The following is a 72,089-nucleotide window of genomic DNA, read 5'->3' as shown; positions in this document are numbered from 1 at the left end:
ACAATAGCAGCTTACAAGAGACTTCAAAAAACTTTGTGCCAAAGAAATATAGAGAGTTTTCCAGGGAATCTAGATTAAAGTCAAAACCTCACTCATCCTCTAAAATCTAATCCAAATGTTACTTCCTCCAAGAGGCATTTTGGTACCATACCTTCCCCTAAAAGAGCTGCTTCCTTTTTCAACCATGTCTTACCCATAACCCTGTTAGGACATTCTTCACTATAAAGTACTCTCTCTTTACTTTTGTTTTCCCATTCACCTCCATGAACTCAGTCCCAAAACTGTGACCTCCTTAAAAGCACATCCTTGTAGACCTAGAACTTAATACAAAACCAGCACCAGGCAGGTGAACAATAAGAGAATGACAACCAAATGAACGAGCACGGCAAACCTGAGCTGCTTTACACTGCCACTCAAAGGAATCTGCTTTGGCAGACCTTATCATTATCCTGACAGCTGCCCATGAATTAAGATCACATGAGGTTAAAAGGATGAGTGAATTGATTGTTTTAGCATTTGCTAATCTCAAAATTTCTAATAACTTAGAAAATACCATCATCTAGGAGCTTCAAAGATATTTACTCCTTATTACTTACACATACAAGTTAATTCATGGATGAATGAATGAAAAATATTCTTGTATCTTTATTATCTTTTCATATCTTTAGTGGAAGTTAATTTCAGACCTGTATGCTTAGCTGAAGATAGCAAAGCTATTCTACTGCTATAATATCGAAGAATTCACTCCTAAAATGCAAGTTTACTATCTGTTAATATTCTCAGCATTTTCCTATTCTCCATTGTTACCTCACTGAGTCAACCAAAGGGTCAGAGTGTTTTCCAAAATATGAAATGCTATTAAGATTCATCTAAAGGACTAACCTAAGAGTTCTAAGTTCATTACAATATTATAAAGGCAATTCCTGTGATATTGCATATAGTGAGAATTCAGAGTCAAATGTTACAGACAACTTAAAGGGAAAATGTGACCCAAGGTTAACAAGCAGAATTGTTAATGTAGAATAATGAGTGGTTAAGAGCACACACTCAAAGCTAGTGTGTCTGAGCTTAAATCCACCACTTATAGTTACGGAATTTAAACAAGTTACTTCATCCCTCTAAACATCTTTATCATCTGTTAAATGAAAATACCAATAATAACGCCTACCAACAGATTAGATATTCCATGTGAAATAAATCTTTCATTACATTTTTAGCTATTATTATTATTGCCCTATGATTATGAAGATATTTTAGGCCACAGGCTTAACTGAGTCTTTCTAAAGCTTCCTGACACACATAGTGAAATAAGGATTATACCTCTTTCCCACAGTAAGGCAAAGTGGTTGTCTGAGGAGGCTTTACAAGTATCTGAGACAAGAAGAAAAGTGAAAGACAGGGGAGAAAGGGAAAGATATGCCCAGCTGAATTCAGCAATGTTCCAGAGAATAGCAAGGAGAGATAAGAAAGCATTGCATTATTCTTAAGTGAACAATACAAAGAAATAGAGGAAAACAATAGAATGGGAAAGACCAGAGATCTCTTCAAGAAAATTGGAGATGTCAAGGGAACATTTTATGCAAGGATGGGCACGATAAAGGAGAAAAGGTAAAGACCTAACAGAAATAGAAGATATTTAGAAGAGGTGGCAATGATACACAGAACTATACAAAAAGAGATCTCAATGACCTGGATAACCATGATGGTATAGTCACACAATGAGAGCCAGACATCTTGGAGTGTGAAGTTAAATGGGCCTTAGGAAGCATTACTATGATTTGTTCATAGTGGAGGTGATGAATTCCAACTGAGCTATTTCAAATCCTAAAAGATGATGCTGTTAAAGTGCTACACTCAATATCAGGAAATTAGGGAAAATCAGCAGTGGTCACAAGACTGGAAAATGTCAGTTTTCATTCCAATCCCAAAGAAGGGCAATGTCCAAGAATGTTCAAACTAACATACAGTTGAGCACTTTCACATGCTAGCAAGGTAATGCTTAAAATTCTTCAAGCTAGGTTTCAGCAGCATGTGAACCAAGAACTTCCAGGTGTATAAGCTGGATTTAGGCAAGAGGAACCAGAGATCAAATGGCCAACATTCATTGGACCATGGAGAAGGCAAGGGAAATATATATATATATATACACTTCTGCTTCATTGACTATGCTTAAGCCTTTGGCTGTGTGAAAGTGAAAGTGAAGTCGCTCAGTCGTGTCCGACTCTTTGTGACCCCGTGGACTGTAGCCTACCAAGCTCCTCTGTCCATGGGATTCTCCAGGCAAGAGTACTGGAGTGGGTTGCCATTTCCTTCTCCAGGGGATCTTCCTGACCCAGGGATCGAACCCAGGTCTCCTGCATTGCAGGCAGATGCTTTAACCTCTGAGCCACCAGGTGGATCACAACAAACTCTGAAAAATTCTTTTAAAATATGGGAATACCAGACTACTTGTCTCCTGAGAAACCTGTATGCAAATCAAGAAGCAACAGTCCTGGACATGGAACAACAGACCGGTTCAGAATTGGGAAAGGAGTATGTCAAGGCTGTATATTGTCACCCTGCTTATATAATTTATATGCAGAATACATCATGTGAAATGCCAGCTGGATGAAGCCTAAGCTGGGATCAAGACTGTTGGGAGAAATAACAACCTCAGATATGCAGATAATACCACTCTAATGGCAGAAAGGGAAGAGGAACTAAAGAGCGTCTTGATGAGGGTGAAAAAGAAGAATGAAAAAGCTGGCTTAAAGCTCAGCATTAAAAAAGATAAGATCATGATCCCATCACTTCATGGCACATAGTAGGGGGGAAAGTGGAAACAGTGACAGATTTTATTTTCTTGAGCTCCAAAATCACTGTGAATGGTGACTGCAGAGATAATATTACAAGATGCTTGCTTCTTGGAAGAAAAGCTATGACCAACTTAGCATATTAAAAAGCAAAGATATCACTTTGTCAACAAAGGTATGATAGTCAGAGCTATGGTTTTTCCAATAGTCATGTGCAGATATGAGAGTTGGAACATCAAGAAGGCTGAGTGTCGAAGAATTGAGGTTTTCAAATTGTGGTGCTAGAGAAAACTCTTGAGAGTCTCTTGGACTGCAAGGAGACTGAACCAGGCAATCCTAAAGGAAATCTACCCTAAATATTCACTGGAGCTGAAACTCTAATACTTTGGCCACCTGATGCAAATAGCAAATTCATTGGAAAAGACCCTGATGCTGGGAAAGAGTGAAGGCAGAAAGAGAAGGGGACGACAGGATGAAATGGATGAATAGCATCACTGACTCAATGCACATGAGTTTGAACAAAATCCAGGAGATAGCGAAGGACAGGGAAGCCTGCCATGCTCTAGTTCATGGAGGTGCAAAGAGTCAGACACTGCTTAGTGACTGAACAGCAAACAGCAACTCCTTCACACTCAGCAAACTCCATGCTAATAAAGTAGATATATAACTCCTGAGTCAATAAGAATAAATGATTTGGAATTGGCTAATATTAATCTTTGAAAGGATACTGCCATCTATACAGAGAAGGAAAAAAAGAGGTTTTCCAGAAGGCTGGAGAACCATCTGGTAAATAGTTCTTCATCACAGAAATGCAGAACACAACACTGAGAGATGCTCACTCCAAACATTGCCCTAAAACTTACTTCCTGATTGATTTATTTTAATTGGAGGATAATGGCTTTACAATATTGTGTAGATTTCTGCTGTAGAACAAAGCAAATCTGTATATATATATACAGTTTGGATTGATTTTATATATATATATATATATATATATATATATATATATATATATATATATATATATACACCTCCCTCCTGAGTCTCCCTCCCACTAACCACTATCCCTCCCTTCTGGATCATCACAGAGCAGCAGGCTGGACTCTCTCTGGTATAGAGCAATTTCCCACTAGTTACCTATTTTACACGTGGTGTTTATATGGGGCTGCCCTGCTGGCTCAGCAGTAAAGATCCACCTGCCATTGCAGGAGACACAGTTTTCGTCCATGGGTCGAGAAGATCCTCTGGAGAAGAAATGGCAATCCACTTGAGTATTCTTACCTGGGAAATTCCATGGACAGAGAGATATGTCTGACTTTTTGAGACCCCATGGAAAGCAGCATGCCAGGCCTCCCTGTCCTTCACCATCTCCTGGAGTTTGCCAAGTTCATGTCCACTGAATTGGAGATGTTACCCAAACATATCATTTTCTGCTGCCCTCTTCTCCTGCCCTCAATCTTTCCCGGCATCAGGGTCTTTTCCAATGAGTCGGCTCTTCGAATCAGGTGGTCGAAGTATTGAAACTTCAGCTTTAGCATCATTCCTTTCGATGAGTATTCAGCGTTTTTTTTTTTCCTTTAGGATTGATTGGTTTGATCTTCTTGCTGTCTATGAGACTCTCAAGAGTCTTCTCCAGCACAACAAGTTGAAAGCATCAATTCTTCAGCATTCAGCCTTCTTTATGGTTCAACTCTCACATCCATACATGATTACTGGAAAAACCATAACTTTGACTATATGGACCTTTGCTGGCAAAGTGATACCTTTGCTTTTTAATACACTGTCTGTTTTTTTCATAGCCTTCCTTCCAAGAAGCAAGACTCTTCTAATTTCATGGCTGCAGTCACTATTCACAGTGATTTTGGAACCAAAGAAGAAAACATCTGCCACTGCTTCCACTTTTCCCGCTTCTATTTGCCATGAAGTGATGGGATCAGATGTCATCATCTTAGCTTTTTTAATACTGAGGTTTAAACCAGCTTTATGACTCTCCTAAACACTCATCACAAGGTTCTTTAGTTCCTCTTCACTTTCTGCCATTAGAGTAGTATCATCTGAATATCTGAGGTTGTTGATATTTCTCCCAGCAGTCTTGATTCCAGCTTACGATTCATCTGGTTGGGCATTTCGCATGATGTACTCTGCATATAAGTTAAATAAGCAGGGTGACAATATGCATACAGCTTTGTCATACTCCTTTCCCACTTTTGAACCAGTCAGTTGTTCCATGTAAGGTTCTAACAGTCTACAGCTTAGGACAACTTAGCAACTAAACAACAACTGGTGGCCCAGTGGTAAAGAATCTCCCTGCCAATGCAGGAGATACAAGAGACGTTAATTCGACTCCTGAATCAGGAAGATCCCCTGGATAGGAAATGGCAACTCACTCCAGTACTCTCACCTGGTCAGAGGAGCCAGGCAGGCTACAGTCCATGGGGTCACAAAGAGTCAGACGGGAGTGCATATGTGTTAATGCTACTTTCTCAGTTCTTTCCTTGCTCTCCTTGCTCCACTGTGTCCACAAGTTAGTTCTCAAGGTCTGTGTCACCATTCCTCCTCTGCAAATAGGTTCATCAATACCATTTTCCTATGTTCCATATATGTCTGTTAGTATATGATATTTGTTTTGCTCTTTTTTACTTTCTTCACTCTGTATAACAAATTCTAGGTTCATACACTTCATTACAAATGACTCAAGCTTGTTCCTTTTATGGCTGGGTAATATTCCATCGTATATATGTACCACAACTTCTTTATCAGTTTATCTATTGATGGACATCTAGGTTTGCTTCCATGTCCTGGCTATTATAAACAGTGCTGCAATGAACATTGGGGTACATGTGTCTTTTCGAATTGTGATTTTTCTCAGAGTATGTGACAAGTAGTGGGGATTGATGGGTCATATGGCAATTTTATTTCTAGTGTTGAAAGGAATCTTCATACAGTTCTCCATAGTGGCTGTATAAATGTATATTCCCACTAACAGTGCAAGAGTGTTCCGTTTTCTCCATATCCTCTCCAGCATCTGTATTTGTAGGTATTTGATGATGGCCATTCTGATTGGTGTGAGGTGACACCTCACTGCAGTTCTGATTTTCATTTCTCTATTAATAAGTGATGTTGAAAATCTTTTCATGTGTTTACTGGCCATATGAGTGTCTTCTTTGGATAAATTTCTGTTTTAGGTCTTCTGCCCACTTTTTATTTGGGTTGTCTATTTTTCTGGTATTGAGCTACATAAGCTACTTGTATATTTTGGAGATTAGTTCTTTGTCCCTTGTTTCCTTTGCTATTATTTTCTCCCATTCTGAGGGTTGTCTTCTCACCTTCCTTATAGTTTCCGTCACTGTGCAAAAGCTATCAGCAGATGAACGGATAAAGAAGTTGTGATACATACACACAATGGAATATTCAGTTCAGTTCAGTTCAGTCGCTCAGTCATGTCCAATTCTTTGCGACCCCATGAATTGCAGCACGCCAGGCCTCCCTGTCCATCACCAACTCCTGGAGTTCACTCAGAGTCACGTCCATCAAGTCAGTGATGCCATCCAGCCATCTCATCCTCTGTCGACCCCTTCTCCTCCTGCCCTCAATCCCTCCCAGCATCAAAGTCTTCTCCAGTGAGTCAACTCTTCGCATGAGGTGGCCAAAGTACTGGAGTTTCAGCTTTAGCATCATTCCTTCCAAAGAAATCCCAGGGTTGATCTCCTTTAGAATGGACTGGTTGGATCTCTTTGCAGTCCAAGGGACTCTCAAGAGTCTTCTCCAACACCACAGTTCAAGAGCATCAATTCTTCAGCGCTCAGCCTTCTTCACAGTTCAGCTCTCACATCCATACATGACTACTGGAAACTCAGCTATAAAAAGGAACACATTTGAATCAGTTCTAATGAGGTGGATGAACCCAGAGCTTATTACACATGGTGAAGTAAATCAGAAAGAGAAGACAAATATCGTATATTAACACATACATATGGAATCTATAAAGATAGTCCAGATGATCCTACACGCAGGGCAGCAAAGGAGACCCAGACATAAAGAACAGACTTTTGGACCTGGTGGGAGAAGGAGAGGGTGGGACGATTTGAAAGAGGAGCATTGAAACGTATACATTACCGTATATAAAGTAGATGACCAGTGAAAGTTTGATACATGACACAGGGCACCCAAAGCCAATGCTCTGCAATAATCTGGAGGGATGGGGTGGGGAGGGAGGTGGGAGGGGGTTCAGGATGGAGGGGACACATGTGTGCCTATGACTGGCTCATACTGATGTATGGCAGAAACCATCACAATATTGTGAAGTGATTATCCTTCAATTACATAATTTTTTTCAAAAGAAAACAATTCCTTAATCATATGGTGACTTTATTAAAACCATAGTGTCTAGCTCTTGTAAACAATTTAGAAGTATCCATGAAGATTACATAAATAAACACAAGTTACAGCAGGCAGAGGAGAGATAATAAATCAAATCTGACTAGCACAGCTAGATCCTAAAAGCCAATTTGGTTACTCTTTGAACATTTTGCCAATTTCCATGTGTGAGATAACATGCTACATTGTGTGAATTTAAGTGTTACATTTAATTACTTGATCTGCCTGTCTTATGTTAGTCAGTGGAGAAATATTTATTGCGCTCCACACAGATGAGTAAGTTTAGAAACCATGTTAGCAGGAAGCCATCCAAGGGTGGAATAAATGCTAAGCCTCTAAAAACTCCTCTCTCTTCTCTTAAAACTCCTGGAAGGCAGAAAATAGCTTGTGTTTTTCTGCATGTGCCTTGTCCATTGTTCCCCCTCAAATGCCACTAAACTAGAATAAAGAAAACCTTAAAAAAGAGCTATCCTTCAAAACTAAAATTAATTAATATGTCGCAGTTCATAGAGCACTTCTTCTATGAGTGAGGAAAGCTAGTTTCAGTAAGGATAAGCACTGCAGGTACTAAAATATGGAACCTGACTCTTAAGACGCTTTATTGCCCAGAGTGTAGTTAGGCAGGTCCAGACTTCATTTGCCACTCAATTGCTCTTTTGCAGCATGCAGACCCACCAGTTGTCCTGAAAGACGTGATTCTTATTCTTGGATATTGTAGCCCTCTACAAAATGTACCCAAAAAGTCTCTGAAAGCAACTAAAGTGATTCTTTCCTTTGAACTGACTTTCAGATCATCCTTTCCCATAAATTTTTCCCAGTCATTCACACTTTACAAAATAATAGTGATTCAATTCCTCATTCACTAACTCTCGGGTAACTTCCATATTTCAGCATGAATATAACCGAATCTTTTTATGATGTTTTTGTTAAATATTTGTATGTAAAGTCATATGTACACTCTGCTATATCTCCAATGATAGCTTCTTAATGACTGAAGTATTTCAGGCATTTAATTCAGTGTTATGCACAGCTTGAGTACTCACCAAATATATACAATGCTTTTATTCTAATATGCTACCTGTTGAGCCACAAGGGAAGCAATAAGTTCATCACCTCATCACAAAGCAAATATAAAGAAAGCTGCAAATTTATGATAGTTGCCTTTGACTTTTATATGTATAAGTCCTAGCTTTATTGTAACTCTAGGAGAGTGTATCATGGACCTCATTAACAAGGGTCCCCTGATGTAATAAACCTGAAATAAACTATCTGGTTTACTCCCAGTTCTATCACTTGTTACTTTTAATCCTTGAGGCTAGTCAATCTACTCTTAGACTCAGTTATCCCGTCTTTGAAATGGAAATTGTTAGGGAGAACACTTACCACCATTCACTCATTCCAGATATTATCTTCCAGGAGGAATTCTTTCATTGGAATAATATACCCAGCCAATGGCTGTACCATCCATGCCCCCTCCCTCATCAGGCCTGACCTCCCTCTAGGAGAAAAGGAGTATTTTACCTGACTTGTGAGTTTGGTAACATAGTAGCTCACCCTTTTTTCTTCCCTTTCTCTTTGGAATCTATTACAACACAAGCTTGTCTTATCATATTATATTTGGTAAAACATAAAACATTTTTATGTGTGAGGAGTTAGTATTTGACTTTAACAATTCTATCATTTATTTCACAGTAAGTTTTTAAAGGAAGATTGATTTACTCATTCAATCAGATGACTGCTTTCGCTAAATCTACTAAAGAATAAGCTTAAGTGAATATTTGTAACCATGCTTGAAATAAAACATCTTCCATCCAACAGATTCAGTTATACATGGTTTATTTAGTAATATTTTAAACTTCTAAATAGCTGAAAGAAAATGCTGGATACAGTCTAAGAGTTTAGAGATACAGTTTAGATTCAGAGAGTCATCAGAATATTGGCTGCAAAGATTTTTAGAAGTCTGGTACTTTCATCGTAACTTTACCTCTGTGAACTCTAATGATTTTTAAACACGATCTTGTAACTCTGAAAAGACAAAAACTTGAAATGAGCACACCAGATAACTCCACATGCTTTTCGCCCAAGAACTGCAGTCTTCTACTGGCCGTAAGATCCTTCCACAGCCTAAAGTGACAATAGGTAGATTATTATGACTTTCACTCATTGCCCTAAGTATGTTGAACAAGACAGATATACCCCATGTTTTCACAGAGCTCACATTTGAAACAACAGCATGGGTACACAGTTAAGCCACTTTTCAGTAATTCATAAGCCAACTTTGACAATCATCTTACAAAGTTGATCAGTTAAGTTCAGTCTCTAGTCATGCCCAACTCCTGCGACCCCACGAAGTGCAGCACGCCGGGCCTCCCTGATCATCACCAACTCTCAGAGTTCACTCAAACTCATGTCCATCGAGTCGGTGATGCCATCCAGCCATCTCATCCTCTGTTGTCCCCTTCTCCTCCTGCCCCCAATCCCTCCCGGTATCAGAGTCTTTTCCAATGAGTCAGCTCTTCGCATGAGGTGGCCAAAGTACTGGAGCTTCAGCTTTAGCATCAGTCCTTCCAAAGAACACCCAGGACTGATCTCCCTTAGAATGGACTGGTTGGATCTCCTTGCAGTCCAAGGGACTCTCAAGAGTCTTCTCCAACACCACAGTTCAAAAGCATCAATTCTTTGGTGCTCAGCTTTCTTCACAGTCCAACTCTTACATCCATACATGACCACAGGAAAACCAAAGCCTTGACTAGACAGACCTTTGTTGGCAAAGTAATATCTCTGCTTTTGAATATGCTATCTAGGTTGGTCATAACTATCCTTCCAAGGAGTAAGTGTCTTTTAATTTCATGGCTGCAGTCACCATCTACAGTGATTCTGGAGCCCAAAAAAATAAAGTCTGACACTATTTCCACTGTTTCCACATCTATTTCCCATGAAGTGATGGGACCAGATGCCACGATCTTCGTTTTCTGAATGTTGAGCTTTAAGCCAACTTTTTCACTCTCCTCTTTCACTTTCATCAAGAAGCTTTTTAGTTCCTCTTCACTTTCTGCCGTAAGAGTGGTGTCATCTGCATATCTGAGGTTATTGATATTTCTGGCAATTTTGATTCCAGCTTGGGCTTCTTCCAGTCCAGTGTTTCTCATGATGTACTCTGCATATAAGTTAAATAAGCAAGGTGACAATATCCAGCCTTCACGGACTCCTTTTCCTATTTGGAATCAGTCTGTTGTTCCATGTCCCGTTCTAACTGTTGCTTCCTGACCTGCATATAGGTTTCTCAAGAGGCAGGTCAGGTGGTCTTGTATTCCCATCTCTTTCAGAATTTTCCACAGTTTATTATGCTCCACACTGTCAAAGGCTTTGGCATAGTCAATAAAGCAGAAATAGATGTTTTTCTGGAACTCTCTTGCTTTTTCAATGATCCAGCAGATGTTGGCAATTTGATCTCTGGTTCCTCTGCCTTTTCTAAAACGAGCTTGAACATCTGGAAGTCCACGGTTCATGTAGTGCTGAAGCATGGCTTGGAGAATTTTGAGCATTACTTTACTAGCATGTGAGATGAGTGCAATTGTGCGGTAGTTTGAGCATTCTTTGGCATTGCCTTTCTTTGGGATTGGAATGAAAACCGACCTTTTCCAGTCCTATGGCCACTGCTGAGTTTTCCAAATTTGCTGGCATATTGAGTGCAGCACTTTCACAGCATCATCTTTCAGGATTTGAAATAGCTCAACTGGAATTCCATCACCTCCACTAGCTTTGTTCGTAATAATGCTTTCTAAGGCCCACTTGACTTCACATTCCAGGATGTCTGGCTCTAAGTGAGTGATCACACCATCATGATTATGTTGGTCATGAAGCTCTTTTTTGTACAGTTCTTCTGTGTATTCTTGCCACCTCTTCTTAATATCTTCTGCTTCTGTTACGTCCATACCATTTCTGTCCTTTATCGAGCCATTGGTTAATGAAGAAGGAAACATTTCACTCCATTAGGTATCAAAGCCTCATATATTTCTGCTAGAATCCAATAGATTAATGCCAATTATATCCCATGGACTCTCCAGGTGGCTCAGTGGTAAAGAATCCATCATCTCAATGCAGGAGCTGCAAGAGATGCTGGTTTGATCTCTGAGTTGGGAAGATCCCCTAGAGGAGGAAATGGCAACCCTCTCCAGTATTCTTGTTGCTGGATAATCCATGAACAGAGGAGCCTGGCAGGCTACATTCCATGGAGTTGCAAAGAGCTGGACATGACTGAGCACACTCACACACACACATATGCTGGGGTTCAAATTCCTAAAGAGAGACATTCTACAGCATTTGCCTTGATCTGGTCATATCCCAATTCTAAGTTGCTATTACAATAAGGAAGATTTCTAAGGATAAAAATGATGTATATAAACACTTTAGTCATAACTTTTGTAGGTAGCAATGTAGAGCTTATTTGTCCTGTGTGTCCCATTCTATGTACCAAAGAGCCATTCACACCATAGTCAATAAATGCCAAATTAAAATGTTAATACATAAAAGATAAAGCAAATGATAGCCAATAGGATTGGTTCCATAAAGTTTAAATTATTCCTAACAGATACCGTTATCAAAAAGACATATCAACACTTTAAGATTACTAGACTGAACTTCTTTAAAACATATCTTTGCTCACATATAACATAACTCTTCATATAACAATGTGCTGAAAGTGTTAGTCAATCAGTCATGTCTGACTCTTTGTAGCCCCCTGGACTGTAGCCTTCCAGGCTTCCTATCCATGGAATTCTCCAGGCAAATACACTATATATACATATTCTCCAGGCCATTTCCTATCCCAGGAGATCTTCCCAACCCTGGTATGGAACCCAGGAATCTGCGTCGCAGACAGATTCTTTGCCTTCTGGCTTACCAGGGAAGCCCTAAAATTGTGTTGAGTGGGGCCAAATCAGTTATGCTCCGTCTCCGTTTGTGAGAACAGTTGAACTGATTCAGAATACAGCAATATAATTTCTTTTGTTCAGTTGCTGGCTGGCTCTGCCTCTTAATAGCTGTGGGACTTTACACAAGTAATGGATGTCTCTGTGCCTTGATTTCTACATCTGCAAAGTGAGAATGATAATAGCATCTACTGTATAGTGTTGTTGTATTAAATTAATTACTCTATGGAAATTCCTTACAAGAGTACCTCACACATAGCAAGCATTATATGTGTTAGTTGTTATTGCTGTTGCTATATTGTTGTTTCCATTTTAGAAATTCAGTACCTCGTGTCCATAACCCCGTAATCCACAAAGGGCTTGAAGGATGAGATTATGGCCAGACAGAATCTCTTCCTCAGGAGTTCTGTGTTTTGAAACAGAATCAACACCATAGACGTGTCCCTACAGAAGCTGGAAGAGCTGAGATGCAGATAGTGAGGGCTCCAGGCTGGGCAATAACTGCTCTATGAGCCTGTCAATGTCCTCTAGTCAAAGACCATCAGCAACACATCTGCAGTTCTATGAACTGGATTTACTGACTCACTGCAAGCAGGAGTTCTGTAACACTAGGAATCACAGGACATTTCAGTAAGAGGATATTAGAAATAATTTGTTATAGGATTTGGGCTTATTTTAGGTGATTTTTGAGGAGCATTCAAGAAAAACAGGTATCTTCCCTGCGTTGGATACTATCTGGAAGAGGAGTGATTCTCTGATTGGATATCTTAATTTGTATCTAGACAAGGAGAACAATGAGATCAAGTTAAAGCTAAAATTGTTAAGGAAGCAGTAGGTACTCACTATTAGCCGAGAAAGGGGGATGTTTGTTCATTTTTGTGGTTTGAACAATGCTTTTACCTCTGTCTGTTCAAACGTGATCATGAAGTGGTCTTATTTTTTCTTGCTCTACAGCGGCAAAGGAGTCTTGTCTGAGGTTAGTGTTCTATGAGAGTTACTTATATTGAACAGGAGAATCCTACAGATTCACTGAGAATGCCAGGCCAGCTCCCAGCTAATAGCCGCTGCTTTTCTCTTTCTCAGACTAGGTAAGAATGTTTTGCTTTAAGGGCAAAACTTGTAAAGTATTATTATATTATTTACATAGATTGACAGGTTTATAATTTATAGTTTTTTACGTTCGTTGTATAACTCGAGTCTCTTAGAACAATTTTGGGAGAGAGGTAAGCCATAGGGCCTCCACGTTGTGTAACACTAGGGGGCCCATTTACACTGTGTTGCACACTGGCACCTCCCCAGCGGGAACAGTGTCCCCAGGAGTTGTACAACAGGGTTTCCCTGGCAGGGCAGACATTTCTATTCCTTTTTACAACTGGGAAAATTAAGAAACTTCCTGCGTGTTCATTAGTTACCAATAAACTTAAGAGTTCTCTCTAGCAACCTGTTCAGCTGCTGCTGCTGGATCCTGCTTCAGTCATAGTTTCTGATTACACAAGCCTGTGCTGTTATGACCTAGACTATATTGGATACTACAATAAGAAACGTTCTGCCTTCTTCCACAATTTTGTCTGTGTCTGCCCAAAAAAAAGGACGCTAAAAAGGGAACTAAATTTACAATCTCTTTCATACAGTCACTGCCTAAAGCAAAAAAAAAAAAAAGTGTGTGTGTGCATTGTCTAAAAAATATACCTTAGTATATTTTGCATACAAGATAAGAATGACAGATGGAGAAAATGATTTTGAGTTCTGAAGTCATTTTGAAAAACAAAATATCCTATTAAATTCAGAGGCTAAAAATTTTAAATGCAGACGGAGCTGCTAGTAACATGGCTTTCCACCCTTGGAAATCTGCCAAGTAAAACATCAAAAGCAAATGGAATTTCCCATGAAGTGTCCATTAATAGTTAGTTTTGGTCCATCATTGTCTTTTCGTAGCTGGGCAATTCCCTCTTGCTACTAAATTCCTCTCCTGGGACATCATATAATGTGAAACTGAAAATGGAATACTCTAGCAGTTCCTGGAAAGAATGTGAGCTTTAATTCAAATAGATTTGTGCAGGAATCATGTCCCTGTAATTTAAAAACTCTGTTGACTTTGGGTAGTTGCTTTGCCTCTCTTCATTAAATTACCATCCATGCTTCTTTTGCCTAGCATCCAAGTGTGCTCTGGACTTCACTATCATATGCTGGACTTCCCTATCAGAACAGGTATCACACTCTAATTGTATGCTCAGGTTCTATCTCCCTTAGAATACTAAAAGTATTTTAAGGATAGAGATCACTTGTCTTTGGTTATCCTTGTAGCACCTACATTATGGCACATAACATTTGTTAAATTTATCTGTTGCCTTAGGGAGTTGGATTAGAGATCTGAGGAATCAAGGAAAGCTTACCTCTCATTTACACGTGTGCTTGCTCAGTCACTCAGCCGTGTCCAACTCTTTGTGACCACATGGACTGTAGCCCCCCAGGCTCCTCTGTTCATGGGATTCTCCAGGCAAGGATACTGAAGTGGGTTGCCATGCCCTTCTCCAGGGGATCTTCCTGACCCAGGGATCGAACCCAGGGCTCCTGCATTGCAGGCAGATTCTTTCCTGCTGAGCCACGAGGGAAACCCATCTCATTTACGTACCTTTCTTATAATTCTTGTGATTCTTTGTTATGGTAGTCCCAGGAAACTAATACACCCAAGTTCAACTTTTTAACACCTTTTATTTGGAGGTGATAATCGACTCACAGGAAGTTGCAAAAATAATACAGAGAGATCCCTCATATCCTTCACCCAGTTTGCCTCAATGGTTACCAGATGCATTTAGACCAAACAATAGAAAAAAATTAGAATATGAAATGTTTTTAAATCTTTTATTTGTACTTTTAATAAGTGATTTATTTTTCCACTTTTCTGTCTTGTTTCTAATTTAAGAGACTATGAGAGATTTCAAGCATACCACTTCGAGCAACTATGTCCCTAAAGTAGCACATACAGCATAAATAATTTTTATTCTCAGTAAATGGAAAACTGTGTCTAATGATTTTACAGAATTTTGAACAGATGAATTCAACATATACATATGATGCTTCTTTTTAGCCTAATTTCCATAAATATTCTCATTTTTTGTTTCTCATTTAGTTGATATAGTTTAGCATCAGTATTCTTTAGGTTTTCTGCCTTTAGCCATTCTTTATGGGCATTAATTAAACAGTATACATACCACTAAGACTCATTTGAAAGGACCCTGACACTGAGAAATATTGAAGGCAAAAGGAGAGGGGGATGGCAGAGGATGAGATGGTTAGACAGCATCACCAACTCAGTGGACATGAATTTGAGCAAACTCTAGGAGACAGTGAAGGACAGAGAAGCCTGGTGTGCTACCGTCCGTAGGGTCACAAAGAGTCAGACATGATGGAGCACACACACACACACAAACACACACATACACATGAGACATAATATATATATACATGTATGTCCACATATATTATTTATTTTGTATTTAAATCTATTAACTTTTTATTGAAGTGTAACCATATATATATATATGAAAAGTACACATTGTATAACCTCAAAGAATTTTCATAACTGAGCATACCCATGTAACTGGCACCAAGAGTCTAGGTCCTAGATCAAGAAACAATATTTCTATCACCCCAAAAGCCTCATCATGTCCCTTCTAGTCACTATGACCACCCTACAAGAGTAGCTATTATCCTGATTTCTGAAAGAATAGGCTATTTTGCTTATTTTTGTACTTAACAGAAATTGACTCATAAAATGTGTACTTTTCTGCAGCTTTTTTCATCTGATATTATATTTGTGATTCATCAATATTGTAGCCTATTCAATACCATTGCTGTTTCACATTCCATTGTGTTAGACATGCCACAAATTATCTACCCATTCTACTGTTTGTGGATATTTGGGTAATTTCCAGTTTGAAGCTATTATAAATAGCATTATTATGAAGATTCTAGTATAAGCTGTGATTAATTACTCAGACGTGTCTGACTCTTTGTGACCCCAAGAACTATAGCCCGGTAGGCTCCTCTGTCCTTGTGGGTTTTCCAAGCAAGATTACTGAAGTAGATTGCCATGCCCTCCTCCAGGAGATCTACCCAACCCAGGGATCGAACAGAGGTCTCCTGCATTACAGGCACACAGATTCTTTACTGTCTGAGACACCAGGGAATATCAGTATACCTAGACAATAGAATAGGAAAGAGTAGAGATCTCAAAAAAATTAGAGATACCAAGGGAACATTTCGTGCAAAGATGGGCTCAAAAAAGAACAGAAGTGGTATGGACTGAACAGAAGCAGAAGATATTAAGAAGAGGTGGCAAGAATACACAGAAGAACTATACAAAAGAGATTTTAGTGATCTGGATAACTATGATGGTGTGATCACTCACCTGGAGAAGACATCCTGGAGTGAGAAGTCAAGTGGGCCTTAGGAAGCATCATTATGAATGAAGCTAGTGCAGGTGATGGAATTCCAACTGAGCTATTTCAAATCCTGAAAAATGATGTTAAAGTGCTGCACTATATAGAAAACTCAGCAGTGGCCACAGGCCTGGTAAAGATCAGTCTTCATTGAATGCCAAAGAAGGGCAATGCCAAAGAATGTTTAAACTACTGCACGTGCATGTGTGCTAAGTCATTTCAGTCGTATCTGACTCTTTGCCACGCCATGAACTGTAGCCCACCAGGCTCCTCTGTCCGTGGGATTCTCCTGGCAAGGGTTGCCATTTCCTTCTCAAGCTACTGCACAATTGCAGTCATTTTACATGCTAGTAATCAAAATTCTTCAATCTAGGCTTCAACAGTATGCGAACCGAGAACTTCCAAAGTTCCAAGAACTTCCAAGCTGGATTTAGAAAAGGCAGAGGAACCGAGTCAAATTGCCATTATCTGTTGGATCATAGAAAAATCTAGAGAATTCCAGAAAGACATCTATTTCTGCTTCATTGACTATGCTAAAGCTTTTGCTCGAGCAGACCAAAACAAACTGTGGAAAATTCTTAAAGAAGTGGGAATACCAGATGACCAGAACTGCCTCCTGAGAAACTTGTATTCAGATCAAGAAGAATAGAACCAGACATGGAACAAAAGACTAGTTCAAAATTGGGAAAGGAGTATATCAAGGTTGTATATTGTCACCCTGCTTATTTAACTTATATACAGAGTACATCATGCAAAATGCCAGGCTGGATGAAGCACAAGCTGGAATCAAGATTGCAGAGAGAAATATCAATAACCTCAGATATGCAGATGACACCACCCTTATGGCATAAAGCAAAGAGGAACTAAAGAGACTCTTGATGAGATAAAAGAGGAGAGTGAAAAAGTTGGCTTAAAACTCAACATTCAAAAAACGAAGATCATGGCATCCAGTCCCATCACTTCACAGCAAATAGACGGGGAAAAATTGGAAACAGTGACAGACTATTTTCTTAGGCTCTGAAATCACTACAGATGGTGATTGCAGCCATAAAATTGAAAGACACTTGTTCCTTGGAAGCAAAGCAATGACAAACCTAGACAGCATATTAAAAAACAGACATTACTTTGGCAACAAAGGTCCATATAGTCTATGGTCAAAGCTATGGTTTTTCTGGCAGTCATGGTTGTAAGAGTTGGACAGTAAAAAAGACAGAGAGTTGAAGAATTGATGCCTTCAAACTTGGTGCTAGAGAAGACTCTTGAGAATCCCTTGGACAGCAAGGAGATAAAACAAGTCAATCCTAAAGGAAATCAACCCTGAATATTCAGTGGAAGGACTGATGCTGAAGCTGAAACTCCAATACTTTGGCCACCTGATGCGAAGAGCCAATTCATTGGAAAAGTCCCTGATGCTGGGAGAGATTGAAGGCAGGGGAAGAAGGGGATGACAGAGGATGAGATGGTTGGATGGCATCACTGACTCAACGGACATGAGTTTGAGCAAACTCCAAGGAGATGGTGAAGGACAGGAAGCCTGGCTTGTGGCAGTCCATGGGGTCGCAAAGAGTCAGACACAACTGAGTGACTGAACAACATACCTAGACAAGGAATTGCTGAGGATGTGAATATCTGTAACTTTAATAGATTCTGCCACAGGGTTTGAATAGTTGATTATACCGAATGACACTCCTATCAGCAATGTACAAGAGTTCCAATTGCTACAAAACCTCATCCGCACTTGGTATATTCTGTCTTTTTAATTTCAGTTGTTCTTGTATTTGTGTAGTGTTATTTCATTGTGGTTTTAACTTGTAGTTCTCTAATAACTAATGATATAGAATACCTTTTCACATTCATTTGCTATTTACTCTTTAGATATCTCCTTTTGTGAAGTATCTATGTCTTCTTCTTAATTTTCTATTGGATTATTGGTCCTTTTAAATTTTTAAATTTTGAACCATGTGACTATAATACTATTTTTTAATTTAAAAGAAATGCAATTAAAATATAAATTTTATAGACTTCTATGCTGCACGTTCTCTCCTTCTTAGAGATTTATAATATACTAGTATTTCAGAAGCTCTAAAAAGTCTTATTAAACTTTTCACAACCACAGAACAGTTTGCAGAAATGCTGCTTCCATTCTTGTATAATCTTTAGTTTCATGGAATTAATTTCTTTTTTTCACTTTCCTATAGTTTTAAATCTCCTGCTCAAATTTTATCACATATTTCTTTAGATCTATCAAACATCTAGCAATATAACTACACACAAATACTCAAAATTAATCATCTAAATACACAATTTTTATCAGCCTTTCTTCTTGGAATCTGCCATCTTGCTCCAGTGAAAGCAATTGCTCTCTAATCCTGCCACATATCTTTCACCTGGCATTTCCCTTCACATCCTTCTGGTCCTGTTTTCTGGGCCCCATGTCTTTCTTGTTTTGCTGTCCTATTCTATTGGAGTACATCCTCTAGTAGTTTTCTTTTTTTTTTAAGTAGATAGATGGAAAATAAATGTTTTTGCATCCTTATATATGTGAAATGCTTTTATTCTGCTCTTATACTTTATGAATAGTACGACTACAGAATTATAGATTGGAAGCTATTGCAATACAAAATTTGAAATTTCACTGCAGTGTTTTAGCATAAAAGCATTATCACTGAGAAATCAGATGCCATTCTAATATCCACCCGTTCTTGTTTCTTCCCTCTGAATTCTTAAAATCTTCTATTTGCTCTTAGTGTCTTGATCTTTTTAATGATGTACTTCAACATAGATCTTTTCTTATTCACTGTGGGTGCTGTGTGTGTGTGTGTGTATGTGTGTGTGTGTGTGCGTGTGTGTGCGCGCGCACGCGCGTTCAGCTGTGTTGGACTCTGACCCCATGGACTGTAGCCTGCCAGGCTCCTCAGTCCATGGGATTTCCCAGGCAAGAATACTCCAGTGGACTGCCATTTCCTCCTCCTCTTCCCACCCCAGGTATCAAACCGGCGTCTCTTGAATCTCCTGCACTGGCAGGTGGATTCTTTACCACTGCAGCCACCGTAGCTGGTAGACCCTTTCAATATGAAGACCTTTGACCTTTGACCCTGGCAAAAGTGCTTGAGTTATTATTTTGATAATTTCCTCCCTACTTTTTGTTCTCTTTCTCCAGAGCTCTTAGTTTGTAAACTGGATGAATGAGTGAATGAATGAATACGAAAAGTTTTCTAAGCACTTTTTGTAGCAAAAAGCTTATTTAGAAATAAACCACAGATTATCAGACCATAGCTTTAAAGCTAAGCAATTTAAGTTACCAGATTTCAAAACAATCTTTATTACAGCTTCCATTAATTGCAAAATGTAGCATTGCTACTCACGTTCCAGGCAATAAAGAAATACAGGAAGCGTTGAATTTCCCTAGGCAGAAATCCCTGATTCAACTCAAGCATTTCCTATTAATTACGTTTTCGAACTCATTAAATGCCTAGCACGAACTTGCTATTGTGAACAATATCTGCAACACACGTTGCGAAACAGCCATTTCAGGTGTAGACCGGTGTTTAAGGTAAAAAAAGACGAAAAGATGCTTCCATCGTTTTTTGGTTGGCATTAAATACTGCGTTCTTCCCAGATCTATGAGAAAGAAATGTTTGCAGTCTCATCTGAAATCAGAGGCAAGGACTCTCTCAAGGTTATTTTTCAATCTCTGACTGTAATTATGGGCGTCAGGAGACAACATGGGTGAGGGGAAGAAAACTACGTTGCTAACAGACGGGACCAGAAGAGAGGCTTCCAGGCGGGAGGGCCTGCGGACCAAGTGTGAGGCGGCTGAGGGGAAATTTCCTCACAGGAAATCCTTCCAAACCCTGGCTGGTCGGGGACGCGGAGAGAAGACGCACTGAGCGCCCCGGGCTCCTTTCCCACTCGCAGGCCGTCGCCGGTGCCGCGCCGGCCCGGGACACGCGGTCGGAGCTCCCCGCGGCGGCGACCTCGGGCGGACGCCCGGGAAAGCCCCCGGCTCGGCGTCCGCCCGCTGACGTCACTGGAGCGTCTGAGGAGGCGGAGCTCCGAGCGGCGGGCCGCAGAGGCTGCCGCGCCCTGGAGGGCCGGATCGGTGAGAGGGAGCCCGTCACCGGAGTGCCTCGCCGCCTCGGCGTTCACCTGTCTCCAGAGGGAGTTCGCTCGGGCCCTGGATAAGGAGCGTGGCGCGGGCCGCCTCGGGGATGAACGGCCTCGCGACCTAGTGTGCCGCCCGCACCGGGGCGGAGCTGCGGGCGCGGCGGGCACTTCCGGGAGCGGCCGGCGGCCGGAGGGCCGGCACGGCCCGCCGCCATGAGCGCGGAGGCCGTCTGCAGCGCCTTGCCCGCCGTCCCGTACCACAAGCTCGCCGACCTGCGCTTCCTGAGCCGCGGCGCGTCCGGCACCGTGTCGTCCGCCCGCCACGCCGACTGGCGCGTTCAGGTGGCCGTGAAGCACCTGCACATCCACAGCCCGCTGCTCGACAGGTAGGGCCGCGGCGCTGCCCCTCTCACTGGCTCTCACCCCGGGCACACGGGCTCCGGAGCCCCGACGACGGTGACCGCCTCCCTTTGAAGCGGTCCTTCAAAGCTTAGGCTCACCTGGGGGAAACGGCCGGCTTCTCTGGAGATGCGCAATCTCGCTTCTTGTCACTGCTTTGTTATTTTTTTCCTAGGCTTCCTTTCTCCAGACACCAGAGCCAGCAATCACAGCCCAACTCTAAACGTCCTCTCTATTGAAATTCAGTTGTGTTGGCTTCGTTTTTTTCTTTTGAAGCCTAACTCTAGGGTCGCATCGCCCAATGGGTAGCTCTTAGCCACACATAGCTGTTGAGCGCTGAAAATACGGCTGTCTGAACTGATAAGTGTTGTTAGTGGGAAACACACGCTAGATTTCTAGCACTTACTTTCAAAACTTGTAATATCTCATGTATAATTTTATATGATATGCTTAGATGGTATCTTTTGATATGTTGTGATAAATATATTGGTAAAGTTCACTTTGCATATTTCTTTCTACCTCTTTTTTTAAGTGGCTACGTGAAAATTTTGTGTATGTGGGTCACATGGTTTTATTGACCAGCACTGCTGTAGAATCTGGGACGTTTTCCTTTGGGCTTTTTGTGGTGGCTTTTGGTTTACTACATGTAGTCAGAGAAGTTTAGACATCAAACTCAACTCAATTTAGTTTCTCCTTACTCTCACGGGAAAGGAAGTCTGTCTCTGGAGGAAACTTGTGCAATCTTTACTAACAATAAACTGGAATCAGAAGACTGTTAAATGACAAAACTTTTGAATGCCTCTCCCATTGAACAATTTTAGTGCACTATCCAGATTTCATGGGAGGGCTAGCATTAGTTTCTGTTTCCAGAAAAACCTTTCAACTTTATGTATTGGTAAGTGAGTTTAGTCACTAGTCTGTTTTCCTTCCGGTAGAAATCTTAACTAGGCTCTGCGTTCAGTTCTTAGCAAGTTAACACCCATGACTGCAAACATTCTCCTCTTCCCCGCCCCCATGAACATGAAAGTTGCTCAGTCCTGTCTGACTCTTTGTGACCCCCATGGACTATGCAGTCCATGGGATTCTCCGGGGCAGAATACTGGAGTGGGTAGCCGTTCCCTTCTCCAGGTGATCTTCGCAACCCAGGAATCGAACCCAGGTCTTCCCCCTATATCATATAAGCGAAAATACATCATGCTAGATGCCTGATTTAGGGCAGAAAGTGAAGAGGAACTAAGAAGCCTCTTGATGAAAGTGAAAGTGGAGAGTGAAAAAGCTGGCTTAAAACTCAACATTCAGAAAATGAAGATCATGGCATCTGGTCCCATCACTTCATGGGAAACAGTGGAAACAGTGTCAGACTTTATTTTGGGGGGCTCCAAAATCACTGCAGATGGTGACTGCAGCCATGAAATTAAAAGACGCTTACTCCTTGGAAGAAAAGTTATGACCAACCTAGATAGTATATTCAAAAGCAGAGACATTACTTTGCCAACCAAGGTCCCTCTAGTCAAGGCTGTCGTTTTTCCTGTGGTCATGTATGGATGTGAGAGTTGGACTGTGAAGAAAGCTGAGCGCCGAAGAATTGATGCTTTTGAGCTGTGGTGTTGGAGAAGACTCTTGAGAGTCCCTTGGACTGCAAGGAGATCCAACCAGTGCATTCTGAAGGAGATCAGCCCTGGGATTTCTTTGGAAGGAATGATGCAAAAGCTGAAACTCCAGTACTTTGGCCACCTCATGCGAAGAGTTGACTCATTGGAAAAGACTCTGATGCTGGGAGGGATTGGGGGCAGGAGGAGAAGGGGGTGACAGAGGATGAGATGGCTGTGTAGCAAGTATGGGTCAATACGAGTATGTGTATGTATATGTAGTCAACTTTGAAGGGTGGTAATTGGCTAGAGAGGGTGGATGTATTTTAGAATCAACTTAAAATATATGAAAATCGAGCAGTTATGGACTCATTAGGTATTTTAAAGCAGATTGATCCTCCCATTTTGGATGCTGCTTCTCAAGATTTTAATTTATCTAAGTTTTGTGCCATTTGGAGCCAAGAAATGAAGGGGGAGTTCACTTTCCATGTTCATTAACAATTTTCATAATCCAAAATTCCTGCCAAATTGGGTAGGAAATTAATTCTGCCTTCAAAGAAGCCTTAAGGACCAAGGCAACACTCTGGCATTACTGCATCATGTATTTCCTCCTACTTGTTACCTAGAATGTTAACATTAGCTGTGTTTATGATGTCTGAGCATAGGACTGGATATGTAGTTGACTCACAGGATGTTTGTGTCCTCACTTATGAAGTGGGAATAACAAATACATGTACTTCTTGGGCTCTCGTGTGGATAATGTTCGCATTGTTCTTTGAAAGGAAAGAAAAATAAGTTTATGTGCTATTACATGTTCTTATTTTAGTGATTGGTGAGTCATTCTCTATAACCTGACTTCTGCCCAATGAATGGACCTTCCCCAACAATCTCCCAGCTCCTTATGAGTATGTGAGTTTGACTGGTTGTTCAAACACCTTGTGTAAACAGTTTAACTGTTTTGTGACTGAAATTTTCTATTTTGCCAATATGTCTGTAGAAGCTGTATTTTATGTTTCTTTTATCTTTTTCTTTTTTTTTTAATATATTGGGTTGGCCAACAAGTTCGTTCAGATTTTTCTGCAAGATGGCGTGGAAAAACCCAAATGAACTTTTTGGCCAACTCAATAAAAACCTATTTCTAAACTGTTGTGGCTTATTCTGTTTCCCCACTCTCTCATTCTTTTCAAAATATAACTTCAGGAATTTTCCTTCTCTGATTAAGCAGTGATAGGAAAAAACAAAGGTGTTAGAACCCACAATTGCAATTCAAATCTGACTCCAAACCTGCCACTTATTATTAACATGACCATTAGAAAATTATTCATTTATCTAAGTCCAGTGTGGCACCCCACTCCAGTACTCTTGTCTGGAAAATCCCATGGACGGAGGAGCCTGGTGGGCTGCAGTCCATGGGGTCACTAAGAGTCAGACACAACTGAGCAGCTTCATTTTCACTTTCGCTTTCATTCATTGGAAAAGGAAATGGCAACCACTCCAGTGTTCTTGCCTGGAGAATCCCAGAGATGGGGGAGCCTGGTGGGCTGCCGTCTATGGGGTCGCACAGAGCAGGACACGACTGAAGCAACTTAGTAGCAGCAGTGCTCTCATAGGGATAATAAAACCAACTTTAGTAAAGTGACTGATACATAGTAGGATCACAAGAGAAGAAAGAATGCCTCATACTCCTAATGGGAGGAGGAATTAGAATGTTAAATATCACCAAGATTTCCCCTAGCGTGCCCTCTCTATAATTCTCAGGGTATCTAGGAACCTTCAGGTCAATCCTGTGTTTTCCCTGCAAAGGTGCTACTCTGTAACTGTCTTGTTGATCTACCTTTCTTAAGGCAAATACAGACCTGTTTCAATTTAGGAAACAAATTTAATTAAACCTGGTCTCACAGACAGGTGTGATTGGTTGCCTCACAGTTTGGGTACTAAGCGTCTGAAGAACAGGAAGAAGGATAGAGGCTCTTTATGTATTTTTGTAACACTTGAATTTAGAAACATGTAAATATATTACCTATTCAAAACATGGATGGCTAAGATATTTTTGCTTTATTTTGTTTATTGTTTGTTTTTAAAAGGAAGCCTTATAGTCTGGTCTGGAATGTGTTTTTCAGCAGCCATTCATCAAGATCTTGGGTGATTTAAACAAAAGCATCCAGAAAAATTATACATTATATGCAAGATAACAGTTAAATGAACTTCTTTTAAATAAGCTTCTTAATGAAAGCATAACATCTGTATAGAAAAACACAAATATGATTGTTTAGCATGACATCACAAAGTGAAGATAACTACAGTCACCACCCACATAAATAACTATATCCCTTCTTAGTCATTACTCATCATCCTTCCCAAGGGTAAATACCATCCTGAATTCTAACACCAAAGATTAGACTTGATAGTGGTTAGCCTTTAATTAAATTGAATACATAATGTATCTTTAGTTTCTGGCTTCTCTTATCTAACATTGTAAGATTTATCCATGTTACCTGGAGCAGGTAACATTCATTCATTCATTTTTATTGCTATAAAATGTTCAGTTTTCTACTTTGTGTTAGTCGCTCAGTCGTGCCTGACTCTTTGTGACCCCATGGACTGCAATCCACCAGGTTCCTCTGTCCATGAGATATTCCAGGCAAGGGTACTGGAGTGGCTTGCCATTTCCTTCTCCAGGGGATCTTCCCAACCCAGGGATCGAACCCGGGTCTCCTGCACTGCAGGCAAATTCTTTACCGGCTGAGCTACAAGGGAAGATAACACATTTATTTATCCATTCCATTGTTGATAGAGATGTTTCCATTCTTTGGCTGTTAGGATGAGAGCTTCTATGAACATTGTTGTGTATGTCTTTTGGTGTACACATGTATGCATTTGCATTGTATTCTCTTATTATGCCTAGTAAACAACTTGAGGAATTTTTTGGTCCCTGAAGCTTCAGTCTTAGTAGTTTTGGAGGTTTTAGTACTTAAGGGAGGAGTGTTTCCTAGGAAACTTGGTTTCAGTGAATTAAAAGTGGACATGGCTTGCTGGCAGGATTTTTTCCTGTCATTAACCAATGCAGGTGGGGGGAACATTACTGACGGAGGAGAAAGATTCCTTTTAAGAGGGGGATCTTGGATTGCTGTTGCACAGTGGAGTAAGTCCCTGGAGAAGGAAATGGCAACCCTCTCCAGTATTCTTGCCAGGAAAATCCCATGGATAGAGAAGCTGGTTGGATGAGCCACAGTCCATGGGGTCACAAAAGAGTCGGACATGGCTAAGTGACTAAACAACAGTCATCATCTCTTGCCAAATAGCTTCTACTAGAGAGTGAAAGTGAAAGTCGCTCAGTCATGTTCAATTCTTTGCAACCCCATGGTCTCTACAGTCCATGGATTTCTCCAGGCCAGAATACTAGAGTGGGTAGCCTTTAGTGCAGTGTGTTATACTTCCTTAATAAGGTATGTTATACTCCCTTAATCAATAAAGTCAGTCAGTCATCACAGCCTGGGCATTCTATTCAGCTAATGTGTTTCTTCCCATTTCCACTGCAACCTTTATAGCTTCAGACCCTCATTGCTTCACATTTTTTGTTGTTGTTTTGCTTTTTTAAATTAATTCTATTGGAGTAATAGTTACTTTACAATGTTGTATTTTTTCTGTACTGCAGACTGAATCATCTATGTATGTATATGTGTGTGTGTCTATGTATATATATATATATGTCTCCCCTCTTTTTTGGATTTCCTTCCCATTTAGGTTACCATAGAGCACTGAGTAGAGTTCCCTGAAGTATACAGCAGGTTCTCATTAGTTATCTACTTTACCCATAGAATCAATAATGTATATATGTCAGTCCTTATCTTCCAGTTCATTCCACCACCCCCTTTCCCGCCTTGGTGTCCAGTGTTTGTTGTCTGTGTCTCAATTTCTATTTTGCAGATAAGATCCTCTATACGATTATTCTAGAATCCACATATATGCATTAATTATACGATATTTGTTTTTCTCTTTCTGACTTAACTTCACTCTGTATGACAGTCTCTAGGTCCATCCACGTTTCTGCAAATGATCCAATTTAGTTCTTTTTTATGGCTGAGTAACAATTTTCCATTGTATGTATGTACCACATCTTCCTTATCCATTCATCTGTAGATGGATATCTGGGTTGCTTCCATATTTTGGCTCTTGTAAATAGTGCTGCTGTGAACGTTGGGGTGCATTTATCTTTTGGAATTATAGCCTTTCTCTGGGTATATGCCCAATAGTGGGATTCCTGGGTCATACAGCAGTTCTATTTTTAATTTTTGAAGGAATCTCCATATTGTTCTCCATAGGGCTTTATCAATTTACATTCCCACCAACAGTGCAAGAGAGTTCCCTTTCTCCACACCCTCTCCAGCATTTATTGTTTGTAGATTTGTCTTTTAATGATGGTCATTCTGATGGGTATGAGTGATGTCTCATTATAGTTTTGATTTTCGCGTCTCTAATAACTAATGATGCTGAGCATCTTTTCAGGTGATTGTTGGCCCTGTGTATGCCTTCTTTGGAGAAGTGTCTATTTAGGTATTCCACCCAGTTTTCGATTGGGTTGTTTGTGGGGTTTTTTGTTGTTGTTGTTTTATTTACTTGAACTGTTTGTATGTTTTGGAGGTTAATTCCTTGTCAGTTACTTCATTTGCCAGTATTTTTTCCCATTCTGAGGGAGAAAATATTGGCGGATATTTCCTTGTTTGTCTTGTTTATGATGTCCTTTGCTGTGCAAAAACTTTTAAGTTCAATTGTGGCTCAGCAGTAAAGAATTCGCCTCCAATACAGGAGATGTAGGTTTGATCCCTGGGTCGGGAAGATCCCTTGGAGGAGGAAATAGAAACTCACTCCACTATTCTAGCCAGGAAAATCCCATGGACAGAGGAGCCTGGCGGGCTGCAGTCCATAGGGTGGCAAAGAAACAGGCACAGCTGAGCAAATGAGCTTGTGTGCACATAATAAGCACAGATCCCATTTGTTAATTTTGGTTTTTATTGACATTACTCTAGGAGATGGGTCAGCAAAGATCCTACTATGATTTATGTCAAAGAATGTTCTGCCTATATTTTCCTCCAAGAATTTTTCAGTGTCTGGCCTTCATTCAGGTCTTTAATTCATTTTGAGTTTATTTTTGTATATGGCATTAGAGTTCTAATTTCATTCTTTTACAAGCAGCCGTCCAGTTTTCCCAGCACTACCTATTGAGGATGTCTTTATTGTATATTCTAGCCTCTTTAGTCATAAATTAGGTGACTGTATGTGCATTGATTTGTTTCTGGGGTTTCTGTCCTATCCCATTGGTCTGTATTTCCACTTTTGTACCAGTACCATACTGTCTCGATGACAGTAGCTTTGTACTATAATCTGAGGTCAGAAAGCCTGATTCCTCCAGCTCCATTTTTCTTTCTCAAGGTTGTTTTGGGCTATTTGGGATCTTTTGTATTTTCTACAAATTGTAAAATTTTCTGTTCTAGTTCAATGAAAAATGCCATTGATAATTTGATAAAGGTTACATTGAATCTGTAGATTGCTCTGGGTAGTATAGTCATTTTCACAATATTGATGCTTCCAATCCAAGAACATGGTGAATCTCTCCGTATATTTATATCTTTGATGTCTTTCCTGAATCTCTTTCAGTTTTCTGTGTGCAGATCTTTTGCTTCCTTAGGTAGATTTATACCTAGGTATTTTATTCTTTTTGTTGCAATAGTAAATGATATTGTTTCCTTAATTTCTCTTTCTGATCTTTCTTTGTTAGTGTATCAGAATGCAAGAAATTTCTGTTTTAATTTTGTATCCTGCAACTTTAGTAAATTCACTGATGAGCTCTAGTAGTTTTCTGGTGGCATCTTTAGGATTTTCTATGTAAAGTATCATTGTCATCTGCAAACAGTGACAGTTTTACGTCTTCCAATTTGGATTCCTTTTGTTTCCTTTCCTTTTCTGATTGCTGTGGCTAGGACTTCTGAAACTATGCTGAATAATAGTGTTGAGAGTGGACACCCTTGTCTTGTTCCTGATCTGAGAGGAAATTCTTTGTTTTTCACCATTGAGAATATTTGCTGTAGGTTTGTCATATATGGCCTTTATAATGTTGAGGTAGGTTCCCTCTATGCTCACTTTCTGGAGAGTTTTTATCATAAATAGGTGTTGAATTTTGTCCAAAGTTTTCTCTGCATCTATTGAGATGATCATGTGATTTTTATTCAGTTTGTTAATATGGTTTGTCATATTCACTGATTTGCATATATTGAAGAATCCTTGCATCCCAAGGATATATCCCACTTGATCATGGTGTATGAAGCTTTCAGTGTGTTGTTGTATTTGGTTTGCTAATATTTGGTTGAGGATTTTTGCCTCTGTGTTCATCAGTAGTACGGGCAAGAATACTGGAGTGGCTTGCCATTTCTTCCTCCAGGGGATCTTCCTGACCCAGGGTTTGAACTGAGTCTCTTATATCTCCTGCATTGGCAGGCAGGTTGTTTACCACGAGCGCCACCTGGGAAGCCCACTAGTCGTTGGAAATGTGCAAGTCAAGATCATGATGAGTATGTATGTTTCTTAAAAAGGTTTCTGGACAGCTTGAGATCACAGACTGTATTTTTTTAATCTAATTTTGTATTTACTTGACATGTACACACTGCTTTATTGATTTACCTTTGGTTGGGCTAGGTCTTTGTTGCTGCACATGGACCTTGTCTATTTGCAGGGAGTGGGGGCTACTCTAGTTGTGGCACATGGGCTTCTCATTGCGGTGGCCTCTCTCCTTGTGGAGCACAGACTCTAGGTGCACTGGCTTAAGGAGCTGTGGCACAGGGGCTCGTTAGTTGTGTCTCCAGGGCCCTGGAACACGCAGGCTTCAGTCATTATGGCCCGTGGGCTTCGTTGCTCCTTGGCATGTGAAATCGTCCCAGACCAGGGACTGAATGCATGTCCCCGGCCTTGGCAGGCAGATTCTTATCCACTGCACTGCCAGGGAACTCACCAAACTATGTTTTGTTTTGTTTTAACTTAATTGTCTTCATAGGGCTGAGCACTGTGGCTTACTCATAATGAAAGTTCAACACATTTCTTTTATGAATGAATAAGGAAATAAATCTGGAACCCAGAGTTAGCCCAGAAATGTTATAAGCACTTATCTCTTCTCAGTGTTCTTTTTCTGAGTTCCAGCCTATAATTTCTGAGTAGTATCAACCCTTATGCAACTATTATCATCGAGTCATTAAAATCTACAACATTTAAGTGTTTTAATATTCAGGATATTTAGAAAATTTTTACATGGTATGCAACAGTAAAATTTAATGTAACAGTCTAATAAAATTTTATCATTTTAATAAAACAGAAACTGAAGTAATTAGTTCAAGCACCTATTGTTTTAACACAAATAGACTTCATAAACAAACACTGTGTTCTTTCCCTTTCCTAGGAAAAGTACAGTTTTAATCTATGTGTAGCACTTCTTTCTGTTGGTGGTTTATATATATTATTTTGGTCTCTAAACAGACCTATGGAATATGTAGGGTAGATATTATCCCTCCTTTAAATATGAAAAAACTAAGAAAAGTTGCCTAATTTACATGAGGTCATAAGCTAATGAATGAATGAAAAAATCCAAAATTAATTAATATTATGGACATGATAATTGTGTATTTTTCATTATTTTGAAATAATTATGCTTTTTTTTTTCTTTAGTGAAAGAAATGATGTCTTAAGAGAAGCTGAAATTTTACACAAAGCTCGATTTAGTTATATTCTTCCAATTTTGGGAATTTGCAATGAGCCTGAATTTTTGGGAATAGTTACCGAATACATGCCAAATGGATCATTAAACGAGCTCCTACATAGAGTAAGTACTATACATTTTCAGTGGCTAGAATTCTATTAGTTAACCTATAAAGTGCTTTGGTTTTACATGTGAGCCAAAATAATAATGACAAACAGTTGCAGTGGTAAAATTTCACTATTTCTGGCTGCTTCTGTGTTAAAAGTACTGTGCAGCCAGACTCTGCGTTCTAGTCACCTCGATTATGCTGCTTAGGTTCCTGAGGCTTACACTGAATTCCAGTACCCGCAGGTTAGGGTATGTGGGAGAGGAGCAGGAGAGAGAAAAGACAGACTCTGCACACTGCACAGTGTAGTATTGGCTGAAGCCAGCTTTTATTTTATGTTAAAGACAATTTAGTATTCTAATTAAATGTTAGTAGTATCAGTTCACAAAGTTCTGAATTAATAGGCCAAATTATCTATCTCTGACTATCAAATACCTGAGTTTTTCCAATAATATGCAATGGCATGAGCCGTATTACCTTTTTCTCAAGGTACCAATTACTCTGTCTTCAACTATGAAAGCCATTAGTAAACAACTTTGAGGAGGTGAGGTCCTTATTCTCAAAATGTGTGTATTCATCTACTGCTGTTTGCTTGACCTTAAGATTATCTCTAGCCCACAGTTTCCCTCAAGAAATATTTTTTAATACCTGGGTCTGTTTTGTGAAGGTTGCTTTAGTTAAAACTGAGTAGTAACATAATCTGTAAAATCCAGTCACTGAACACTCCTAAATTCCGGTGCATCACAATGTTCTATAAGCACATGAGGGAGCATGGGTGCCCCTATCACCACTCATGGAGTGACTTCCTCTTTATTTTAGGATGCAACACATTCTGTTTGTGACGGCAGGATCTAAAACAAGGGCAGACTAAAGTGACTAGTGTCAGTGCGTAAGATTTGTGTAACCAACACAGCAATTAAGATACAAAACACAATTTCCTTTTTTTGAATGAATGTAAGCATAGATCCTAATGTTTTCCTCCCATACCCCAGCACCCCAGTAGATAGTCTGGTACCCAGATTTGCAGCCCATTAGAAATTCTAGAACCTCCTAAGGGGCATTGCTAATTTCTGGAAGGAATCATAAAATACAGGTTGAGCACTCATCTACCTTCTTCCCCAATGATTGTCTACTTCTTCTGAGTATGTTCATCTTCCTGGGAAGCTGTATTAATATTTAAGTTAGGAAAGCATTTAAGAAAATTCAGATGATTATTGCTTGTAAGTACCAGGAAATAAAGGCATTACATTTGTAATGTTTCTATATTATACATGGAATGCCAAAGTAGGAAGTTAAGAAATACCCAGAATAACAGGCAAGGTTGGCCTTGGAATACAAAATGGAGCAGGGCAGAGGCTAAGAGAGTTTTGTCAAAAGAACATGCTGGTCATAGCAAACAGCCTTTTCCAACAACCCAAGAGACAACTCTACACACGGACATCACCAGATGGTCAATATCAAAAAAAGATTATGTTCTTCGTGGCCAAGGGTGGAAAAGCGCTATACAGTCAGCCAAACAAGACCTGGAGCTGACTGTGGCACAGATCACGAGCTCCTTATTGCAAGATTCAGACTTAAATTGAAGAAAGTAGGGAAAACCACTAGGCCATTCAGATATAACCTAAATCAAATCCATTATGTTTATACCGTGGAGGTGATGAACAGATTCAAGGGATTAGGTCTGGTAGACAGAGTGCCTGAAGAACTATAAACAGAGGGTCGTACCATTGTACAGGAGGCAATAACAAAGCCATCTCCAAAAGGATGCAGGAAGGCAAAGTGGTTGTCCAAGGAGACTTTATAAATAGCTGAGGAAGAAGAGAAATGAAAGGCAAGGAAGAAAGGGAATGATACACCCAACTGAATGTAGAGTTCCAGAGAATAGCAAGGAGAGATAAGAAGGCCTTCTTAAATGAACAATAGAATGGGAAAGACTAGAAATCTCTTCAAGAAAATTGGAGCTGTCAAGGGAAACATTTCATGCAAGGATGGCACAATAAAGGACAGAAATGGCAAGGAGCTAACAGAAGCAGAAGAGATTAAGAAGAGGTGGCCAGAGTATACAGAAGAACTACACAAAAAAGATCTTAAAGACCTGGATAACCATGATGGTGTGGTCACTCACCTGGAGCCAGACATCTTGGAGTATAAAGTCAAGTGGGCCTTAAGAAGCGTTACTGTGAACAAACCTAGTGGAGGTGATGGAATACCAGCTGAGCTATTTAGAATCCTAACAGATGATGCTGTTAAAGTGCTGCACTCAATATATCAGCAAATTTGGAAAATGCGTAGTGTCCACAAGACTGGAAAAGGTCAGTTTTCATTCCAGTGTCAAAGACAGGCAATGCCAAAGAATGTTCAAACTACCATACAGTTGTGCTCATTTCACATTCTAGCAAGGATATGCTCAAAATCCTTGAAGGTTTTTGCAAACTGCTAGGTTTTAGCAGTATGTGAACCAAGAGCTTATAAGTGTACAAGCTGTATTTAGTAAAGGAAGAAGAACCAGAGATCAAATTACCAAAATTCATTGGATCATGCAGAAAGCAAGGGAATTCCAGAAAAACATCTCTGTTTCATTGACTATGCTAAAGCCTTTCAATGTGTGGATCACAACAAACTGGAAAATTCTTAAAGAGTTTGGGAGTCATCAGACCACCTTACCTGTTTCCTGAGAAACCTGTATATGGGTCAAGAGGCAACATTTGGAACCAATCATGGAAAAACTGACTGGTTCCAAATTGGGAAAGGAATACAACAAAGCTGTATATTGTCACCCTGCTTATTTAACTTCTGTGCAGAGTACATCATGTGAAGTGCTGAGCTGGATGAATCACAAGCTGGAATCAAGATTGCTGGGAGAAAAATCAACAACCTCAGACGTGCAGATGATATCACCCTAATGGCAGAAAGTGAAGAGGAACTAAAGAGCCTCTTGATGAGACTTGAAAAGGTGAGTGAAAAAGCTAGCTTGGAACTCAATATTGTAAAAACTAAGATCATGGCATCCGGTCCAATCACTTCACAGCAAATACAAGGGAAAAAAGTAAAAGCAGTGATGGATTTTATTTTCTTGGACTCCAAAACTCACTGTTGACTGTAACTGCAACCATGAAATTGAAAGACACTTACTCCTTGAAAGGAAGGCTATGACAAACTTACCGTATTAAAAGGCAGAGACATCACTTTGCTACCAAGGTCCGTGTAATCAAAGCTATAGTTTTTCCAGTAGTCACACAGGGATATAAGAGTTGGACTATAAGAAGGGTGGGCACCGAAGAATTGATGCTTTCGAACTGTGGTGCTGGAGAAGACTCTTGAGAGTCCCTCAGACAGCAAGAAGATCAATTCAGTAAATCCTAAAAGAAATCAACCCTGAGTACTCATTGGAAGGACCAGTGCTGAAGCTGAAGCTCAAATACTTTGACCATCTGATGGGAAGAGCCGACTCATAGGCAAAGACCCTGATGCCGGGAAAGATTGAAGGCAAAAGAAGGGGGTGGCAGAAGATGAGATGATTAGATAATATCAACAACTCAGTGGCCATGAATTTGAATGCAAACTCCAGGAGATAATAGAAAACAGAGGCAACTGGCATGCTGCAGTCCATGGGATCACAAGTAGTGGGACATGACTTAGCAACTGAACAACAACCTGGAATGAGAAGACATGTCAAGTATAAATATGTGTGTCTGGGTATTACAGATAAAAATAAGCTACCTCAACTGGAGAGAGACCCCATACCATGTAGGACATTGCCAGTATATACTAAAAGGAAATATTAGTACTGTAAAGTCATTATTTTCTCTATAAGGAAAATAAGATCCAAGGATATTAAAGAATGTCAAATAGATACTATATAATAAAATAAGTATATTTTGCCCTATAACTTAGTTATACTAGATATTTAGTTTATACTATTCCTCATGGACTATTTCATTTTCAAAGTGGAAATAAATTTGGCCATTGATTTTGGTTTTATTTATTTTCATATATGTGAAGAAAATCGAATATCCTGATGTTCCTTGGCCATTGAGATTTCGTATTCTGCATGAGATTGCTCTAGGTGTAAACTACCTGCACAATATGAATCCTCCTCTACTTCACCATGACCTGAAGACTCAAAACATCTTACTGGATAATGAATTTCATGTTAAGGTAATTACTGTTTTTCAAAAAAGCTTATCTGCATCCTTGTGTTTAATAGTTTTAAAGACTTTTTAGTTAATTTTTGTACCTTGCCAATTTAATATCTCTGCCTTTTCTATGGCCCCTAATTCAGTGCCACTTCTTCCTGCTGCAATGGGTTAGTTATTCCTAGACTATAGATATTCATAAAACTACGGTTCAGATACAGAGTCATTATATTCTTAATTTAAATTGTTAAGTATACCTTTATTTGCTTATTATTTTGAAATTATTAGAGATTCTTAGGTGGTTGCAAAGTAAAGAAGTCTCATGTACCCTTCACCCAGTTTCTACCAGTGGTTACATCACATATAATTATAGTACCATTTCAAGGCCAGGAATTTGACATTGGTACAGTACACATGTGTAGTTTGTAGTTCTGTTTCACTTTATGTGGTGTAAATTTCTGTGACTATTACAGCAGTCAAGATATAGCACTATTCTATCACAAAAAAGATACCACTCACACTATCCCTTTATAGGCATGTTCACCTTCCCTCCATCATCCCTAACCACTGTCACCCAGTAATCTGCTTTTCTTTTCTATAATTTTGTTGTTTTGACAATGGAATCATACAGGGTATGATATTTTGAGATCAGCTTTGTTTATTTAGCGTAAGGCCTTTGAGATCCATTGGAGTCTTTGCTTGTGTTGAGTTGTTTTCTTTTTCATTGGTGAATAATATTCCATGGTGTGGGTGTACTAGAGTTGTTTAACCATTCACTTATTGAGAGAGATTTGGTTATTTTTAGCCTTTGGCAGTTAAAATAAAGCTCCATTGAATAGTCCTGTACAACTTTTTGAACAAACGTAAGTTTTTACTCCTCTGAGATAAATGCCCAAGAGTTTTAACTGCATGGTCATATGGTAAAGTATGTTTAGGTTTTTAAGAAGCTGCCTATTTTCTACAGTGGCTGCACCATTATAGATTTCACCAGTAGTGTAGGAAAGACACAGCTTTTCTGCACCCTCACCAGCATTTGGTTTTATCACAGTTTTTTATTCTGGCATTCTAACCATTACAGTGCTCAAATCAGAGCTACACAACATGGTGCTAAAAACCTCCCTTCAGGTCAAGTTCAGGCCTTTTATTAATTAGGACTCTTGGAGAATAAGCATTCATTTTGTTTGGCATACTCCTAAAAGAACTGTTAGCCCATTTTTCTCCTTTTTTTTTTTTTTCATACAAATGTTACAAAAGTCCTTCTTTGACTGCTTTCCTAAGTGTCCTTGTTACCATGTCCAACTTCATACTGCTTACCACACAACAGAGCGAGTAAATCAACAGATGAGGTGTTGGGGCAAGGGATAGCTACCTTATTTGGAAAGCCAGTAGACCAAGAAAATGGTGGATTAGTGTCCCAAAGAACCACCACACCCGAGCTAGAATTCAGGCTTTTGCTTTTATACTAAAAGGCGAGAGGGTGTGGATGGTGGTGGCAAGTTTCTTGGGACCTTTTGTGTTTGCAGCTCTCCTTATGGGTCAGGTCATGATGTTCGTACAGACCGTCAACAAATACTATTTTCTGTTCTGCACCGTGGAGGTATTTGCTAGTATTCTAACTAAACCTGAAATATATGTAAAATGAACTGAGACTTGTACTATATAAATTTTTCAACTTCCTTGGACCTTATTTCCTTCATCTCAGTCCAGAAACCATTCTTGATAGAGAAGACCCAAGCAAAGTAATAGGTGATGACGATCCCTGCTTTCTCTTTTTCATTGATGAGTAGGGTATCCATGGTATTTATTTGACATGAATAGAATTTAAAATAGTTTGGCTTTGTGTTGTTTTTTTTTAATTTTTGTTACTTTTAGCACATACAAAACTGTGACCTTTCTAATACAGTTCTTATAAATTAGTGACATCTTTTATATGTATCCTGTGTGTCTCTACTTTTTATTTTATAAATGTCCCTTAAAAGTAAGAGTTGCAGTGACTCATGAATAATTAGGTTATCCTATCTACCTGTCTTCTTGAAAGGGCCATTTAAATGAAATACGAAAATTCTCTTGGAGTACTTAATGAGGTTAAATGGAACCTCACACCTTGTTAGTTTTTTGGGTTTTTTTTAAGTAAATTTTCTCACTATAATGATAATCAGAAACATATTAATAGTATCTAAAATAAAAATCTTTACCACTAGTTAAGATCAATCAAGACCCTTCTACTTTAAAAAGAACATGTTCAACTTGTTGGTCTGCTGGTCAGCATCTATTAGTGCACCTTAAATACAAATGAACCCATGACAGGCTTGTGTGAAGGAAGCATTTATATGCACCATGTCCGGTTTCTCTCCTGTTGTCAGTCCTGTGTGGAAACCAGAATGCTTGGAGGTTCTTCCTCATAGCTTCTTACTGATGATAACTTCATAGTTTTAAAGAGACAGACAGTATTATGTAAATGAAAATAACTATTCTGGTAGGGTGGTAAGATTAGTGATGATTTTTATGAGCAAAGTGTTTTAATTTCCTCTGATTTAAAAAAAAATTTTAATTGAAGTATAGTTGATTTACAGTATTATATTTTAGTTATACAGCATAGTGATTCAATTTTATATATTTTTAGATTATTTTCCTTTATAGGTTATTATAAGATACTGAATATAGTTTTCTGTGCTATGCAATAAATTCTTGTTGCGTTATCATCTGTTTTTAACTAAAAAGATCCTTTACCTTTAAAATGTATGTTAAGATCTTGTGTAGAAATGAAAAGCTCCTATTCTCTGTCTTCATTGTTGAATGACAAATATTTCAGGATCCTCAAGAAACCATAGAACTTGTATCCCTCTCATATTCTTCACTTTTTCTCTTCTTTGGAAGATCCAGATTTAATGAATCATGTCTTTTGTATATGATGTTTGTGATAGAGAAGGGGAAGAAATGTAGTTCCATGTGAAAACCAAACTAAATTGACTGATAAAGGGAATTCTGATTAATTCTTCTAGATAAGGTTTCAGAACACAAATGTAAAGTAAAAGGAGCACATAAGCAAACTAAGAATGCATTTTCTGCGCGCTGTATTCACAGCAGTGCTTAGCCCAGTAGTCTGCAGTTTATGGTTCAGGTATAAGAAGAGCCTGTTGCTGTTCAGTCACTAAGTTGTGTTGGACTCTCTGCGACCCCATGGACTGCAGCACGCCAGGCTCCTCTGTCCTCCACTAACTGCCAGAGTTTGCTCAAATTCATGGCCATTGAGTAGGCGATGCTGTCTAATTTCCTTCTCCTTTGGCCCTCAGTCTTTCCCAGCATCAGAGTCTTTTCCAATGAGTCACCTCTTCCCATCAGGTGGTCCAAGTATTTAAGCTTCAGCTTCAGCATCAGTCCTTCCAGTGAATATTGAGGGTTGAGTTCTTTTAGGATTGATTGATTTGACTTTCTTGCAATCCAAGGGACTCTCAAGTGTCTTCTCCAGCACCACAATTTGAAAACATCAATTCTTTGGCACTCAGCCTTCTTTGCCTTCTCATAGTAATGTTTATTATCCTAGCCAATGTTGTAACTGGAGCACTGTTTTTGCTTTTAGAGGATAAGTGAGAGGAATAAGAGTTTGTAGTAGCAATTAAGAGTAACTGGGATACAGTTGCCCGGAGTCTTAATACTACCTAAAAGTTTAGATTAAAGACCTTCAAACTGCATTCTGTGTTGTTGGTGTTGTATGAATAAGAGTAAGCTTTAGAGGTTTATTCCTGTGTATAAAACATTAATAATACTAACACACATGGTTCACCCATTATGTGTCAAATACGGTTCTGAGTGGGGCTTCCCTGGTAGCTCGGTGGTAAAGAATCTGCCTCTAATGCAGAAGACTTAGGTTCAATCCCTGGGTTGGGAAGATCCCCTGGAGAAGGAAATGGTAACCCACTGCAGTATTCTTGCTGGGAAGTCCCCTGGACAGAGCAGCCTGGCAGGGTGCAGTCCATGGGATTGTAAAAGAGTTGGACAACTTAGTGACTAAATAACATCTTGCACTGCCTTTAGAAATCAGTCCAGTTTAGCTCTTCATGTCGTGGCACCATTTTTTCTCTTGGTCTTTTCTAATTTTTTTTCTTCAGTTTACCCTTTCATTATGGTAATATATGAAAGATTTGTATAGTCCTCCATCCCTTTTTGGAGTGGGGCTATAATTTTTTAATCTCAAATTCATCTCAACACTAAAGAAATTATTTCTTCTGTTAAAGCTTGTAAGTATTTTAAGAGTTAAACGATTGAAACACAAAAGGTATGGTGGATGGAGCTCATTCCACTCTGTCAGCTCCTGAATGGCACAGTGTAAGGTCTAAGTAATTTAAATTAAATGTCTTCAAAGCTTTCCTTATACTTTTTTGTTCATTAAATATTGTTTCTGTTCTTATATTTTTGTCTCCATTTTTAAAAATATTAGAACATTTTAGATAGCTACAAAATATTGTGTAGTATCTGCACAAAATTTTCAAGTGAAGTAAACTATAAAGGACATGTCAAAGGTACAGAATGTCTGTCACTGACAATTCTTTAGGTACCACTTGGCATGGACATGAATATGTTATATTGCTAACTACACTATTGTCAACAGATATTCTTTTCGTGGTAAGCAAAAATCATATAATAATGAGTTATACTTTATGGAATTTTGCTTATTTCAAAATATAAAAGTACTATTTTAAGCACATATAAAGAAGAATATATACACAGTGATGGTCATATTAGATATGAGTAGTTTAGCAGTTTTGTGAGGTATAGGTAAATTTTGAAAGCACATGATGTAAACCTACTTGTCACAAAAAGTAAAGTGGATGTACTCATTCCATTCTTTTATTCTAAACGCAAAAAATACTCCTGTTTAGTTTTTCAAATCTTAGTTTCTTTTAAAACTTGTGATATTATGCTGACCTCTCAGTCAGTTTGTGTTGCTTATATGTGTATATATAGCATTTATTCTGGTCTCATGTCCAAACACAGTAAATATAAAGAAAGGCAAACAATTCCTGGATTTAAATTAGTCTTTTCCCTTCCAGATTGCAGATTTCGGTTTATCAAAATGGCGTATGATGTCCCTTTCACAGTCACGAAGTAGTAAGTCTGCACCAGAAGGAGGGACGATTGTCTACATGCCACCTGAAAACTATGAGCCCGGACAGAAAGCGAGGGCTTCTGTCAAGCATGATATATATAGGTACAGTATGTTACTTTTGCTCAGAGTTCACTTTGCCTAAAGTGAAGCGAAGTCATGAAGTCGTGTCTGACTGTTTGCGACCCCATGGACTGTAGCCCACCAGGCTCCTCTGTGCATGGGATTTTCCAGGCAAGAGTACTGGAGTAGGTTGCCATTTCCTTCTCCACAAGATTAATCAATCAGAGTTTTACAGCTACATTTTTTTTTTTTGAAGCTACAGTTTAAAAGTATGATTCTTATGCTTCTCTCATAGGTGTGGTGAAAATAAGTTAGAGGCAGTGGTTAATATTCTTCAAATTAAAAATACCTTGCTTTGAGGAATTCCCTGGCACCTTAGTGATTAAGATTCCAGGCTTTTGCTGCCATGACCCAGGTTTAATCCCTGGTCAGGAAACAGATCTCACAAGTTGTGCAGAGCAGCCAAAAAAATAAAAATAAAAGCATGTAAAAATAAAGGTGCCTCGCTTTAAGCTACTTTTACATCCTTAAAAAAATATTTTTATTTATTTTTTTTTATTTTAAAATCTTTAATTCTTACATGTGTTCCCAAACATGAACCCCCCTCCCACCTCCCTCCCCATAACATCTCTGTGGGTCCTTAAAAAAATATTAAAACTTGTCTATTATTCTATTAATTTGTAATATTCAAGGGCTTTTATCATATGTGACCTTGAGAGAGGGAGGGAAAAGTGTGAATAACATTTAACTTTACCAAAGGAGACAGTACTCACACCAGAAAAAAGTCAGTAGAATAGGGCTACATGAGACAGTCTTTTTTTTACTCTTTATTTTGTGTGAGTAATAAAATCATGGAATTAAAGGACATAGTATTAATGAATCATCCACAAGTTATCCTTGCCTATTACTTTGTTTTTATTGTACTAATTTCCTAATTTTTCAAATTGAATTATTTTCCTTTCAAAGTAAAACTGTATATAAATATTCAGCATCTTGGTTCTATATAGTGATTCTTTAAGCAGCATTTCACTACATTATTATTTTCAAATATGGTATCTCCACTGTCAGCTTTTAAAATCGGTACTATTCAGTTTATTATGCATAGTTACTATATGTATATTTTATCTTAAACAGCTATGCAATTATTACATGGGAAGTCTTATCCAGAAAACAGCCTTTTGAAGGTAAGTGTACTTTGACTTCCTTGTTATGACATCATGTTGGTAAATCACACTCAGAACTCTCTAAATAAAGATCACCTATTTTAAATCTGTCTACTGTTCATTTTGTGGAAAGCACACTAGAAAAACATAACAGTTTATCAAGGTGAATCCCATGTATATTGGAAAATACTGAATTAAGGATCAGAAAAATATAGATCTGTTTTGTTCTGATAGTAATTAACTCCATTATTAAGCCGCTGAATCTCTTAAGTCCTCATTTTTTTCATCTGCAAAATAAGAATTTTGAATTCTTCTAAGGTTCATTCCAACTATAAAATTCTTTATATGAAAATTTAATTAGTGCTCCTTTAAAGACCAGCAGACATTGAAGAATAATTTTCACATTTTCTGATAATGTTGTCTGTTTCTTTGAGGTTCGTTTATGTCAGTTTGCTGTGTAACAACCTTAGAATCTCAGTAGCTAACAAGCTAAACATTTATAATATTTCTTATTCACACTAGATGATTAGTTGCTGTGACTTCTCGGCTCTGCTAGTTCTACTCAGCTCTGCTGAGCTCTGCTTTGCTCTGCTGTCTTCATATTCCATTGGCCAAATCAAATCACGTGGCCAAGCCCAGAATTAAAGAGGTGAAGCTATAAACTCCTCCTGTAAGTCTGGGAATAGCTGGGATATAAATATTCCTTTGACAGAAAGGGAGGTAATGAATTATACCTAAGATTTTTAAGATTCTCTGATTTTCATTTGGTTGAGCTTAGAATGTAATTAATATGTTAGATCATAATATATTTCTAATGAATGAAATATATTTTCATTTGTTTTGACAGACGTCACCAATCCTTTGCAGATTATGTATAGTGTGTCACAAGGATATCGACCTGACACTAATGAAGAAAATTTGCCACTTGATATACCTCATCGAGCACTTATGATCTCTCTAATAGAAAGTGGGTGGGCGCAAAATCCAGATGAAAGACCGTCTTTCTTAAGTAAGTGTACAGTTTTAATCTGGACCTTTTGAATTACAAAAATACTGAATATGCTGTAAATAAAGTATTCCTTGAACAGTCACACAAGTTAGATGATGAAGTCAAAAAATTTGTTGTTTTTTTTTTATTTAGTTGTTAGATGATGAGATTGAAATGGTAAGGAGAGACTGTTGGCTATCATAAAAAGATTAGAAGGTTATTCCAAATACAAGTTTTCAGAGAAAGAACATGATAAATTTAAGTTTAGGAGCTATTTGCTACTGTGTAAAAAAATTGATCAGAGAAGGGCAAGAGTAGAATCTCTAGACCAATCCTGGAAATCAAAAAATCAGATAGAATTAGAGGTAGAATGGATCATCACCTAAATGTAAACATAGAAAATCTTCATGACCTCGGATTGAGCCAAGAGCTCTTATATATGACATCAAAAACAAGATCTATTAAAAAAATTTTGATAATTTCAAAAAAATTGAAAAACTTAACACTTCAAAAGATGCTACAGAAAATGAAAAGACAAGCTATAGACTGGGAATCTTCTTTCCAGCTAGAAAAAAAATTAAATATATTTTGCATTCAAAACTTATGTCTAGTGCTTATCTGCATTGTACTCAAAAAAAATCAAAATTTGCTGTAATAATGGATTAGCATGTTCTCTCTTATTTCCAAGCACCATTTAATAGGAGATATATATATCTCTTTTGTCCCCAGTGCCGTTTTCAAGCTGTAATTTCTTCTCCATTCCCTAAGGATTCTGGCTCTTCTGAAGATCGTGCCATTAGTCAAAACTTACTTTACTTCTCGCCAGCAAGAATACTGGAGTGGGTAGCCATTCCCTTCTCCAGGGGATCTTCCCCACCCAGGGATCAAACCCTGGTCCCCTGCATTGCAGTATGATTCTTTGGGTCAGGAAGATCCCCTGGAGAAGGGAATGGCTACCCACTGCAGTATTCTGGCCTGGAGAATTCCATGGACACAGGAGCCTGGTGGGCTACAGTCCGTAGGGTCGCAAAGAGTTGGACACAGTTGAGCAACTAATAGTTTTTTCTCTTCTCTAAGACTAAGACTAATACTAATACTCACTTAACTTCTCTGCAAACTTCCTAGCTTTTCCCTATTGTTTATTGAAAACACTGGCTTCGGGCTTAGTGACTTCTACGTCCTGCATTGGTCAGTGCTGGTGAATATTTGAGAGGAATGTTCTGCATATCTCTGGAGTTCTCTCTACATGTACTACTCCCCTTTCCTACAGTGTCCCATAAAGTCTCTCTGCTTTGGTCTGCCCTAACTCTAAGCCCTGTGTCTTCAGCTTTGAGGTTGCACCAGGCCTCACCTTATTTGCCTATCCCTGTAGTATAGCTGGAAACTCTCAAGGCAGGATGCTTGGGCAGTCAGGCTGTGGTAGAGCTCACCTCAGTTATTTCTCTTCACTCAGAGATCACTGTCCCTTTTTGTTGCCTGATACCTAGTGTCTTAATAACGACTGTTTCATGCATTTTGTCTGACTGTTGGATATTTAAGACAGGAGGATGAATTGGTCCTTGTTGCTTCATCTTGTCCAGAAATCGAATTCATTGGTTTTTCTTTAATAGCTAAAACTGAACTCTAAACACTACTTAGCATTCTGTTATGTTTTCAAATACATTCTCATAGATCACCTATTCTTAAGTTGTGGTACAGGGACCCTGGAGGTGGGGTTGGTCCCTGAGACTTATAAAGGATTCACAAAATCAAAACTTTTTCAAACTAATAAATACTAAGGTATTATTTTCCCTTTTCACGCTCATCCTCTGGAAAAATAGTTTCCAGAGACTGAATGAGGTGTAATGATGTCATTGGGATAATGTAATGTATTTTCATATACTCTGATGTTTTAAAATGTTCTCAGTTTTAATTTCTAATGTAGTAAATGTCAGTAGACATGATCAATATACACAAAAGCTCTTTGGGATAATTTTGAAGTTCTGAGACCCAAAAGTTTGAAAATTACTGTCCTAGATAATCATCTTGAACTACTGTAGGAGATGCGTAAGTTCCATACCTTATGTTCCCAAAGTGGAGATGAAATCCTGTTTCAGTCTCCAAGAAGAGGAGCATGGGAGGAACATTTCCAGCTTCTGTCTGCCCCTCAACACTCCTGCTCATCCGTTAATTTTGGAGAAAAACTAAGCATATTTACCTAATCCATTCTCAGTTTTCTCCTACTTTTGAAGTAAGGTTGTCTAAAAGATGCATACATTTTTCTGCTTCCCCGTATGGAAGCAGGTGAGGCCTGTGGCTGAGTGAGTAAAACTCAGTTGAAGGGGCGAAACATTACTAGTAAGCCTATATGCTACAGATCTGAAAAGGGATATAATTCCATTTAGTTTTATCTGTAATAAGGGTGTTATTTTGATCACCACCTGTCATAATTGTGTAGCTTTTCTTAATAGATTCTGAACTCAGGAAGAGAAGACAGAGGTAATCCATATTGTACCTTATCTTCCCTTCTTAAGCTTCCTACACCTCATGTTCCATGTTTTTTTTGAGCACTGAGAAAATAGAAACCATGAGAGAGAACTCCCTCATAGTCCCACTACCAGATCCATCAATTTAGTTGTACTTGACCTGTCTTCCTGCTTCTCTCTTTTACAGTGGAAAGAAAAGTGTCCTTATACAGCTCTCAGCGGTGTTTCTTCGTCTCTGGATGCCATCTCTTCCTCTCTGCAGCATTCTGTTCCTTAGCATTCTCTCTCTGCTCTTGCATTGCCAGTCTCTGCCTGTGTACTGGATCCTTCGTCTGTCATACAGATCTGTTACACTATCAGATCCTACCTTTATATAGGACAGAAATTCTTGACCCCATATCATCCTTCAGCTACCACCTAATTTTTCCACTTGAATTTGGATCTAAACACTTGGTAGGAATTGTCCATACTTGTTGTCTCTACTTCTTCCCTTCTGATTTATTTATTAACAGCCTTACAGCAGTCTTCTGTTTCATATTGCCACTAAAGCTGTGTTTGTTCAAGTTACCAAGGAAAGCAGTGTTGAAATACTGATTATCTCAGCCTCTCAATAGAAGTTTTGGCTGACTCCTTCCCTCCTTGAAACTTTCCCTTTGATAGCTTCCAAGGCACAAGAGATCATGCTTCCCTCCCTGTTATCATCTCTTCCTCTCTCTTTTTTTCTCCCTCTGCTCAGTTTCTAACTGTTGAAAATGACTTAGAGCTAAATATGGGTTCTTTACTGCACTTTCTCCCTTAGACAATGCAGTCCAAACCGTGGCTTTTATACCATCTCTACCTTCTTCATGCTCAGTTTTATTTCTGGAGCCCTGACCTCTCACTTGAGCAGCATGTCTATATATTACTGTAGTAATAGCAGAATTATGATGTTTCTCCTTGTTGGCTATTATTAATCATACTGCTATGACTGTTCATATGCACGTGTGTATGTGAACATATGTTTTGATTTCTCTGACCTATGAGTGCAATTGCTTGATTGTGTGGTAAATTTATCCTTCATTTTAAAGAAATCACCAAGCTGTTTTTTCCAAAGCAACTGCTTCGTGATACGTTCCTGCCAGCAATGTGGGAGGTTTTCCTTTTCTCTGCATCATTGTCAGTACTTGTTATTTTGTCTTTTTAATTACATCTATTTTAGTGAGTATGGAGTGATACCTCACTGTAGTTTTAATTTGCGTCTCCTAATGTCTAATGGTGTTTCAGCATATTTTCATGTGCTTTTTAGCTATTTGTATGTCCCCTTTGCTGAAATTCAATCCTTTTCTCATTTTTAAATTGGGTTATTTGTCTTAAGTTGTTAGAGTTCTTTTTCTATTCTAGATATAAGTTCTTTACCAGATCCATGATAAGTTAAAGTGTTCTCCTAGTCTGGGGCTTGTCTTTTCATTTTTCTTAATTGCATTGCTTTTCTTAATGCATCATTTTTCTTAATGTAAATGTTTCAACATTTTTGAAGTCCAGTTATCAAAGATATTTTATGGATCCTGTTTCTGATACCATATCCTAGGAATCATTTGCCTAACTCGAGGCAATGAAGATTTCCACTTACATTTATATTTAGGTGCAGAGTCCGTGTATGCATGCTAAGTCACTTCAGTCATGTCCCACTCTTTGCAACCGCATGGTATGTAGCCCACCAGGCTCCTCTGTCCATGGTGCATAGTCCATTTCAAGTTAATTCTATGTATGTTGTGAGGTAAGAGTCTAAAATCTGTTTTCGTGTGGGTATCCAACATTTGTTAAAAAGACTGTCCTTTCCTCGTTGAATTATCTTAGCAACTTTGTCAAAAAATAATTGACCATACTTGCAAAGGCTTATTTTTAGACTCAGTTATATTCCGTTGATCTGTCTTTATTTAGATATATCTATCTTTATGCCTATAATAAACATTTTGGCAGTAAACATTCTAATGATTTTGAATGTCGTCAGTTTGGGAAAAAATTGACTTAAGGCCTTATCACTTAATATTAGCATTTATGTTTTTCATTTTAATGGTTATAAGCAACCTGAGCTCTTTTTTTCTTATTTAGAATGTTTAATAGAACTTGAACCAGTTTTGAGAACATTTGAAGAGATAACTTTTCTTGAAGCTGTTATTCAGCTAAAGAAAACAAAGGTAAATTGTCATATGAAATGTTAGAAATGTAAAACTTTAAATCGTGGAGACTTAGTTTAGTTCTTTTTTCTTTTTTCCTTTAGTTTTATACCTTCCAAAGATAGAGGTTACAGTACTGAGGCAGTAGAATTTATTAGAGAATATGAATGCGGTCTTAAATCTGTCACCAAAGAACTTCTCCATTTTATTCAAATAGCCACCTCCAGATTTCCAAGACATTTTCAGACCTCCCATATATCACATGTAAATTTGAAATGTGCAATGAGTGCCTGAATTGTGTATAATTATTACCCTAAATTACCACAGTTGTTGTTGTTTAATCTATGTTTATTTCCCAACAGTTTTGATACATACACAGTAAAAGATGCCTGGATTATTGTACTTATCTTTATTCAGGTTTCTTGGGTTTTTCAGAGGTTTATTGCCAAATTAAGCTATAGAATTTTTATTAATAATTGAGACCAAAATGTGAATGTTTTATTGCTTATTTGTGTGGTTTTTTTTGTTTTCCCACTCAGACACTCCATTGTGCATGGACCAAAGTAGCAGTTGATATGAATTACCTAGAATGGTTGTCTCATTTACTCATTCTGGCTCTTGTAAATCAGAACAACTGAAGGGACCTATTACTGCAGGGTTTTCTTGCTATTATTAAAAATTGTTTAAAAAGCAACTACAGTTGTTTGGGGACAAAGTCAGCTTAGTTTAACACTTGCTGGGTTTCCCACTAAATGACATTGCTTGCCTCTTGCAGTTTGTGGATCTGTTAACATAATTTTGGTTTAAAAGGGAAGTGCATAAAGGATAACCATAAAATTTTGGTTTAAAAGGAAAGTACATAAAGGAAACAACTGCCCTCACTCAAACTTAAAAAAATGTTGGCAATATTAGTGCCTGAATGTTTTGAGGAACTGTATTTTAATATTTTGATAAATTTTAATTGACTTCCCTGCTTCTGAGTAGATGGTCTTTTCCAGAGCATTCCAGTCTTTCCACTTCTCAGTAGAAACAAACTTCTGATAATATTTCTTTTTGCTTTGTCTTTTCAGTTCCCTTTTCTCTCCTTAAAACTTGCTGCTCTTCTGCCAAGCAAAGGTGGATAGAAGGATCTGTTTTCTTGTACCTTTCCTACAACCTTGATTATAAGAAACTGAACTGGAAGAGAAGCAGTTCAGTTCCTTTTTTGTCCCCAACCAACTTAAATACTAGGATCTGTGTTTAAAACTGTTAATTTAGGGGGAGAGATTTTTGCTTCTTAAATAAAGTAATTTAAAGTGTGTATTTTCAAATACTTGAATACCATTTAATAATAGCATTACTATCTTTAGTCAGTGTTTTTAAGTTGTGATACTGTTTTCACTCAGAGTTGTTTTAGTTACGCTTTTCTTTTTTTGGAATCTTTGTATCAATTCTGTAAAACTCTTAGGGAAAGAATATCATCTCCATTTTATAGACAAAATAACTGAGGTATAGGGAAGTAAGTCACATAACACTCTACACAGCTAGCTAATGGCAGGGCCAAGAGTAGAATACAGATTTAATAAGATAATAAGATTTTTCATAAAGAAATTTCTGAAAATATCACCATTTGGGGTGAGTTGTTCTGTTTGAATTTTGTACATTTTTTTCATTTTTTCTTTGAACTGGCTCCTGTAATACATGTTTTCATGGATAGCGTCTCTTATATCTTCAATAGTAAAAACTGAATCAAAGATTTTTCTTCATATTTCATTGTATTTCTTTCTAGGGTCTGACTCATAAATAATTTGAATTAACTGATCATTTATGAAAAATGATGTTTGTAATTAATGATATTGCATAATCAGAAGTATTTTAATAAATTTAAAAGCACAGAAAAGATTTATATAACAGAAATGGATCTAAAGATGAATTTAAACAGTTCATATAAAAATCTGTTTAACAAATGTTCATTGGACTGCTATGTGCAAAATACTGTCAGACAGATTATGTACACAGATGGATAGTAGTTTTTTTCTCTTAAAAGTTCTTAGACATGTTACAGAGCAGACAGTTGTTAAGTGTGAATAATGAAGGGCTGGGTATGGATCCCACCAATTTCTAAAGTTCTGTAGAGCAGCTGATATTATGTTGTTTTGGGGAAGAAAAACAGACTGATGGGTTTGTTTTTAAATCACTGAATAGTGATGGCAGCTAATCCAAACCTGGCTTAAAGAGACAGGAGTGAATCACTAAATGATTTTAGTACAAAGGCATAGCATTTAAACAAATCCTCTGCTTATTAATGGATATCATTTATCAAATGCTTACAAAGTAATTTTAGGGCCTCTGCATATATTACTTCTAATCCTTGCTGCAGTAATCCACAAAAATAGATATTCTTATCTCTAGTTTACAGATAAGTAAACCAAGATTAAGTCTCATGCCCCGAATCAGACAGAGTTCCTGGCATTCTGATCAGATCTGATTGGCCCCCATCTTTCTGTTAGGTCGCTATGCCTCCTTTACTTAGTCCAGCCCTCAACTTCTTATCATTAAAATAGAAAGAATAATAGTACTTAGAATCATGGTGCCTAAAATATAGTAAATGCTTAATAATTATGGATAGATAGATATACACACAAATTGAAATATATAAAGTACTTAGATTGAACTAAGTACTTTAATCTCAACCTCTGGAATGATCCTGCACGTAAATATCATTCCATTTTAAAGGATGAATTTGTTCAAGGTAACCAGTTAATATGAGACGGAATTCAAAGCATATATCTCTAAAGTTATTTCCCCTATTCTACACTATCTCTACCTTTATGTTAGATATTATATTCTCAACTGATTGAGCTTTTCTTTCCATTGATTTTGCATAAACATATAAAATATGTTAAGTAGATTGTATTTTACTCATAACCTTTTAATCACCTCTAATTCAGACACATGTATGATGTATGTATGTATGTATTTCGGTTACAGAATGCTTCAAGAACTGTTCACTTAAGTGACAAGAAGAGAAGGGAGTTATCTCCGAACATACCTGTAAATTCTGGTCCACAGGAGGTAAAAAAAAAAAAATTATGCTAATCAAACTCAAAATGTGAGAAGAATATGAAAAATCATTTAGTCTATCTCGGTCTTTTATAGATGAGAAGCTCAAGTCCAGGGAGGTTTTAGGATTTTAAGATGGCAATCTCCAGTTTGGTTCATCTCATCAAATCCCAGTCCTCGCTTCTTTCTGAGGCATTGAATTCTGTCCCTGTCATCATTTTATGTGAAGACTAGTTTCCCAGGGTAGTACATCACAAATCACTGATACACTTCTGCCACTATAAGCTGTACTGCCTGCCTGTTCTTAACTTCTTACAATGACTGGATAAAGGGAAAATGCTATTTATGTGGCTATTCAAATAGAAGGATTTCTTTAGTAGCATTTATTCAGAATTTTTCATATTAATCATTTCTTTTAGGAATATATAAGATATGTTCTCTTTACAGATTCAGAAAAGTAATAATACCTTCTAAATGAACCAGAAAACACAGTATGTAGCCTTTACATATGCTGTCTCTTGAACCTTTGAGCCCATACATGCACGCTTTTAGATAGGTATACAGAAAGAACCGGAGAACCAGATTATTTAAATGACTTGTCAAAGGTTAGGCAGTAATTCCACGACACAGCTAGGATTGGAGCCAAGTTCAGTATTACTTCTTCCATGAATTTCTGCTCCTCCATGTTGAAGGAACCTGAGGCTTGAGAATAGGCATTTGATCTGAATCAGTATTAGGTAATCAGAGTTACAGATCTCTAGTTGTTCATCAGTTGGACAGTCTGTGAGATTATATACAAAATACTGAAAAAATAATGATTTCTAATATATTTAACTATTGCCCCACCCACTCAATTGACCTGATAAATCAAGTTCACTTTGCTTTTTATTTCATATATGTGTTTAATTTTGTAAAGTATAATTTGTGTTAGTCTTGAGTCTTTGTTTATAATAAGCCAAAAGCAAGACCTGTTTAGAAATTAAAGCTGTATAACTTTTTAAATAATTTTGCATCAACATAAATAATTTATCTTCTATTTATTTTAGGAATCAGGTGGATCCTCTCAGCTCCATAAAACTAGTGGTTCTCCTGGAACCTCAGTGTCCCTGTCAACTCCTCAAGACAATGACTTTTTATCTGGTGTGTATATTTTTCAGTCAGTTATTACTTACAAGTTTTCAATTTTCTTTCAAGATCATATTCTTGTAGGTAGTCATGGTTCGTATGGAACATGTCTTTCGTTTGCATTCGTAACTTATTTTTTAAAAGTGACAGTCTGAAGATGTAAAAATAGTAATGGGATGTTAAATACATTTAAGTATAAAAAGCATTCTGTTAGACACTACAGAAAGATTTTTTTTTAATATCTTGTAAGAAAGAACAAAAATATTTCTAAGTCACCATAATATTAGATAAAAAGCAATATACTGTATGAGATATAGGGATGTAGAGCTATGGTAGTATAGTGGAAAAGGAACATTTTTTACAAAGTCCTTTCACAACAACCTTGTGAGGGAGATATTCCTCATTTTACAGATTCTTAAGATCAAGACTGCTGGATCACATAGTTAGTAACTGGCAAATCCAAGATTTGAACCCAGGTCTTTTTGATAAATATTTTCATGTCACTCTACTACACCATGTTGTCATCACGAAGAAATTATTTCTGGCTGAAAGTTGGATCTATAGTTATAAAGGATGGGCATTCCAGGCAAAAGGAGCTACATAGAGGCAAAGAAGCAAGAAAACCCAGAGAACAGTGAGTAGTTGGGTCTAGCTGGCGAAGACGGTGAATGAAAGGTCATCAAAGATGAGGAGGGTGGAGTCACCAGGACGAATTCTAATACTAGGCTAAGCCATTTGGACTCATTTGCTTGAGTAGGAAACAACTATTGCAAATTTTTAAACAAGGGTGTGTGTGACATGATAAACTTTTTTGCTTTAGAAAGATTCATCCTGGCTGGAATATGTAGGATATTTTGGAAGGGAAAGGAGATTCAAGGTGGGGAGCCCAGTTAGGAGACTGCTGCTGCTGCTGCTGCTGCTGCGTCGCTTCAGTCGTGTCTGACTCTGTGCCACCCTGTAGACAGCAGCCCACCAGGCTCCCCCATCCCTGGGATTGTCCAGGCAAGAACACTGGAGTGAGCTGCCGTTTCCTTCAATGCAGAAAAGTGAAAGTGAAGTCACTCGGTTGTGCCCAACTCTTGGCGACCCCATGGACTGCAGCCTACCAGGCTCCTCCGTCCATGGGATTTTCCAGGCAAGAGTACTGGAGTGGGGTGCCATCGCCTTCTCTGAGTTAGGAGTCTATTGGTCTATTAATGTACTCCATGAGAAATTATGAAACCTTCTCCAGAGTATAAGAAGCAGAGAACGGTGTGAGAAACGTTACAGAGGACACACTGATAGGACTATAGCTTTTTACTTGTAGGAGGGAATAGAGAAAAAAAAGATGAACATAAAGCTAAAGCTTTAAACAAGTTTAGTTGGAAGAACATTGGTGCTATTAACAGAAATAGGAGTTGAAATGGGTTTTAGAGCTAAGATTAATAATTTTTTTTAACTTTTTACAGTTTGAGGTGAACATGTAAGGGTTCATATGAGGGTTATATCCTGTTGAAAATCCAAGACTTAAGGTTCAGTGAAGACAGAAAATTCAATTACATGGATTTGGGAAGAGAGGTGACCATTGAGACGTTAATGTTTAATAAGATTGCCAAAGGAAACTGGCAAGACATATATATAAATTCACCGGACACATTTGAAGTACGGAAGGGGGAAGATGACACAAAAGGAAAAATATGATACGATATAAAGAAGTAAAATCCTATGATTTATATAGGACAGACAAGCACAGACAGAAATATGGTTTAAAAAAATTCATCATAAACCTTTTTGATCTAAAAACTATTTACTTGTGAGTTAGGTTTATGGACGAGCTTATGCAATGAAAATGAAAAGACAATTAAATTCCACCCTCTGCGTGATCCAGACATTCATATTTTAGCTAATAGGGATATTCTACCCCTAATGGAGATGTTGTGTTTTATAGGAAAAACTGAAGATTTCTCTGCGCTGCGTCCGTGTTCAGTGATTCACAGTCGGGACAGAGACATCTGTGTGGATCATCGGGCAGCGTTCTGTAACCACAGGACTGCCCCATGCTCTTCAGCAATAGTGAATCCTCTCTCAGTTGAGGGAAACTCAGGTAAATCCGTGCTGTGAAACGCTTTGTAAATGATGCCATTTACCTCACAACTGTGCTATCACAACTGTATATTCAATAGATACGCTATTTAATGTTTAGTATTCTTCAGTATGTTATATACGTACTATAAATAGGGAAGCACTCCCAATCCCTGAAGACAAGAATGTTAACATGTAAACACAGGCCTAAATGGTATTCCATGAACATCTATCTAGGGAGGGAGGGCTCAGAGGTGGTGTGACTCAATATGTCACTAAAGTTAATATATTTTTATTTATCAAATATTCAAGTATCCTTTATGTTTAAAAAAAAAAATCTGAAAAAAAGTGATATTTGCCTCCATGATTTACAAAGAGTAAAACTGCAGTGCATTTTCTTGGAGGGGAGGGGAGGAGATAACCCAAATATGAGATTTGTTCCTGAAAATTAATAGCATCCTTCAAAATAGTGCTGTTCCATATTAGCATAATTACAGAAAAATTAGATTTTATGTCTTATTATTTTGTTTATCATCTGATTTTACTCACAGCTATGTATCTGTCCCCACTTTTTTACTTGTCGTTGCTTTTCTACAGGGCGATTTCAGCCTGGTATAGCCCAACAGTGGATCCAGAGTAAAAGGGAAGACGTTGTAAGCCAGATGACTGAAGCCTGCCTTAACCAATCTCTAGACGCCCTCCTGTCCAGAGACTTGATAATGAAGGAGGACTATGAACTCATTAGTACCAAACCTACAAGGACCTCAAAAGTCAGACAGTTATTGGATATCACTGACATTCAAGGAGAAGAATTTGCCAGAGTGATAGTACAAAAGTTGAAAGATAATAAGCAAATGGGTCTTCAGCCTTACCCAGAAATACTTGTGCTTTCTCAATCACCATCTTTAAATTTCTTTCACAATAAAAGCCATAAAAAGTAACTCCTTCCAAGAAAAGAAGTCAGTGTATAAACGAGTAATTTATATTTTTTTTTGCCTTGATAATGTTGTTTTCATGAGATTCATAGGAGTATTTAAAACTTTAATGCAGTTTCTTCTTCAGATAAATATTAGTTTCCTTCCATGATATTATAGTATTTTTTTAAATTAATACAGTAGAAAGTTTGTGTTTTGCTGCACAGTTCAATTTTTATCTTCTTTGGCTAATTAAAATATTTTTTCAATTAATAATTATATGTTTCTTATACAAAGTAATGTTTTCAGGTTCCACGTGTTTCTCATGGAAACCATTTTCACATACGCTTTCTTTGTGGGTTATTTGTTGTTTGAGATGCTTGGCTTTCTGAAGTGTACCCCTTAGACTTAAATCAGAGGTAGTATAGCATTCTTACCCTACAGTCTTGGGTTCCAGTCCTCTTCAGAGTTGTTCATTAAGCTCTGTTATCCACATTACACATTTAAATGTTATTTATTGACCTCTTTAAAAGATTGTTTCAAAGATAAAGGAGTACAGCGTATAAAGAAAAACAATCCTTCAACATGTGCTTTACTCCTGTTTCTAGCCTGAACTAACAACCAGGGTAACAACCAAAATTAACAGATGGATATGTATCATTCTATTGCTTTCTTCCTGTTCATATTTAAAATATATGCTCATTTGGGGAAGGATTGTTTCTTAATATTATCATTGTTATAACACATCATACTTCAACCTGATTTTTGCATTTAGTACATCATGTGAAGCCTTCCAGATCACATTCAAGCTTAATTAATAAGTTTTGATTGCTATATAATATTATTAGAGCTATTTTTTTTTCATTTTCTTGTTCAAACCAATGATATATACAGTGTGAGGTGTTTTGCTTTTTTTTTTTTTTTGGTTAATGGGTTATGTCACTAAGGTGAAAACTAATAAGGAATAATAGCCGTTTTCTGAAAATGTTTATTAGCAGCGTCAGCAAAAAGCGTGATGTAAGATAAATTTGAAAGGACAAACTTTGACGTTGGGCTATACAATATGACCCACGGTTTGAAAAAAGTAAAATCAATAGATGTCATTGAGGCAATTAACTGTTTTATTAAAATAGGTATTTTAGTCTCCATTTTGGAGCTGGGCCTCTGGTGCCTCATTACTATGTCTCTGAGAAATATGGCAGTTACTAGGGAAATGCAGAAACCACACATATGAGCTATCTTTTATTATATCTTATTTTTAAAGTGTTTGGATAAAGATTTAATTTGGGAAATGAGGGAGAAAATCATTTGGAGGTTTTCCCCTTTATACAGATTTTTTAATTATTATTTTGAATCTTGATGGCTTCAAATTAACTTTCATCTCAGTTTAATGATGTGGTATCTGGATTGATAAAGTGAACTTCACCCTGGGTTTTTCTTTTTGTTTGTTTTTTGTTTTTCATTTTCTGCCCAGATCTAAAAACTCAAGGTTTCCAGTCTGTATGCTTATGACTACATGCGTATCAGCCACTTTCTTCCCTGACTTAATATATGGGAAGCACAGATGCAGTCGTCCATTTCAGCTCTGCAGACTTTTTCTGCATGAGTAATAACAACGTATTAACGAAGATGGTGATGACAAGGATCAAGAAGAATCTACAATGAGCTCTCAGTCCCTAGTAGAACTGTTGCAGTCTCAGCAGCCAGTTTCCATTATACTAATACCTGATAATGCAGTGATGTTTAGGGGAAGGTGCCACAGGGCATTCTGAGTCTGACCTGTGGGTATAGCACAGGGCCTGGCAGAGACACTGTCTGACTATCTCCTTAATGAATGTCACTGGAATGAAAGCTGGAGAAGAGAGAAGGAAGAGGTTTCCTTGAAATCACACTTCCAAGATGTAATGGGAATACAGCTGGTAGTGGATGAGATTGCTTTAGGTAGTATGCAGACAGCACTAAATTAACATTCTAGTCACATCGGATAGGAAGTTCTTTTTAGTCAAATCTTCTAGTTAAGTAAAGGAGAAAGTTAAAATTGTGCTATCATCCTTTATCCCCTTTAGTAAAAAGAGACTACGGGAACAATGTTTAGCAGGAATTTTGTAACCTTGAATTGTTTTGTAACTTTCTGAATTCATTTGAAGATGACCTACATATGTGTCACCATTTTTCTATGTATAATGAATACTATGTAAAGTGTTTTATAATATTCAAATAACAACTTGAAGTACTAAATTATAGGTAGTATATGTGAATGTGAACAGTAGAATAAAATGACATTGATTCAATCAATCTAAGGAGGGACCTAAAATTTTATAATAGTCTGTTTTTAAATAGGTACTAACAGGTAATGCTCACGCACTCTGCACTGTATGTTGAGCAGTGCTACCCAGAAGACTGGTCCGCAGAGCAGCTGCATGAAAATCAGCCAGAACTTGTGAAACGTACGAACTCATGGTCCCTAACTCACTCAGATCTTTCCTACCACTCACACTCAATCTCTCATGTTTGAGACCTTTTGTTTTAAGAAACATAAAGAAGGGGATCAAGATGACAGAGGGGTATGGAACTCACTTCCTTCCACAAATTTTAATGCATAAAAAATAGATCCACCTGTGAAGCAATCCTTGCAGAAGACGTACTGAAAGTCTGCAGGAAGCCTCATACAACCTAGGCTACAACTGAGACCCCCAGATAACCAGGTAAGATAAAGGGGAGAGGGAGGAAAGGAATCTGGACAGGATCTGCCTGGGAGAGAACTGGGGAAATATTTCCTCATCCTGGGAACTTCCTTCACTGGCGGGGAGGTCTGCCAGGACAGAGGAGCTTCAGAGGCAAGTGCAGAAGCTGCCCTATACACCAAAGGATGAAAAGAGCCCAGCACTGTCGGTCTGATGCCTCTCCACACTTCCCCGCCCCAGAGACACACCTGTTGCCGTGCCCAGCTACTCAGTGCTGAGACCAGCGCTTCAGCAGACAGACCAGGGGAGGGGACTTGGTCTGGCTACACAGCCAGCCTGAGGGCCTGGGGTGTGCACGGAACCGTGTGAGTCTGCTACAGGAGCCACGCTGTCGACAGAAGGCAGGGATGGGGTGTGGGTCCAGCGGAACAGCACCATTATCAGCTTGCTCACGGTGGGGCAGGAGCCAGGTGCAGCAAGTATAGCAAACAATGGGTGTGAACACTTGGAGGTGGGGCTGGTCCAAATTACTAGCATTCCCAAGCTGGGCACAGGAACCAGCTTCTGCAGGTTTTCATGCCAGTGGCTTTGTGAGGACACACGCTCGTCCAAGCCAATGAGGGCACCCCCACCCCCACCCCACCCCCCGCCATGGAAGCGGGCACAGAGGACAGGCCAGCAATGGTGGTCTTGGTTGGCATGCACACCCGGTGGCAGGTGGCATCACAGAACCGCATTTACTAGCAAAACAACTATTGGGGAGAATATGCAGTCGCTTCTTTCCCAGAAGGAGCCCTCCTGTCCTGTCCATCTCACAGCTCAGCTTAAAACTGTGCTTGAAACTTGTGCAACAACTGGGCAAAAGATTCTGCCCCCAGCAGGGTGGTGACAACCACAAAGAAGAGCTCCTGCCCCAGGTTCGTTGCAAGCACCGGTCACCATGACCCTGGCCACACCCGCGAGCAAGGGAATAAGGGCCAGCGCACCCTGAGGAATACGTGGCAAGCATCCACACTGAAAACAGTGCTTGCACCAAAAGTCTGGGCTCATACAGTCTCAGTTCAGTTCAGTTCAGTTGCTCAGTCGTGTCGAACTCTTTGCGACCCCATGAATCGCAGCATGCCAGGCCTCCCTGTCCATCACCAACTCCTGGAGTTCACTCAGACTCAACGTCCATCAAGTCAGTGATGCCATCCAGCCATCTCATCCTTTGTCGTCCCCTTCTCCTCCTGCCCCCAATCCCTCCCAGCATCAGAGTCTTTTCCAATGAGTCAACTCTTCACATGAGGTGGCCAAAGTACTGGATTTTCAGCTTTAGTATCATTCCCTCCAAAGAAATCCCGGGGCTGACCTCCTTCAGAATGGACTGGTTGGATCTCCTTGCAGTCCAAGGGACTCTCAAGAGTCTTTTCCAACACCACAGTTCAAAAGCATCAATTCTTCAGCGCTCAGCCTTCTTCACAGTCCAACTCTCACATCCATACATGACCACTGGGAAAACCATAGCCTTGACTAGACGGACCTTTGTTGGCAAAGTAATGTCTTTGAATATGCTTTTGAATATGCTATCTAGGTTGGTCATAACTTTTCTTCCAAGGAGTAAGCGTCTTAATTTCATGGCTGCAGTCACCATCTGCAGTGATTCTACACAGGGTCAAAAAAAAAAAAAAGCTTTTCCTCACAGGGGATTGAGACACAAAGTCAAGAGATTCCCAGAATAACAGGCAAGTTTGGCCTTGGAGAATAAAATGAAGCAGGGCAAAGGCTAAGGAATTTGTCAAGAGAATACTCTGGTCATAGCAAACACCCTTTCCCAACAACACAAGAGAGAACTGTACAAGTGGACGTCACCAGATGGTCAACACCGAAATCAGACCGATTATGTTATCTGTAGCCACAGATGGAGAAGCTCTATGCAGCCAGTGAAAACAAGACCGGGAGCTGACTGTGGCTATACCATGCAAGAAGGCAAAGTAGTTGTCTGAGGAGGCCTTACAAATAGTGGAGAAAAGAAGAGAAGGGAAAGGCAAGGGACAAAGGGAAAGATATGATCAACTGAATACAGAGTTCCAGAGAGTAACCAGGAAAGATAAGAAAGTCTTCATAAGTGAACAATCCAAAGAAATAGAGGAAAACTATATAATGAGAAAGAACAGTGATCTCGTCAAGAAAACTGGAGATACCAAGGGAATACTTCATGCAAATATGGGCACGATAAAGGACAGAAATGGCAAGGATCTAAGAAGCAGAAGAAATTAAGAAGTGGAAAAAATACACAGCAGAACTGTACAAAAAAGCTCTTAATGACCAGATAACCATGATGGTGTGATCACTCACCTAGAGCCAGACATCCTGGAGTGTGAAGTCAAGTGGACATTAGGAAGCATTACTATGAACAAAGCTAGTGGAGGTGATGGAATTCCAGGAGAAAAGGAAATTTTCTAATTTCCTTTAGGATTGACTGGTTTGATTTCCTTGCTGTCCACGGAACTCTCAAGAGTCTTGTCCAACACCACAGTTCAAAAGCATCAGTTCTTCGGTGCTCAGCCTTCTTTATGGTCCAACTCTCACATCCATATATGACTTCTGGAAAAACCATAGCTTTGACTAGACAGACTTTTGTCAGTAAAATAATGTCTCTCCTTTTTAATACACTGTCTAGATTTGTCAAAGCTTTTCTTCCAAGGAGCAAGCGTCTATTTGCCATGACTTGATGGGACTGGGTACCATGCCTGTGACTTTTACCTCTAAACAAACTCAAGCTTAATGACCACATCAGGGAAAAATAATTAATAACTTCTATATGCCTATTCATAGGGCTTAGTTGGTGTTCAGTCACTAAATTATGTCCATCTCTTTGTGACCCCATGGACTGCAGCACTCCAGGCTCCTCTGTCCTTCACTATCTCCTGGAATTTGCTCAGATTCATGGCCATTGAGTTGGTGATGCTATTTAACTATCTCATTCTCTGTTCCCCCAGCTTCTTCTTTTGGCTTCAGCCTTTCCCAGCATCAGGATCTTTTCCAATGAGTAGGATCTTTGCATCAGGTGGCCAAAGATGTGGAGCTTCACCTTCAGCCTAAGTCCTTTCAACAAATATTCAGGGTTGAGTTCCTTTAGGATTGACTGATTGGGTCTCTTTACAGTCCAAGAGACTCTCAGAGTCTTCTCCAACACCACAGTTCAAAGGCATCAATTCTTTGGCTCTCAGCCCTATTTATGGTTCGATCCATACATGGGAACTGGAAAAACCATGTGCGTGCTTGCTAAGTCACTTCAGTTGTATCCAACTCCTTGCAACCTCATGGACTGTATCCCCCTAGGCTCCTCTGTCCATGGGAATCTCCAGGCAAAGATACTGGAGTGGGTTGCCATTTCCTCCTCCAGCAGATCTTCCTGACCCAGGGATCAAACCTGCGTCTCTATGTCTCTGCCATAGCTTTGACTATACAGAACTTAGTTGATGAAATGATGTCTCTGCTTTTTAATACATTGTCTAGGTTTGTCATAGCTTTCCTTCCAAGGAGCAAGTGTCTTCTAATTTCATGGCTGCAGTTACCATCCCAGGTGATTCTGGAGCTTAAGAAAATAAAATCCATCACTGCTTCCAATTTTTCCCCTTCTATTTGCCATGAAGTGACAAAAATGGACGCTATGATTCTATTTTTCATGAGACTAACCATTTATTATTTTGCTATCTACTGTTGGTCTTATTTTGAATGTCGATATTAATTCAATATAGGGAAGGAAGAGATAAATTTTATATTCAGAGTGAAAATGTGACACTTATTCTTGTGTATTTCAAATGGTAAACCATAGTTTATTACTTAAGAAAATAGTTTAATGTAAAAAAATTACAGGGCAGATGGTTGTCTTGAACTATGGCTCAGGAATGTGTTGTCTTCCTTGTTCTTCCTTTAAAGATAATCTTAAATGTTTATAAAAGGTGATAACCTGATTCTTTCTGCTTCCAAACTAAAGGGAGAAAATTCTGCCATATAAGATGGGAGATGGAAGAACTTTTGTACAATGAGGCTTCTATGATAATGGATTTTTTTTCCCCAAAGGGAAATAATGAAATTTTTTCCTTGGAATTTTTAATAAGAAGTCTGCCATATCCTAAATTATGTGGGGGAAAACCTCTATTGAAATGCCTCTAGGAGTCATACTTAGCAATATTTAGAGTAAACATTTCCCCAAATTGTGTTTCATTAATGTGATTTCCAATGTTTTGTTTCTCTGTGTATGATGTAGGTCCAATAACAAAATAACATTCAGTCACTGTGGTAGTGTTACCTGAGGAATTTGGATGATCAACAAGAGAAAAAGAGAAGAAAAATCTAAGTACAACTCATTGGATGTTTACAATCATGTGTCATTTTCTAAAATGACTTGAACCTGTCTGTAGCCTAGTTTCTTTATCAGTTTCTTTATATGTGTGTATATACATTTATATACTGTGAATACCCTTTCTCTGCTAGAGAGGGCTTATTTTACTGGTGAAATTTTAAAAATACTTGACTACATAGTTATACTTCTTTTTCTTTATTTTTCCACAAAAATTCACCCAATATCCATAATTTGGGCAGGAGGGTATCCTATATCAAGGGCATATATTTATGATCTTAGTTCATTAACAAAAAGTTAAGTTGTATTACAATCATAAAAGTGAATAGTGAATGAAGCTACAGCTCCAAACTCTTAAGTAGTTATTGCTCTTATTAGCTCACAGTAAACCAACATCAGTTTCTTCTGCTAATGTTTTCTTAATACTAACAATAATGACATTGTGCCATTGGTCTTTCACTTCACTGATCTAGTCATGATTTGTAATAACTGTGACCCTTTTCCACTTAGGTTATCTATTTCAATAGAGCTTGTTTCTGTACAGACAGTAGGAAGTGAAGAATTTGCATGTATATATATAGGCAGAAAGAGAAAGATGAGGAAATGAAAGCCTTTCAGGAAAGTGGAAATTTTTATGAAAATCCCTAGGGCATTTTAAAAAAAAACTATTGTAAACAACCTTTGTGAATCATCCAACTTCAGTGTTAGCTGTTTTTCAAGAAATATTTTAAGATGAGGGTCCTGAACATTTAGAATCAGATGACACACTCTTTATCATTTTTTCTCACTCCTCTGAGTAAACCAAGAGTATTTCAAGGCTATTGCTCTTCAGTTAGGCTTCACACCCACGGCATTATGATTCAGGGCCATGAGCACTATAATTGGAGTTTGGATTCTAGCCCTGACTTGGTCCAGCAGTGTGACCTTGGACATTTCCTTAATTCATATACGTTATTTAACTCTCTGAAGTTGCCTAAAATTTCTACCACTAGGGATTACAGAATATTGCATTTAACATGAATTCATAAGTCCAAACTTATCATCTAGAAGGAAAAGGAAAAAAAATTTGCCTGCTCTGGGCTCTCCTGTATCACTTTGGGTCGCCTTATTGGATGAGAAATTGAAATATCAATAACATCAGATATGCAGATGACACCATCCTAATGGCAGAAAGCAAAGAGGAACTAAAGAGCCTCTTGACGAAGGTGAAAGAGGAGAGTGAAAAAGCTGGCTTAAAACTCAACATTCAAAAACAAAAATCATGGCATCTGGTCCCGTCACTTCATGGCAAATAGATGGGGAAAGAGTGAAAACAGCAATAGACTTTATTTTCTTGGGCTCCAAAATCACTGAAGGGGAAAAATTGGAAGCAGTGGTGGATTTTATTTTCTTAAGCTCCAGAATCACCTGGGATGGTAACTGCAGCCATGAAATTAAAAGACACTTGCTCCTTAGAAGAGAAGCCATGATGAACCTAGACAGTGTATTAAAAAGCAGAGACATCCCTTTGTCAACAAAGGTTTGTCTCATCAAAGCAATGGTTTTTCCAGTGGTTAGGTATGGATGTGAGAGTCGGACTATAAAGAAAGCCGAGCATGGAAGAATTGATGCTTTTGAACTGTGGTGTTGGAGAAGACTCTTGAGAGTCCCTTGGACAGCACGGAGATCAAGCCAGTCCATCCTAAACGAAATCAGTCTTGAATATTCACTGGAAGGACTGATACTGAAGCTGAAACTCCAATACTTTGGCCACCTGATGTGAAGAGCTGACTCATTTGAAAACATCCTGACTGGGAAAGATTGAAGGCAAGAGAAGAAGGGGACAACAGAGGATGAGGTGGTTGGATGGCATCACTGACTTTAAGTAAGCGCCAGGAGTTGGTGACGGACAGGGAGACCAGTGTGCTGCAGTCCATGGCGTCACAAAGAGTTAGAAACAACTGAGCAACTGACAACAAATTGGGTGAGAAAGCATAGAAAGCTCCACTGTGAGGTATGAAAACAAAGACACAGTTGATTGAGATTGAGTGTATCATGCTTGCCTCTTTTCCCCAAGGCCAGAGTTGACTGAGAAAACTGGGAGCAACATGACTTGAGGACAGGTGATTGAGGGACGGAAAAGAACAATTGTTCAAAAGTGTCACCAAGAAACTAGGAGAAAGACGCTGCCCTGATACTACCAATAATATTCTGGAGTGAGTATTACATCTGAGGTTGCATAAGGAAAAAAGGAAGGTTAAATATGAAAGTATGGAAAACATAAGAATTATACCTTTTTTTTTTTGTAACACATTTTGTAACACATTGACATTGTGGGAAAAGTGCAGATGACTGCTCACTATAGATAAGCATATCATTTGAGGTTAAATGATTTTAAACTTTTAAAATCTGGCTTAGGCAAAAGTGCCATTAACATTTAAAATCTGTAGAAATTGCATTATGGTTTTGAAAGTTTCATTTGTTTCTCAAGATGTATACCAATGGCGTTTAAATTTGGGAATTTCTGTGTCATTCAAATGTGTACTTCTGCAGTTGTGAAAAGTATCAAGTTTTACAATCTGTGGTTTGTACTTGCTAGATAAATCTTAAATTGCATATTTTTAAAATCAGTGTTGCATTGCAGACAGATTCTTTCCCTTCTGAGCCACCAGGGAAGCCCCAAGAATACTGGAGTGGGTAGCTATTCCTTTCTGCACGGAATCTTCCCAACCCAGGGATCGAGCCTGGGCCTCCCACATTGCAGGATTCTTTCCCATCTGAGCCACCAGGGAAGCTCCAGAATACTGGAGTGAGTAGCCTATCCCTTCTCCAGGGGAACTTCCCAACCAAGGAATCAACCCGGGGTTTCCGGCATTGCAGGCAGATGCTTTACCCGCTGAGCTACCAGAAAAGCCCCTGCTGATGGTTGTTCAACAGCTAATTGTGATTTTCGTGCTCTCACAGGAGGAGACGAGCACATGACCTTCTACTCCACTATCTTGAACCAGAAGTCTGTTTCATTCTGTTTCGAATAGCTGAGTAATGCTCCATTTTATATATATACACCACTTCTTTATCCATTAGTCTGTCAGTGGACATTTATGTCGTCCCCATGTCTTGGCTACTGTAAACAGTGCTGCAATGAACATTGGGGTGCATGTATATTTTCGGGCCATGTTTCTTCCTGGATATATGCCCAGGAGTGGGATTGCAGGGTCATGTGGTAGCTCTATTTTTAGTTTAAGGAACCTCTGTACTGTTTTCCAGAGTGGAAATGCCCATCATCAGTGCAGGAGGGTTCCCTTCTCTCCACACCCTCTCCAGCATTTGTTGTTTGTGGATTTTTTGATGATAGCCATTCTGACCGGTATGAGATGATATCTCATTGCAGTTTTAATTTGCATTTCTCTAATAATTTCTCTAATTTAATTTGCATTTCTCTAATAGCGGTTTTGAACATTTTTTCATGTGCCTATTGGCCATCTGTTTGTCCTCTTCAGAGAAATATCTACTCAGGTCCTCTGCTCAGTTTTTGAGTGGGTTGATTGTTTTGATGCTATTATGTGTCATAAGCTGTTTGTAAATTTTGGAATCTAATCCCTTATCAGTCACATCATTTGCAAATGTTTTCTCCCAATCTGTAGGTTGTCTTTTTGTTTTGTTTATTGTTTCCTTTGCTGTGCAAAAGCTTTTGAGTTTAAGTGGGTCTCATTTTGTGTGTTTTGTGTGTGTGTGTGTGTGTTTTGCTTTTATTTACATTATTCTGGGAGATGGATTGTAAAAGGTGTTGCTGTGATTAGTTTTTCTAGGTGTTTTTTCTTCCCTTCCTATTTTCTTCTCTTCTCTTTTGATAACTATCTTTAGAGTTGTGTTTGGTTTGCTCTGTGTGTGTGAGGGTATCTATTGTGGATTTTTGGTTTGCAGTTAGCATGAGGTTTAGATATAGTAGTATATAAGCAAGATTGCGTTATAATTTGTTGGTCTCAATTTCAAATAATTTCTAATAACCTGCAATTTCTAATACTCTCCTTTTCTAATGATTTCTGGGTTTGATATCATATTTGTGTGGGGGTGATTTTCTACATTGACTGTATCCTTGCCTTTACCAGTGAGCTTTCCCATTCATGATTTCTTCATCCAGTTGTGGCCTTTTCTTTTCTACTTAGATAAATTCCCTTAGCATTTTTTGTAAAGCTTTAGTTTTTGTAAAGCTTTGGTTTAGTGGTGCTGAATTCTCTTAGCTTTTGCTTATCTGTAAAACTTTTGATTTTTCCATTGAATCTGAATGAGAGCCTTGCTGGGCAATGTTTGTTGTAGATTTTCCCTTTAATCACTTTAAATACATTGTGTCACTCCCTTCAGGCCTGCAGAGATTTGCTGAAAAAGCAACTGATAATCTTATGGGGATTCCCTCGTTTGCTATTTGTTGCTTTTCCCTTGTTGGTTTTAATATTTTTATTTTTGAGTCTAATTTTTATTGATGTGATTAATATGTGTCTGGGCATGTTCCTCTGTGGATTTACCCTGTAGGGAACTCTGTGCACTTTCTGAACTTGAGTGAGCATTTCCATGCTCATTTTGGCAAGTTACTGGCTATTATCTCTTCAAATATTAACGGTTTCCCGGGTCCTTTATCTCTCTTTTCCTTCTGAGACACCTATAATGTGGATGTTGGCACATTTAATGTTGTCCCAGAGGTCTCGTAACTGTCCCTATTTCTCTTCATTCTTTTTCTTTACCTTGTTCTGCAATAGTGATTTCTACCATCCTGTTCTCCTGGTCACCTTCGTTCTTCTGCTTCAGTTATTCTGCTATTGACTCCTTCTAGTGCGTTTCTTATTGATTGTGCTGTTCACCTCTGTCGTTCTTTAAATCTTTCAGTCTCGTTAAATAGTCTTTGTATCGTCTTGGTCTATGTTTCCATTTGTTTCCTGAGACCTTGTATCATCTGTATTATCATTACTCTGAGTTCATTTCCAGGTAGACTGCCTATCTCCACTTCACTTAGCTTTTCTTCAGGGGTTTTATCTTTTTCCTTCTTCTGGAATGTATTTCTCTTTTATCTCGCTTTGTCTAACTTTCTGGGTCTGCGGTCTCCATTTCTAAGGCTGCAGGTTTACGGCTCTCACTCTGGTGTCTGTCTCCTGGTGGGTTAGGCTGGTCTGGGGGCTTTTGCAGGCTTCCTGGTGGGAGAGACTGATGCCTGCCCCCTGGTGGGTGGAGCTATGTGTGTCCCTCTGTGGGCAAAGCCATGTCGGTGGGTGTGTGGAGAGGGCGCTGTGCACTCAGGGTGACTTTGGACAGCCTCTTGCTGAGAGGTGGTGGGTCTGTGTTGGTTGTCTGAGCTGAGGCACCCCAGCACTGGAGGCTGCAGGCTCCTGGGTAGGGTCAGACCTCAGTGCCAAAATGATGGCCTCTGAGAGAGCTCACACTGATGAATATCCCCCGGAGCCTCTGCCACTCCTGTTCTTGCCCCCACAGTGAGCAGCAGCTGACCCTGCCTCCCCAGGAGACCCTCCACAACCCACAAATATGTCTGGCCCAGATTCCCGTGGAGTCACTGCTTTGCCTGGGTCCCAGTGCACATGAAACCTCTCCACTTTTGGAGAGTGGAGTCTCTCTTCCCCTAGTCCTTGCAGCTCCTGCACTTGAGCCCCGCTGGCCTTAGAAGCCGAAAGCTCCGGGGCCTCCTCCTCTCAACATCACACCCCCAGGCTGGAGAGCCTGCCGTGGGACTCAGCACTCAGTCCTACGAGAGAAACTCTATGATATAGCATTTTCCAGTTTGTGGGTTGCCCACCCAGCAGGTATGGGATTTGACTGTATCACAAAACTTCCCCTCCTACCACCTCGTTGCAGGTTCTTCTTCATCTGTGGATGTAGACCTTTTTGGTAGGTTCCAGTGTTTTCTGTCACTGCCTGTTCAGCAGGCACTTGTGATATCAGTGTTTTGGTTGCAGGAGGTAAGCCCAGGCATTCTCCTCTGCCATCTAGTTGCCTGTCGGCACATTTTCGATGAATGAGTCAAAGTGACAGGGTATTTCTGCCATTTGTAAAGAAACCACCTTTATTTTCAAGCTAAGGACTGTCTCAGAACACTTTTTAACCCTTCCAGACTTTTGGTTGTTTTTGTTTCCTTTCCAGTTCAAGTTCCTTTTGAATAATCTGCAAGTAATTCTCACGTGGCAAAACTAATATTCTGAGTTAAGTTTCATTTAAAACATGACATTTTGGCTATATCAAAAGCATTTTGCCTTTTCAAAAGGATTTCCATTTGTGATGGATTTAAAAAAAAAAAAAAAGGAGTCAGCAAAGGGGACTGCAATGGGCCTGAAAGGCAAAAGGAAAATCAAGAGAGTACACTACTGATGAAGCCAAGGACAGAGTTTCAAAGAGTAGAGAGAGTAGTTACAGACAGCAAAGAACCGGGAAGGTCGTCACTTGCAGCCCATTCTCACCGGCCTACTTCATCTCCCCTCTCTCATCTCTTCTTCTGGGCCTGAAAATACAGTCTGTTCTCCCCTAGCTACTAGTCCCCTCTTTCCTTTCAAAGGAGTGTTATCAAAATAGAAAGGAAACTGAACTGCAACAGCATATACGACAGAGCTTTGGAATCTGTAAAACACGGTGTACGTGGTGAAGCCTCTTGGTCTAGATGACTCATTCATGTCAGTAGAACAGTTATTACGACACAGGTCGGAGGTGACAGGTGGGACCCAGCACTTCAGCAGGGGAGTTATTGCATCTGTGATATTTTATCAGCAAATTCTTCAGAGTTTATTATTCACACTGCCTGTATTTCGTCACCAGTGATTTACTCCTACTTCTTACTTTCTGGCCTTCAGTTTCTCCTTCTACCTTTACTGCCCTTGAGCTGCTAAGATGGTACAAGGAGTCATTTCAAGCACTCAGACTTTAGAAGAACAGGTACACAAGATGGCAGCAGAGGTGAAAATCAAGAGAAAATTTAGCGTCATGGCCAGGCCTCTATGACTAATGCCAGCAGTGCCAGAGCCCGAAATCAGTTTATCCCTGAGAAAAAATTAAAGGTCAGAGATAATAAGGACAAAAGGGATTCCTTATTATTAGTGGTGATGGTGTAATATTTAATAGGCAGGGGGGAATGTAGAACTATACAACTTCGGTCTGGCCGCCTTCTTTGTAGTCAATTAAAAAGATCTTCGGTGAAAAGTTCCAACGTCTGAAAAGATAAAGTGAGCACATCTAAGAGTGAACTGAAGTTCATTTGAATAGGTGAGGAATGCGAAGATCATTTAGCTATTTTCAATGTCCCCATTAAATACTTTCCAGAGCACTGAAAGGGATTGTCAGTGTCAGCAAAGGACCGCTGGCAATCTTTGAAAACCTACAGAGAATGGGAGAGATGCAAGATACGTGGATACACACGTGCCCTAATTTAAGAACAAAAAAAACAATGTCTTCTAGAAACAGGTTGGGGAGGTTGCTGTGATTCCCAGTAGCACTCTCTGCTGGTCACCAAAGAAGGAAATCAGCGGCTTCCCACCAGAGCTGGTTGAATACATGCATTTACCTCTGTTCCCAAAACCCATAGAAATATTTTTAAAAGGGTAAATATTTAGAAAAATTTTTAGAAAATTCAGAAGGGAGTTATTGATAGTCAACCCAAATAGTGAGAAATTTCTGGGAAATACTGATGCTAAAATACAATGCAATAAGCAATTCGCAAGTCCCGACTTATGAAAAAGAACTTCAAAAATACAAGCTGTCCCAGCAGAATTCTGCAAAAGCCTTGTAATCAAAATAAGCAGAAGCTGGCAGGAAGAAGAGAGTCCTGGCCAGGGGCCAGGTAACTAGCAAAGACAGAGCTCTGTTGCCCTAGGCTGTGAATTGTGAGTTGTTTTTTGTTTTTTTTACGCAAGAGGCTTTCAAAATGGACAACATATCCAGAGACTCAGGGCTTTGTCACAGACTAAAGAGAGCCTCATAGCCTTGAGACAAGCCATTTCCACATCTTAAATGAAAGCCCACCTTCCTGCCACATGTGCCCACTTAAGTCAAAGCTGATTTAGTCCAAACCTGACCTTCCAGTCAAGCCAATAAGAATTCTTACTCCGCAGCCACCAAGTTAGGGTTTTGTCTACAAATACAATCAACCAACCGTCACTGAAGAAGATGGAAATAAAAGCACCAAACTCAGTGAATAAATCTAACCCCAGAGGATACACAATATAGGAATATGCAGCAAAAAAAATGCTAAAATAAGCATGTTAGTATCTTCGGAGAGATTCTAAGGGGTTCTGAACCTTTTAAAAAATGAAATATGGATGACTACTAAGCACATCAGAAGGTTATTTAAGATTATCCAAATTAGAATGAGATCTGTAAAAAAGAGGGGAAAGGGGAAGCAGTGATCACTCCAAGCCAGCATGAACTCACAAACCACAAGTCACGCTTGAGTTAGCTCACTTCCTTTTCTGAGACGTCATAGACTGCTGGGACTGGGGAACGCTGGCCGCACACCTGTCTGCAGTCTAGCAAGCTACTAAACACAATTTTTTTAGACACAATACCCTGAAAACAAATTATATCCTATGTCTCCTTGTTGATGAGGAGGGCATGGCAACCCACCCCAGTATTCCTGCCTGGAGAATCCCACGGACAGAGGAGCCTGGCGGGCACAGTCCATAGGGTTACAAAGAGTCGGACACACCTGAAGCGACTTAGCACACAAGCACGCATCCTTGTTGATAGCTGCTGCTGCTGCTAAGTCACTTCAGTCATCTCCGACTCTGTGCAACCCCATAGACAGCAGCCCACCAGGCTCCTCCGTCCCTGGGATTTTCCAGGCAAGAGTACTGGAGTGGGGTGCCATTGCCTTCTCCGCTTGTTGATAGAGGAGCAAGCTAATAGAAGTTTGTGTTCACCTACTAGGAAAGTAAAAGTGAAATCATGTCCAACTCTTTGCAACCCAGTGGACTGTAGCCTACCAGGCCCCTCTGTCCATGGGATTTTCCAGGCAATAGTACTGGAGTGGATTGCCATTTCCTTCTCCAGGGGATCTTCCCGGGCTTGAACCCAGGTCTCCCGCATTGTAGACAGACGCTTTACCATCTGAGCCACCAGGGAAGTCCACGTCTACTATGGAAACCTCTAATTATTTTTTTCCTCTAGATTGTAAACTTCTTGAGAGAAGGAACCATTTTTCTATATTGTATTCAATCTATCCCAATTGCCTACAGTATATTTAGAAAAATGGCAGATTCTCAATAAATGTGTATTGAATGATAATTAAGTTTAATGGTAGCTAACTCAAAACTTAAGTGTAAAATTATGCATCAGATGACAAAGGAATAGCTAGCTTCTCAGTTCATTGAGGAACTGAAGGAAAGTTACACGGCTCAAAATAGCCTGGAGTTAAAACTCCCCTCTGGGTCCTCCCCACCATTCTATGCAAAACAAAGAATTCTCTCACCCAAAGGAAAAAAAAAATGGACATTAAGGTTGATTACGCCCAGCTCCCAGCCAGTCCAGCCTCTGGCCGATCTCCAGAATTCCTTGCCCCAGCCATTTAAGAGAGAAGTACTCAGAACAACCTTGGAGAAGAACAGGCCCCGTTAAGACAGCAGATTTCCACATATATGCCTAAATATACTTACTCTTTTCTTGGGTTAGTGTGGCAGCTCACTAATCTGACTGCTGCCCCTTCTTGCCTCATTAAAGGTGATCTGTTCCTATAAAGTGCCGGTGTGGTTTTTTTTCCGAACCTCGCCTTCTGTAACTCCCTTAACCTACAGGAACAATATGGGGGTCTTAGCTAATTACCTACTGAGTGTTGTTGACACTGTGACATGATTGACCAGAAAGCTAAGAAAGAGCTACAGTAATGAACCAATAGTGAGGAACACAGGAGAGTTGTGGCAGATTGCATTTTCCAAAGATGACTGTAACAATAGCTCTAATCCCACAAGCTCTTTTCACAGTGTGACTGACTTTGGGCGCTCCTCCCACTGAGGAATAGGATCAATGTTGCCTCTCCTGGAAACTGAGTTAGTTTGTACTGTGGCAGCAATGCCATCTTGTGATTTCATAGGCTAGGTCATAAAAGGCAATACAGTTTCTGCCTGGTTCTCTCGGGACACTCGCTCTTGAAACCCAAGATGCTACATGGACAGTCCAATGAGGCCTCAGTTAACAGCCAAAGTAAACTGCCAAACGAGTGAGCAAGCTTAGAGATCAGTCCAGCCTTCACATCTTCCCAGCTGAGGTCCGAAAATTTGTGGAGAATACACAAACCTCCTTCTGTGCCATTTTCAAATCCTTGACCCACAGAATCTGTGAGCATAACAAAGTAGTTTCCTATGCCACTAGATTTGGGGTGGGTTTTTATACAGCTATCAGTAACTGGAAAAAGAAGAAAATGGATATGCAAGTTGTAATATATTTACTCAGTGGAACATTATGCTGCCACAATAAGAAGCTTCCCTATTGAAATAGAAAAAATGTTTATTATTATTTAATTACTCATTCAAGAAACACGTAGCCCCTGCTACATGCTAGGGGCAGTTCTGAGAATATAACACTGAACAAAACAAGGTCCCCACTCAGAGTTTCCTGCTTGGCCTGTGTCAGCTATTGTTCAGTCCTCAGCTCTCTTAGCTTTAACCACTGATGATATGCACAGAATTCTATCTTCAGTTTTGAATTCTACCTTGAGCTGCAGTCCCATGTATTTAAATGCTTACCTGGTCTCTTCAACTGAACATCCCACAGGCATTCCAAACAGCTAGTTAATACCTACACATTCTCAGCCAGCAACCTGGGAATCGCTGGCGGCTTCTCTTCCTCTCTCTCTCTTCCTCAGCACCTCCCTCCATTTGACAACTCCACCTCCACAATCGCAGAGCACGCCACGCTTACTCCTGTACCATCTGGACTCCTCCCTTTTTCCAGCCCATCACCATTGCCCAATTCATGTCATCATCATTTCTGCCCTGGGCGCCTTGGTATTCCCACCACCATTGCCTCAAGTTGACACTATACAATACTGTTATGCATTTTTTCATAATTTACAAATATTATTATGATATCTCCTCATTGAAAATCCCTAATGCTCTTTAGAATAAAGTCCAAGATTCTCATCATTGACAAAAAAATGGGTGGAAGTTGCATAACAATGTGCATAGTATATTTCTACTTGCATGAAATTACATATATAGAGAGAAAGAGTATAGAAGGATGCTCGGTAAAATATCAACAGTTGTAATCTCAGACTGAGAAGACTTTCAAGTGATTTTTACTTGTTTTACTTTTATATATTGTTATCATACAATACTTAAATCCTTTTCAAAAATAAAGTTTTCACTTCTGCAGAAAAAATAAAACATTAAAAACACTA

The 72,089-nt window shown here is 39.0% G+C and overlaps 1 protein-coding gene across 1 annotated transcript; it reads left to right on the top strand.

Annotated features, from left to right (window-relative positions):
* The first annotated feature begins 20,862 nt into the window (after positions 1 to 20,862).
* Positions 20,863 to 53,772, top strand: RIPK2 (receptor interacting serine/threonine kinase 2). The gene is made up of 11 exons (XM_052651848.1): positions 20,863 to 21,035; positions 30,348 to 30,501; positions 34,487 to 34,642; positions 39,672 to 39,829; positions 40,922 to 40,971; positions 41,798 to 41,959; positions 46,495 to 46,580; positions 49,530 to 49,613; positions 50,648 to 50,741; positions 52,654 to 52,809; positions 53,385 to 53,772. Exons 1-11 carry the CDS (start codon positions 20,863 to 20,865, stop codon positions 53,726 to 53,728), a joined length of 1,617 nt encoding a protein of 538 aa, XP_052507808.1. The 3' UTR covers positions 53,729 to 53,772.
* The last annotated feature ends 18,317 nt before the right edge of the window (positions 53,773 to 72,089 follow it).

This window comes from Budorcas taxicolor, chromosome 14 (assembly GCF_023091745.1).
Source record: "Budorcas taxicolor isolate Tak-1 chromosome 14, Takin1.1, whole genome shotgun sequence".
NCBI classification, from domain to species: domain Eukaryota; kingdom Metazoa; phylum Chordata; class Mammalia; order Artiodactyla; family Bovidae; genus Budorcas; species Budorcas taxicolor.
Note: the sequence above shows the minus strand (reverse complement) of the source record. Positions and strands in the feature narration are given on the sequence as shown.

What these genes read in the sequence shown, in the direction of transcription:
- RIPK2 (XM_052651848.1), top strand. Translation starts at nt 20,863, where the DNA reads ATGAGCGCGGAGGCCGTCTGCAGCGCCTTGCCCGCCGTCCCGTACCAC. An exon ending in GTCAAGCATGATATATATAG is followed by an intron (nt 39,830 to 40,921) that starts GTACAGTATGTT and finishes TATCTTAAACAG; the next exon opens with CTATGCAATTATTACATGGG. An exon ending in CTCAGTTGAGGGAAACTCAG is followed by an intron (nt 52,810 to 53,384) that starts GTAAATCCGTGC and finishes GCTTTTCTACAG; the next exon opens with GGCGATTTCAGCCTGGTATA.